General features: G+C 45.4%; 1 protein-coding gene across 1 annotated transcript; it reads left to right on the top strand.

Annotated features, from left to right (window-relative positions):
• The first annotated feature begins 19,807 nt into the window (after nucleotides 1–19,807).
• FSD1 (fibronectin type III and SPRY domain containing 1) lies at nucleotides 19,808–46,624 on the top strand. The gene is made up of 13 exons (XM_032238330.1): nucleotides 19,808–19,822; nucleotides 27,338–27,433; nucleotides 30,010–30,141; nucleotides 31,128–31,229; nucleotides 32,501–32,523; nucleotides 33,136–33,257; nucleotides 35,108–35,317; nucleotides 37,214–37,312; nucleotides 39,042–39,201; nucleotides 40,680–40,759; nucleotides 41,763–42,014; nucleotides 43,664–43,752; nucleotides 46,185–46,624. Exons 1-13 carry the CDS (start codon nucleotides 19,808–19,810, stop codon nucleotides 46,293–46,295), a joined length of 1,491 nt encoding a protein of 496 aa, XP_032094221.1. The 3' UTR covers nucleotides 46,296–46,624.
• The last annotated feature ends 16,711 nt before the right edge of the window (nucleotides 46,625–63,335 follow it).

The following is a 63,335-nucleotide window of genomic DNA, read 5'->3' as shown; positions in this document are numbered from 1 at the left end:
GAGAAGAGGAGACAGAGACAGAGAGAGAGAGACAGAGAGAGAGACAGAGAGAGAGGGAGAGAGAGAGAGGAGACAGCGAGAGAGGGGAGAGAGAGAGAGGGAGAGAGAGAGGGAGAGAGGGAGAGGGAGAGACAGAGAGACAGAGACAGAGAGAGAGAGGGGGGAGAGAGACAGAGAGGGAGGAGAGAGGGAGGGAGAGAGAGAGACAGAGACAGAGACAGAGAGACAGAGAGAGAGAGACAGAGAGAGAGAGGGAGAGAGAGAGGACAGAGAGAGAGAGAGAGAGAGGGAGAGAGGGGGAGAGAGAGACAGAGAGAGAGAGGGAGAGAGAGAGAGGGAGAGAGAGGGGGAGAGAGAGGGAGAGAGAGGAGAGGGAGGGAGAGAGAGACAGAGACAGAGACAGAGAGACAGAGAGAGAGAGACAGAGAGAGAGAGGGAGAGAGAGAGAGGGAGAGACAGAGAGAGAGGGAGAGAGAGAGAGGGAGAGAGAGAGGAGAGAGGGAGAGGGAGAGACAGAGAGAGAGACAGAGAGAGAGAGACAGAGAGAGAGAGAGAGAGAGGGAGAGAGAGAGGGAGAGAGAGACAGGGAAGTAGGTATGTATTTAGTGTTATATATATAGAATTCTGAGGATGTGCAGAGTTCTCTATTCTGAGGGTGGGGGTAGCATGCATGAGTGTTATTTAGTTGCAACGGCACTAAAGTGTGACTTACGGCTGTTTTTCACCCTTACGACTGTTGCAGCCTCCCCAGGATCAAAATCCGCCCCCCTTGGCAACCCACTTGTATTCATGACCGTTGCTGTGAGACAGGACATAAAATGAATCAGGATATAAAAGTGAGACATGGCAGAAAGAAGGAATGAAAACCTGCTCTTGAGACGTGTACAAGAACAGGAAATATTAAAAGCCAAAACCGCAGGTTCAGCTACAGTTCACACCTAGGAGCCCAGAGTACAGCTAGCCACAGAAAGTTGCTGGAAAACCTAGGCAAGATATTGAGTAACAGGAACTATGAACCCATCAAGGCTGTTCTGCTGCTTTTGAAAGATATATAAGAGCTGTCTTTTCTATAAGTTGGCATTCAGATGTTTAAGATGTCTGTTTTGGCTAACTTGCTTTGAAGCTTCTCACAAGTGACCAACCGCACTCAACGTGTAGTCCTCAATGGAACTGCATCTTCATGGAGGGAAGTATGCAGTGGGGTACCCCAAGGCTCTGTTTTAGGCCCTTCAACATCTTCATCAATGATTTGGATGAGGGGATAATAGCAATAGCAATAGCAATAGCAGTTAGACTTATATACCGCTTCATAGGGCTTTCAGCCCTCTCTAAGCGGTTTACAGAGTCAGCATATTGCCCCCAACAACAATCCGGGTCCTCATTTTACCCACCTCGGAAGGATGGAAGGCTGAGTCAACCCTGAGCCGGTGAGATTTGAACAGCCGAACTGCAGAACTGCAGTCAGCTGAAGTAGCCTGCAGTGCTGCATTTAACCACTGCGCCACTCATCAAATTTGCAGAGGACACCAAGCTGGCAGGAATAGCCAACACTCCAGAAGACAGGCTGAAGATACAGAAGGATCTTGACAAACTTGAACGTTGGACACTATCTAACAAAATGAAATTCAACGGTGAAAAAAGTAACGTTCCACATTTAGGCAAGAAAAACTAAATGCACAGGTACAGTATAGGTGGTACCTTGCTCAACAATAGTAACTGTGAGAGGGAATTTTTGAGTCCTAGTGGACAACCATTTAAATAGGAGCCAGCCGTGTGCAGCAGCTGCCAAAAAAGCCAACACAGTTCTAGGCTGCATCAACAGAGGGAGAGAATCAAGATCACGTGAAGGGTTAATACCACTTTATAAGGCCTTAGTAAGGCCACACCTGGAATACGGCGTCCAGTTTTGGTCACCACGACGTAGAAAAGATGTGGAGACTCTAGAAAGAGTGCAGAGAAGAGCAACAACGATGATTAGGGGACTGGAGACTAAAACATATGAAGAACAGTTGCAGGAACTGGGTATGTCTAGTTTAATAGAAAGAAGGACTAGGGGAGACATGATAGCAGTCTTCCAATATCTCAGGGGTTGCCACAAAGAAGAGGGAGTCAAACTATTCTCCAAGGCACCTGAGGGTAGAACAAGAAGCAATGGGTGGAAACTAATCAAGGAGAGAAGCAACTTAGAACTGAGGAGAAATTTCCTGACAGTTAGAACAATGAATCAGTGGAACAGAAGTTGCCTCCAGAAGCTGTGAATGCCCCAACACTGGAAGTCTTTAAGAAGATGTTGGATAGCCATTTGTCTGGAATGGTATAGGGTTTCCTGCACGTCCCATGGGTTCAACCCAGCCAACGATTTCTGCAGTTCAGACCTAAAAACCATTTTCTTCTTCTTCTCTCTCTCTCATTCACTCTTCCCAGTTTCTAATTGATTAGCGCCGTTTGAAAAATTAGGCCTAACCGCTCCGCTAATCAAGATAAATGGAACCTTCGCTTGTAGTTACAGCAACGGGAAAACGAGGAAGAAGATTTGATGGCCACTGAAACGGCCGGCGTTAGCGGAAGAAGGAGAGTTCATCCTGGAAAAAAAACAGACGAAAAACAGCATCGAGGAATAGAAAAACGTGGCCATTTGTGTCGAAAAAAATATCACGGTTTTTTTACTTAGTACTTGGCTCTGGTTGATTGATTATGTACCCTTCCAGGAATTTCCTGAAATGCTGGCAGGGAATCTAGAAATGTGGGATAAATGGGCAGAAAGCTAGTAGAGCATCAACAAGGATTCAGAAGACATGCTGGAAACTCCTTAATTGAATAACACACGGACAGATTTCTCTGTGTTGGAAGAAATAGCAATCTGGGTCAGTGGTGGGTTGCTCTTACCTTCGCTACCGGTACGCCATTCGTGCACTGCACACGCATGCACACTCAACTGCCCCTGCGACACCCAGCTGCTCGTGGGAGGTCACGGAGGCGCCGTACGCTCTGAGCACATGCACAATTGCAATACAATACAATAGCAGAGTTGGAAGGGACCTTGGAGGTCTTCTAGTCCAACCCCCTGCCTAGGCAGGAAACCCTATACCGTTCCAGACAAATGGCTATCCAACATCTTCTTAAAGGCTTCCAGTGTTGGGGCATTCACAACTTCAGGAGGCAAATTCTGTTCCACTGGTTAATTGTTCTAACTGTCAGGAAATTTCTCCTCAGTTCTAAGTTGCTTCTCTCCTTGATTAGTTTCCACCCATAGCTTCTTGTTCTGCCCTCAGGTGCCTTGGAGAATAGTTTGACTCCCTCTTCTCTGTGGCATCCCCTGAGATATTGGAGGACTCCTATCATGTCTCCCTTAGTCCTTCTTTTCATTAAACTAGACATACCCAGTTCCTGCAACGGTTCTTCATATGTTTTAGTCTCCAGTCCCTAATCCTCTTTGTTGCTCTTCTCTTCTCTTTCTAGAGTCTCCACATCTTTCCTACATTGTGGTGACCAAAACTGGATGCCGTATTCCAAGTGTGGCCTTACCAAGGCCTTATAAAGTGGCATTAACCCTTCACGTGATCTTGATTCTGTCCCTCTGTTTATGCAGCCTAGAACTGTGTTGGCTTTTTTGGCAGCTGCTGCACACGGCTGGCTCCTATTTAAATGGTTGTCCACTAGGACTCCAAGATCCCTCTCACACTGTTGAGCAAGGTACCACCTATGCTGTACCTGTGCATTTAGTTTTTGTTGCCTAAATGTAGAACCTTACTCTTTTCACCATTGAATTTCATTTTATTAGATAATGTCCAGTGTTCAATTGGCCCGGTTGCCTTCCAAACAGATATGACACGCGGGCGGGCGGGTGGGCCAAACAAGCCACCGGCCCGGTGCGGTGGCCGCTGCTCCCGACTACTACCAGTACGGCCATACCGGGCCGTACTGGCTAGAACCGACCACTGATCTGCATTCAGTTCCAAGTGGGGAGAAAGACACTAGAAACATGGAGGCCAGTGGTGAAATTCAAAATTTTTCCCTATTGGTTCTGCGGGCGTGGCTTGGTGGTCATGTCACCAGGTGGGCGTGGCTGCACAACTGACAATGCAAAAGCAGCTGGACTTCACACAAAATGGCCCCTGAAACAAGCAGGAACCTCCCAGACAATCAGGCACAGCGGATGGTCAGAACTCTTTTACTACCGGTTCGGCCGAACCAGGCCAAACCGGTTGCATTTCACCCCTGATGGAAGCTGATTGGAAAGATGGTTTATTGATGGACAGGACCACATGGGTTTGAGATCCTGGGCAGCTGATTACATGGTGTGGAGAGCGAGGGTTATTTATACCCTCTCTGGGCTTTGAACTTGAGCCTCCTGTTCCTGTGGCAAGAGCATGTATTCTATTGGTTGCTGTCAGACTCCCATGGGGCTACACAGGGGTCATAGCCAAGGTTGTCTGAACTCCCAAGTTTTGGTTGAAGCTTGGAGGGGGGTGATGTAATGAAGAGGTTTGTGTTTTGAAAGGGTGTTGGGCAATTCCTATTGCGTCTTTGTCAGAGTTTGTTGCATAAATTCAAATCCAGAAAGCATACAACTGATTCAGCTGGATTCATTAACTTCTTTATATACAGAAGAATGTTTTGACCCCCTCCTCCGTCCAGTAATGAATGCCAAGACAAGCTTAACTGGGTTCACCGACAAAAGGGCAAACGACAAAAGCGGGCCCGACTAAACCGCAGCGACAAAACCACGAGTTCTAAAGCGCGCCGACGAATGAGCGCTGAAGCGCGCCGACAACAACGCGCCGACAGAAGCACGCTGTAAACCTAAACCTAACCCTAACCCTAACTCTAACCCTAACCTTAATTTAAATCGTGCTTAAGAGCCAAGGTGGCGCAGTGGTTAAATGCAGCACTGCAGGCTACTGCTAGATCAGCAGTTCAGCGGTTCAAATCTCACCGGCTCAGGGTTGACTCAGCCTTCCATCCTTCCGAGGTGGGTAAAATGAGGACCCGGATTGTTGTTGGGGGCAATATGCTGACTCTCTGTAAACCGCTTAGAGAGGGCTGAAAGCCCTATGAAGCGGTATATAAGTCTACTGCTATTGCTATATTCTGTCAGTACGCTGTTGTCAGCGCGTTGATGACGTCGCGTTGATGATGTCGCGGTTTTAGTGCCGCGGTTTTGTTGGTGCGCTTTTGTCGTGTGCGCATTGGTCGGGTCACAGCTTAACTGGAATTCTACAGCACTTTATTAGCAGGAAACCAAATCCTCGGTGGCTGAAAGCCAAGCACAACAAAACAGATAAGAACCTTGGCAGCAACTCAGACTTTGACAGAGACAGATAACAGCTTCTCCAGCATTAAGAATGAGTTGAATCCTGCAAATCAGACTCCTCCCAGAGTCTCTCCTTAAATACAATCTTGAGAGGAGCCTAATTGCAACCACCTGAGTCCAATTATCTTTTGTAACTGCGTAGCTGTTTTCTCCGCCGATCTGCCCGGCGTTGCCTGGCATCCAGGATCACCTCCCTTGTTTCCTCGTCACTACTCCAAGGCCTGATGTCAGGAGCACACTCCCTTTGGCTCTCACCGCTGCTCCATGCCTCAGGTGCCTCCTGGTGGCCAACCAGCCTCTCTGCGCCCTGCTCGGAGTCGGGACCCTGTCCAGGGTCCTCCACCTCTTCCAGAGCCGACTCATAAGGCCCTTCACTGACGGAGTTTGTTTGCAACTCCAACGGCTCCTGCTGGGCCACAACAGATGAATAAATGTACAATACCAACAGGTGGTTCTTCCAATTAAACACAAGGCAAGAGAGTTACAGGCATACACAAGCAGTTAGTTTCATATCAGCAGACAGACTGCTAGTTTACTTCTCAGATGAGCAGACTGCTTTCTTCTCAAGTTTCTGTTTCAATTCTCTGCACACTCAGATCTGTTTAAGATCCCATTGGCTTAGTTGCTATGCCTATTCGTTGGCTGACCTTGTTCCCATGTCTTTTCCAGTCATGAATATTTTAACAGTCTTAATGGGTTTGTCCTGGTTTGGATCTTGAGTGAGGGGCTAATCCCATCACCCTGAGGTTGATAGTCTTTTGTCTTCTGAATAGGCTGGCCCATTCTTTCTTAATGGGATACCAAATATCTTCTGGGGGCAGGGAGCTGGGCCAAGTTTCTGTCTCCCTTAAGATTTTTTCTCTTCTAGGGGAAATATAATATTCTACCTTTTTAATATTTCCTAAAACATTTCATTCCTCTAGGAGGGGTGGGTACTAACTTTCTACATAAGGAAGGATTTATAGTCCTGGAGGACAGCTGGTCATTTGCATACTTTTTAGAGAGTCGTTGAGGCCACTTGGAAGTTTGTCTGTGACAAATGGGGGTCTTGCAGACTACCGTAGCACGACAAAACCGCGGTCCACTAAAGCGCGCCCGATTAAAGCACGTACCTGACATCATCAGCAGCACGACAAATACGACCGTGGAGAAAAAAGGGCGCTTTAAAAAGCGCTTTTAAAGCAAGCCGATTCACGTAAAGGTAAGGGTTAGGTTTAGGTTTAGGGTTAGGGTTAGGGTTAGGGTTAGGGTTAGGGTTAGGTTAAGGGTTAGGGTTAGGGTTAGGGTTACGTTAAGCATTAGGGTTAGGGTTAGGGTTACGTTAAGGGTTAGCGTTAGGTTTAGCGTTAGGTTAAGGGTTAGGTTTAGGGTTAGGTTTAGGGTTAGGTTAAGGGTTAGGTTTAGGGTTAGGTTTAGGATTAGGTTTGGGGGGGTTAGGGTAAGGTTTTCGCGTTAATTTTAACTTTACCGCTCACAGCGTGATGTTTTCGTCGCGCTGTGATGATGTCAGGTACGCGCTTTTGTCTACCGCGGTTTTGTGGTGGAACCCAGACTACAGGAACCATTTGAGCTCCAGTTTGAGATGGAGACAACACAAACTCATCCTTAACAGTCTGAGCGTGTGTTCAACAGGGAAGGGACCCAGGACAGGGAAACATCCTGCAGCCAAGAAGGTGGCCCTGAAGACACAGACAAACCTCCAAGTGGCCTCGACGACTCTCTAAAAGGATGCAAACGACCAACCTCTTAAATGCAGTGCAATGCAGTCAGCCGTGTGCAGGTCTGTACATTGGGGAAACAAAACAACCACTTCTCAAGCAAATGGCACAATGTAGGAAAACAAACACACCAGGACTAGATCAGAGACGGTATTCAGCCGGTTCCGGCTGGTTCAGGCGAACTGGTAGTGGAAATTTTAAGCGGTTCGCCGAACCGGCAAATACCACTTCTGAAGGGACCCAGGACAGGGAAACATCCTGCACTGAAAAGAAGGACCAGGGGAGAGATGATAGAAGTCTTTCAATATCTCAGGGGTTGCCACAAAGAAGAGAGAGTCAAGCTATTCTCCAAGGCACCTGAGGGTAGAACAAGAAGCAATGGGTGGAAACTAATCAAGGAGAGAAGAACTAAGGAGAAATTTCCTGACAGTTAGAACAATTAACCAGTGGAACAACCTGCCTTCAGAAATTGTGAATGCCCCAACACTGGAAGTCTTTAAGAAGATGTTGGATAACCATTTGTCTGGAATGGTATAGGGTTTCCTGCCTGAGCAGAGGGATGGACTAGAAGACCTCCAAGGTCCCTTCCAACTGTTATTCTATTCTATTCTGTAATTCTGTAATTCTGTAATTCTGTAATTCTGTAATTCTGTAATTCTGTAATTCTGTAATTCTGTAATTCTGTAATTCTGTAATTCTGTAATTCTGTAATTCTGTAATTCTGTAATTCTGTAATTCTGTAATTCTGTAATTCTGTTCTATTCTATTCCCCTGGACACATAATCAAAATATGGACGCATGCCAACTGGTTCATACAGCTATTCCTCAACTTACGGGCACAATTGAGCCCAGTGTCATTAAGTGAGAAATTTGTTAGGTGAGCTTCGCACCATTTTACAGCTTTTCTTGTCGCCGTTGCTAAGTGAAACACTGCCATTGTTTGTTTGTTTTTAATTGAGAGTTTCCTGCCTGAGCAGGGGGTTGGACTAGAAGACCTCCAAGGTCCCTTTCCAACTCTGTTATTCTATTCTATCTTTGATCAGGTGTATAAATCCGCCTGTTCCCCACCGTCCAATCAGAGCTGAAGAAGCTTCCTGGATGAGAAGCGAAACATCTTCAAAGAAAAACCAGAAAATCCAGTTGCCCCTTGGAAACAAAATAAAATAAAGCACCTTTGGGTTTAAAAAGTAAATGATGAGGCTTTCTCCTCTCCGTGAAGTTAACGCTACAATTTATGTCCTTCTTGTACGTGTTCTCAAACCTGCGAGTGAGCAGAGATAGGTAGAAACAATTCGGTTACCCCTTTGAGAATCTCCTGCCAACAGCCACAAGTTATTATTTTGAGATAAATCCCTATTTTGGTGTTTTTAAAAAAAATTGTATTGGCTGTTGGGTTGTTTTTCATTTTTATTCAATTCTCCCCACTGACTCTGAGAGGTTTACAGATATTAAAAGCGTAAGAAGGCACAGGCAGAGAGAAGCATATTGCAATCGACACCAAACCATCAAATGAATACAGCTATCTTCCTCGACTTGTAACGATTCATTTTTGCAACCGCTCGAAGCTACAATGGCATACTGGAAAAAAGTGACGCAGGACCAGTTTTTCACACTTACAACAGCTGTCACGTGATCAAAATTCGGACGCACAGCAACTAATTCGTATTTGTGATGGCTGCGGAGTCCCGGGGTCACGTGATCCCCTTTTGCGACCTTCTGACAGGGAAGCCAGATTCACTTAACGACTGTGTGACTGACAACAACAGCAGGGATCCACTGAACCAGTGGTGGGTTTCAAAAATTGTTCAAACCTACTCTGTGGGTGTGGCCTCCTTTGTGGGAGTGCCTTGCCGCCCATGTGACCAGATGGGAGTGGCTTGCCGCCCATGTGACCGGATATGAAGATGCCGACGACACTTGTCAGAACCGCCTTAAATTACCTCTCACACAGCACTGGCATGCATAAGAATATGATGTAAACTTGTTTTTTAAAAGGCATCTTTGGTTTGCGTTAAAACAACTTCAACACACGCAATGTTCTGAGTGCACCACAAACGCAGTAGTCATCCTCACCTTTCACAGAGGCACTGAGTTTTATAAAAATGAGCATGATAGTGTAGAATAATCATATCCAAGGACCAGTGGTGGGTTTCAAAAGATTTTGGGACCTCTTCTGTAGGTGTGGCCTGCTTTCCGGGTCCACTGGTGGAACCTCTTCTAAGCGGTTCGGTAGATTTGACGAACCGGTTCTACCGAATAGGTGCGAACTGGTAGGAACCCACCTCTGCACTGAACCCTTGTGGCAAGACAGGTCGTAAAACGGGGGGGGAAACTCACTTAACAACTGTCTTCCTTAGTAAATGGCAATTTTGGGCTCCACTGTCGTCGTAAGTCGAGGGCTATCTCTGTGCCAACATAAACATGCACAAACATGTTCAAGCACACCGACAATTCGTTCACTAATTTTCCCAAATCCATGACTGTGGACCTACATCATGGGTGAGGGTATCTGCCCAAGTAGACCAAAAAAGTCAAAATGGAAGGTCACCTGGATAGATATTTTTTTTTATTCATGTAAAAACCACTGTCTAAGTCAGGGGTCAGCCATTTGCAGCTCCGGAGCCTCTTGTGGCTCTTTCATCCCTCTGCTGCGGCTCCCTGTTGCTCAAAATATGGTTCACAACTGTCAATATGTGACACCTGACAGCACACTATTAATGGAGTTTTTCGACCCCGGTAGGCCAACTGTTGTGGCCCAGCAGGAGCCGTTGGAGCTGCCACCAGACTCCGACAGCGAGGGGCCCTCTGAGTCAGCTCTGGAGGATGTGGAGGACCCTGGACAGGGTTCCGACTCCAAGCAGGGCGCAGAGAGGCTGGTTGGCCACCAGGAGGCACCTGAGCCTTGGACCAGTGGGGAGGAGACAAGGGAGAGTGAGCCGGACGCCAGCAGTGAGTTGTTTCTGGATGCACGCCACCGAAGAGCTACTCGGCGTCAGGAAAAGTTGCGCAGTTACAGGAGGTAATTGCACTCAGCTGGTGGTCATTAGGCTCCTCTGCAGACTATAAAAGGACTGCTTGTGCACACGGCCCTCTTGCAGAAGTCAACGCATTGACTAAAAATTGGAGAACTTTGGTAACTAGCTTGGTAGGCTGGATTGCTGTCAAGGTTTGTCTGAGTTGCTGCCAAGGTCCTTATCTGTTTGTTACGCTTGGCTTTCATCCACCGAGGTTTTGGTTTCTTGCTAATAAAGTACATTCCAGTTAAGCTTTTCTCGGCATTCGTTACTGGTCAGAACAGCCAACCATGGATAAATCCAAGAAAAGAAACGTTTCAGAAAAAAAAACAGAAGGTTTAATTCAAATACATAGGCTAATTTTGTAGTCGCTCAGGAAATAGTCAGGCACCGGAAGGGTTTTGTGGCTCCTGGTGTTTTCAATTCTGTGGGAAACGGGTCCAAATGGCTCTTTGAGTGTTTAAGGTTGCCGACCCCTGGCCTAGGTAGTGCTCGGCTTATGACGATAAGGGAACCTTCCCAATGAGGTTGGAGGTTGTGACAGTCGTGAAACGGGTTTATACATCACAAGGACCAGATTCTACATCCTTGTTTTGTGACGGTTGTTAAGTGAATCCTTTCTTTGCCATGGAGCTTTTTGGGGGGGGGCAGAAAACCGTAAGCGAAAACCAGCTTTTGGCAAAAGTCTTGGAAATTGGGGCAATTGTGGCTGGGGGGACATGGCCAAAGGTTTGCAGAGACCCTGAAATGTGGTAACAAGATCTGGGGAAGGAATGGCCATCAGAATTTACATGTATACATCCGAACTAGACTATGTTGTTTCTCTGTGTCATATAATAATATACGTGGGTATGTGAGCCATTGCAAAAATATATACATTTATATGTATATTTATTTGTCACCCATCTCCCCCCACTTATGACTGCATGACTGTAACTTTGTGGCCTGAATCCTTATGATTTACATTGATATCGATTGTTTCCCTATTGCTTATTTGTATCCTATCATTAAGTGTTGATTCTTGATGAATGTATCTTGTCTTTTTATGTACACTGAAAGCATCTGCACCAAAGACAAATTCCTTGTGTGTCCAATCACACTTGACCAATAAAGAATTTCTACTTCTATTCTATTCTATTCTATTCTAGTTCTAATTCTAATTCTAATTCTAATTCTAATTCTAATTCTAATTCTAATTCTAATTCTATTCTACTCTACTCTACTCTACCCTACCCTACCCTACCTGTTGTGGCCCAGCAGGTGCCGTTGGAGCTGCCACCAGACTCCGACAGTGAGGGGCCCTCTGAGTCGGCTCTGGAGGATGTGGAGGACGCTGGACAGGGTTCCGACTCCGAGCAGGGCGCAGAGAGGCTGGTTGGCCACCAGGAGGCACCTGAGCCTTGGACCAGTGGGGCGGAGACAAGGGAGAGTGAGCCGGAGGCCAGTAATGAGTTGTTCCTGGATGCATGCCATCGAACAGCTACTAGGCGTCAGGAACAATTACGCAATTACAGGAGGTAATTGCACTCAGCTGGTGGCCATTAGGCTCCTCTCCAGACTATAAAAAGCTACTGGTGCACACACCCCTCTTTGCAGAAGTCAACGCAGGATTGAATGTCGGAGGACATTACTGGGAGCTTGGCAGGCTGGATTGCTGCCAAGCCTTATCTGTGTTTATTGCTGCCTGAGTTTGTCTGAGTTGCTGCCAAGGTCCTTATCTGTTTGTTCTGCTTGGCTTTCAGCCACCGAGGTCTTGGTGTCTTGCTATTAAAGTACATTCCAGTTAAGCTTGTCTCTGCATTCGTTACTGGACGGAGGAGGGGGTCAGAACACCTACCCTACCCTACCCTACCCTACTCTACACTATTCTGTAATTTTCTTCTATTCTATTCTATTCTATTCTATTTCTATTCTATTCTATTCTACTCTACCCTACCCTACTCTACTCTATTATGTAATTTTCTTCTATTCTATTCTATTCTATTCTAATTTTATTCTGTTCTGTTCTTACTCTATTCTATTATGTTTATGTAGTAAACATATGTATATTGGAGCTGGTGACCCTTGAGGCTGTATGCAATAAAATTTCATTTTAATATATGCCCATTAGTGTATATTTAAAGTGACAAAATAATTCTAATTTCAAAATGGGATAATATCCACCTTAGATTATGGTAGATTAGAATGGGTGTTGTTGGCTATTCCTACCAGTTTAGTATCATCCACAAATTTAGCAATCCTAAACCGAACACCGCTGCTAAAGTTATAAATTGAGGACTGCAAGTAGTTCTTGACTTAGGACCACAATTGATGAATCAGATCTTATTGGATAATCATATATTATTTATACAGGAAGTGACAGGAAAGGTGAGCAATAGGGTAGATGAATTCTCAATTCGTTAGCTTTAAGTGCCCCCTAGTGGCCACGAGAAGGATTAGCCTAACTGCAGCTTTTGCAAATACAGTGCCTGACTTACAAAAAATCAGAATTGAGATGGAAGGCACCTTGGAGGTCTTCTAGTCCAGCCCCCTGCTCAAGTAGGAGATACCATTTCAGACAAGTGCCTATCCAGTCTCTTCTTAAAAACCTTCCAGTGATGAAGCACTCACAACTTCTAGTGGCAAGTAGTCCCACTGGTTAATTGTCTTCACTATTAGGAAGTTTCTCCTTAATTCCGGGTTGCTACCTTCCTTGGTTAGTTTCCATCCATTTGTTGTCTTGCCTTATGGTGTTTTTAAAGTAAAGGGTTAATGTTCAAGTCTGTCAAGATCCTTCTGTATCTTCAGCCTGTCTTCTGGAGTGTGGGCTATTCCTGCCAGCTTGGTGTCATCTGCAAATTTGATGAGTTCCCCATTTATTCCCTCATCCAAATCATTGATGAAGATGTTGAAGGGCCCAAAACAGAGCCTTGGGGTACCCCACTGCATACTTCCCTCCATGTAGAGGCAGTTCCATTGAGGGCTACACGTTGAGTGCGGTTGGTCAGCCAGTTACGAATCCATCAGGTGGTGATGCTGTCTAACCCACATTCTTCTACTTTATCTAGTAGTAGGTTATGGTCTACCTTATCAAATGCCTTACTGAAGTCCAAGTAAACTATATCGATGGCATTCTTCTGGTCCACTAATTTTGTCACATTATCAAAGAATGCAATAAAATTAGTTTGGCATGATCTGTTTTTGACAAACCCATGTTGGCTTTTAGCTATTACTTTGTTTACTTCTAGGTGTTTGCTAATTCGTTGCTTGATTATCTTTTCCAGAATCTTTCCTGGTATTGAGGTCAGGCTGATAGGTCTAAGGTTTCCTGGATCTATTTTTTTCCCTTTTTTGAAGATGGAAACCACATCAGCTGTCAGGCCTGCAGTTCTATTCCTTTTAGGATCTTTGGCCTGCCACACTCTCTCTTATTTCAATATGCTGTTTCATTAGTGTAGTAGTTGGGAGGGGGGAATAGAAAGGAGTAGTACTGTGGAATGTGTTGTTGTCGTTCTTTTCTAGTAGCCAAGGTCATCTTTTGTCTCCACACCTCGGCACCTGACCGGAAGCAGCTGGGTGGAAATGCCAGCGTGGAAGAAGAAGATTGGACTATGTGATGGATTTGTGGGTGTGGGGACAAGATCATGAACTTTCTTTTTTTTTAAAGTAATCTTTATTAGTTATACATTTTTTTAAGAGTAAATCATACAAATACAATTTTAAACATACAACCCCCCCTCTCCCCCCCCCCCCCACGGTGACAGTCATTCACAGCCCAACTTTTTTTTTTCCTTCCTCATTGTTAGGTCTCTAAGCCACATCTTCTCGTTACAAAATTCAGGGATCTATTACAATACCCATGTTCACTTTTAGTTCCCATTGTTAACAACTGCTGTTTAACTTTCCCCGTTTTAAGTCCCTGCTCTTCTCCTTGTCGCCCACATATACCATAGGTTCCAGCTAAGATAATGTTCCGTTTCTCCTTTGTCCCTCAGCCAACCCGTCATTCTGTCCATTTCTGCACATTCATAGATCCTTTTAATTATAGCATCTTCCGACGGTATGGTAGTGGATTTCCAAAATTGTGCATAAGTTATTCTTGCGGCCACAATTATATGTGGGCTCAAATGCCATATTGAATTGCTCATGTTTTCTGGTTTAATGCTTAGTAGAAGGTTCTCGGGTTTCCATTCCATGCTTGCCCCGGTGACCTCTTTTAGCCATTTTTGAATCCTTCTCCAGTATTTCGTGGCCTCAGTACAGGACCACCAAATATGGTAGAATGTGCCATCCTTTCGTCCACATTTCCAACACAGTGGAGATAACCCAGGAAACATTTTGGCTAACCTTGTTGGGGGGAAGTGCCACCTATAAACCATCTTGTATATGTTTTATTTGAATGCTGTAGATATTGTAAGTTTAATGGTCTTACTCCATAGAAGATCATGAACTTTCAACTGGGTGGGAATCCGATGTAATTTCCAGAATTGGGATTCCACAGATGTGCTAAGATGTCTGATTTATTAAATTGGAACTTTAAGGATCATTTTGCCTTGGACTCTGATTTAATTCTACATGATACTTGGAACACTGACATCAGCTCTTTCCCAGTCCTCTGGCAGTTCCCCGGTACTCCAGGATCTCTGAAAGATATAGTTCAGTGGTTCTGAGAACTCATCTGCCAGTTCCTTCAGAGCCCTGGGGTGCAATCCATCCGGTCCTGGTGATTTGAACCCGTCTAGGGTAGACAGGCGCTCACTTACCATTTTCTTCCCTATTTCAACTTGTGTTCCTAATCTGATTTTTGTGGTGCTGTTTTTGATAGATTCCTAATGCCTAATTCACTTCAACCCCCTTTCCCCATAATCTCTTCCAGCTTTGAGGTAGGACATTAGAGCTATGTAGATTCATCAATATCCAAGTTGATATTTTTCTGAGACTGGAAAAAATCGATTGATTATATACAAAAAAATATGGGACTAAGAAATTCCAGATAGCTTATGATTAAGATCAGGAATGATATAAATTGTTTAAAGTTAGCCTAGCAAGGAGGAGCTAAGTTCAATGTAAAGATGTTATCAATTTTCTATTCTTTTTTCCAATATATTTTAGACTGTTTTTGTTAAAGATTTATACCGTGTATGACAGGGGTGGGTTTCAACCGGTTCGCGGCGGTCCCTGCGAACCGGTTGGTCACCGAACCCGGAAGTAAGTAACTTCCGGGAATGGCGAAGGCCCCCCCCTGCGCCCGCGCGCGCCCGCTCCTTACCCGGTTTTGATGAATTCTGCGCTTCCACGCATGCGCAGGATGCATACAGCGCCTGCGCGATCCTCCAGGAGCAGCTGGAGCATCGCACAGACGCTAGTACGCATGCGTGCACCGGACGCGTGCACGCGCGCGCCACACACGTGCGTGAGGACGCCGCACACGTGCGCGAGGACGCCGCCGGCCTCGTTCCAACCGAACCAGTTGGAACGGGGCGAGAAACCCACCCCTGGTGTATGAGTTCTGGGAAGTCAGGGGAAGGAAGGCTGGGGGGGGGGAGTGGGGGAGGGAGGGATGCATATTAGGCTTGACGAGGGGTGTTAGATTTTAATGTAATATGATTGCACATGTATACTGTCTTCTCTTATTTTTTCTTTAAAACTAAGATATGTTAAGTATATTGATATGGAAGCATAAATACCATCAACATAGATTGGAGTTTGCTCAGAAGCGGAAATACACCAATGGGAGGAAGAGTGGGAAACAGAGGAGAGAAGAAAGATGGGAAGAGAGGGATAGGAGAGAGGGTAAGGGGGGAAGATGAGGAGGAGAAGGAGGAGTGGAATGAAGAGAGAGGAGAAGGTGAAAGGAAGGGGAAGTAGAGTAGAAAAGGATGATGGAGGGAAGAAAGGAGGTAGGAGAGAGGTAGAAGAAAGAGGAGTATGGAGAGCAGAAGAGCTAATATTGGGTTTTTATCTTTCTGGGCGTTGATGACAAGAGGAACTGATGTAATTACTACTTAACACAATAGGATATTGGCTATGTAATAGTATACATGTGATTATATGTTATGAAAATGGAAAATAAAAAAGTATATTATAAAAAAAATATCCAAGTTGCCGTGTTTTGTGGAATATGCTGGCTAGGGGAATTCTGGGAGTTGAAGTCCACACACCTCTTCAAGTGGTCAAGGTTGGGAAACCCTTGCATTAAGGCAATCAAAATGTATAAATTAAATAAAGCAATGAATCAAGATGACTCTAAAACAAAACACCAGTGCCCAGTAATCCAGCAAAAGTATCTCTTGGCTGCCCTCTAGTGCTCACCAGAGTGTTTACAGCCCAGACCCAAACCTGCAGGTAAGATTTGACTTATATTTTTTAAGTTAAATTTTATTATTTTAATAACCGATAACCTGTAATTTCCTGGGTATTTATTTATAGGGGGGTAACATCCGGATCAAACTAAATTTCTAATGTTGGATTTTCCCCCTTACCAGAGGGGGCCCCCTTGTGGAGTACTGTGAAGCCGTTACCATGAAGCCGTAACTCCACTGTGCTGTACAGTGGAGGCACATTTTAAGGCACAACAGGCTGTATCTGAACAGAACACCCCCCCCCCCCCGAGGGGTGTCTTACCTCCACAGTATTTCTTTCCAGAGAGTAAGTCATCTGTGTACCAAATTTGGTGGAAATTGCTCGAGGCATTCCAGAGTTATGCTGGAATATACATACATGAAGCCATATATATATATATATATATATATATATATATATAGATTTTAATACTGCCTTCTTCCTTCTGTTTTCACCAAAATAGCAATTCTGTGAGGTAGGTTGGGTTGAGAGAGAGGAAAAGGCCCAGAGTCACCCAGCTGGCTTTCATGCCTAAGGCGGAACTAGAACTCACCATCTCCTGGTGATTGGCCCAAAGTCACCCAGCTGGCTTTCATGCTTAAGGCAGGACTAGAATTCACCATCTCCTGGTGATTGGCCCAAAGTCACCCAGCTGACTTTCATACAAAATGCTATCTTTCCTTTCTTTTGCCAAAGGTTATTGTTATCATTATGGTTGGTCACCCAATTAGACAGATATTTAAACTAGGTTTAAACTGATTGAGTCCTTCCCAGACAGAGTCAGGCATTCTCATCCTTATTATTGACTTTATAAAATTTATAAATCAGAATAGAGATGGAAGGGATCTTAGAGGTCTTCTAGTCCAGCCCCCTGCTCAAGCAGGAGACCCAGAACCATTTCATGCAAGTGGCTGCCCAGCCTTTAAAAACCTCCTATGATAAAACACCCACAACCTCTGGAAGCCAGACGTTCCCCTGGTTAATTGTTCTCACTATTAGGAAATTCCTCCTTAATTCTAGGTTGCTTCTCTCCTTGATTAGTTTCCATCCGTTGTTTCTTGTCCTTTGGAAAAAATAAATTGACTTCTTTGTGGCAGTCTCTCAAATACTGGAACACTGCTACCCCCAACATGATTTAAATAAAAGCACAGGTAGCTTTTCAGAGGCAAAGAAACGTTTTAAGTTAAATTTTTGTTATCTCCAGGCTGCCGTGATGCAAGGCATTTAATCTAGCTCCTTAGAGAAGGGGGCAGCAGCCGGCGGCTCCGGAGCTGCATGTGGCTCTTTCATTGCTGCAGCTCCCTGTTGCTAGTCAGTACCCCAATTTTGAGAGGAGCTTCCATTTTGGGGGGTGGGGAAGCAGGGCACGCCAGGAGGAGACTCTTGTGGCAAGAGATGGGTTTTCCGGTCAGCTCCACAATTGATAAAAGCTTTCGGATAAGACAGGTAGCGAGAAAAAGGACGCAGCGCTAGGAAGAGACTCTATAGTGGGTGTTGGAAGAAACGTCCTTCTGGGTTCGGTTCCAAGTGGGGGAAAAGACACTGGAGACATGGAGGCTGCTTGGAAAGATGGTTTTAATGGTGGACAGGACCACATGGCTTGAGTCCTGAACAGAAAAGGGGATCACATGCTTCATTGTTGGTGGAGAAGAAGAGAGAAGGGCTGAGGGAGGGGCTTGCTAGGCTTTTTATAACCTGTTCAGTCCCGCCTCTCTGTTTCCTGTTCCTGTGTAAGAAATGTATTCTGATTGGTTGTCAGACTCCCATGGGGCCATGCAGGGGCAACTCTCTAGGCTGCGTTTTGAATCCAGGTTTGGTTGAGTTCTCAGATGCCATGTGGCGAGTTGGGTAAAGGGCCAATATTATCATGCCTTAATCCCCTGGAGCTGAAGGGGAGAAGTCTTTATTATGTAAAGTGGACTAGCTTGGCCTTCTTAATGGCCCATTGACAAAGTGGGGATGGGCAGGAAGATACAGGCAGCTATTCTGTCTTTTAAAACATGTTTCTTCCTTTTCACATCCAGGGAAATATTTTGCCTTTTCAATATTTCCTAGGATATTTCATTTTTCTGGGAGAGGGCTGGGTGGTAACTTCCTACAGTGGGGAAACGGGACTTCCGGTCAACTGCAGAATTGAACGGAGGGGGGGGGGCTTTCCAATTAGGACTTTGCAGCTCTTCGAGTTTTTAAGGTTGCTGACCCCTGGCTTAGACCATTAACCTTCTCTTGCGTCATTCGAGGTGTCATAAACTAACCTGAGTTTACACAGCCGAAAACCCCATCCTTGTTTGGAAAATGGAGCCAGGCATCGACACCACCAGCCAAACCGAGTTAAGAAATCAATTCATTGTGGAGGGTTGACGAGTGCTGGAGTTTTTCAAGTAAAATTCGGACAACCGCTTGTCCAGGATGGTATATAAGGGCTCCTGCTTTGAATAGGGGTTGGACTAGAAGACCTCCAAAGTCCCTCCCAGCCTTACGGTTCAATGATTCTATGAATTATCTCAATTAAATTAAAAGACCTGGCTTTTCCCACAATAAAAGTCATATAGAAAAGAAAAAGGAACATAGATTAAAGAGAAGAGCAACTAAGATGATTAAAGGCCTGGAGACTAAAACATATGAAGAACGGCTGCAGAATTTGGGTTTGGCCAGTCCAAAGATAAGAAGGCGAAGTCTTCCAGTATTTGAGGGACTGCCCCAAAGAAGAGGGAGCCAAGCTACTCTCCAAAGCACCTGAAGGCAGGACAAGAAGCAATGGGGGGAAACTAATCAAGGAGAGAAGCAACTTGGAATTAAGGAGAAACTTCCTGACAAGTGAGGACAATTAATTAGTGGGACTTCTAGCCTCCAGAAGTTGTAAATGCTCCAACACTGGAAGCCTTTAAGAAGACACTTGTCTGAGATGGTATAGGATCTCCTGCTTGAGCAGGGGGGCTGGACTAGAAGACCTCCAAGGTCCCTTCCAGCTCTATTCTAATTCTGATTCAAACCAAGTTTGGGATCCTGACATTGGGTATGTGTTAGCCAGAAAGAAGACAAAACCAGATATATTGTTAAAGCTTTGGGTTTTAAAAAAAAATGGTTTTGGCTGATCATGCCAATTCCTTTGTTCACCCTTGTGGTCCTCCTCCCTACTCTTTCTCTCTCCCCTCCCTAATCTCCCCCTCTCTCTCTTTTCTCTCCACTCCCTGCTGGACTACATTTCCCAACGTCCCTCTGCAGCTGCGCAGAGAGCAGAGCTTGTGAGTTCAACAGCTCCCAACAGCTTTGTTAATTCCAGAGAAGGGAGGGGAGGGGGGGAGGAATTAGTAGAGGAGGCCTTTTCTTCCTCCTCAAACACCCCGCCCAGGAGCTGCTGGAGGGGGCCTTGGGAATCCTTTCCCCCACCCCCCCACCCCAATCCGGAAGCTCACTTGCTTTCCAAACCAGCCCTGAAGATGGAAGAGCAGAAGGTAAGGATGCTTTAAGGGAGGGATGCAGCAGTGGCTGGACCAAAAGGGTATCGGATGGCAGGGCTAATGGATCCAAGCTGTCCCCATAGGAAGGGAGGGGGAGGTGTCTGTCTGGGCTTGTCTGTCTGTCTGTCTGGGGCCCCCTCCGCCACTGAGCTTTCTGCAGCCGGGGTGGGGACGGGGGGGGGGGGGGCTCTGCAGGCTGGTTCCCCACCCATCCCCATCTCTGCTTTGTCATTGCTCGACTTGTGTTTTTAGAACCGCTGTCCATCCGGCAGAGGAGGGGAGGGTGGGGGAGGAGCATGGGTCTTTTGAGAGGGAGGGGGTGCCTTGGGAGGTTTAGGGTTAGTCGGGGGACCTTCTGCAGTCTCCGGAATATTAAATTAAGATGCTAGTCCTCATGGGTTTGAAGAAAGCTTTGGTCGAAAGCAGGATAAGCCAGGCGAGAGGGTGGCTTTTTTTCTTTGGGGGGGGGGTGGTGGTAGTGGTGGATAGGATTGCTGAGGTTCTGGATGGAAAGGTGGGGTGGGGTCTTAACTCCCCACACCCAATCCGCAAACACACAATGGAAGGTTTAACCTTCTCGATCAGGGTTGCAGCGGTGATGACCCCTCCCGACAGATTTAAAAGAAAACGGAAAACTCCTTTCATGTAGAAATCCTGTTAAACAGGGATACAGATGAACAGAGTTGGAAGGGGCCTTGTAGGTCATCTAGTCTAACCCCTGCCCAAGCAGGAAGACCCTACACCGTTTCTGACCGATGGCAGTCCAGTCTCTTCTCCAAAGCCTCCAGGGATGAAGCTCCCACAACTTCTGAAGGCAACTTCTGTTCCATGGGTTGATTGCTCTCACTGTCAGCAAATTTCTCCTTATTTCCAGGTTGAATCTCTCTCCTTGGTCAGTTTCCATCCATTATTCCTTGTCTGGCCTTCGGGAGCTTTGGGAAATAGCTTGACTCCTTCCTATCTGTGCAGCCCCTGAAATATTGGAAGACTGCTATCCTGTCTCCCCTGGTCCTTCTCTTCACTAGACTAGCCATGCCCAGTTCCTGCAACCGTTCATTGTATGTTTGAGCCTCCAGTCCCCTAATCATCTTGTTTAATGATCTTGTTTGCTCCTCTCTGCACTTTTTCCAGAGTCTCAATATCTTTTCTACTTCGTGGTGACCAAAACTGAATGCCGTATTCCAAGGGTGGCCTTACCAAGGCCTTATAAAGTGGTATAACCCTTCACGTGATCTTGATTCTATCCCTCTGTTTATGCAGCCTATAGTGTGGTGACCAAACCTGGATGCAGTATTATAGGTGTGGTCAGAGGAAGGGACTTTGTAGGTCATCTAGACCAACCCTCCCTGCCCAAGTAGGAGACCCTACACTACTTCCATCAGATGGCAGTCCAGTCTCTTCTTGAAAGCCTCCAGGGATGAAGCTCCCACAACTTCCGAAGGCAACTTCTGTTCCATGGGTTGATTGTTCTCACTGTCGGAAAATTTCTCCTTACTTCCAGGTTGAATCTCTCTCCTTGTTCAGTTCCCATCCATAATTCCTTGTCTGGCCTTTGGGAGCTTTGGGAAATAGCTTGAACCCCCTCCTCTCTGTGGCAGCCCCTCAAATATTGGAAGACTGCTATCGTGTCTCCCCTGGTCCTTCTCTTCACTAGACTAGCCATGCCCAGTTCCTGCAACCATTCATCGTATGTTTGAGTCTCCAGTCTCCTAATCCTCTTTGTTGCTCTTCTCTGCACTCTTTCTAGAGTCTCCACATCTTTTCTACATCGTGGCGACCAAAACTGACTGCAAATATTCCAAGTGTGGCCTTACCAAGGCCTTATAAAGTGGTATTAACCCTTCACGTGATCTTGATTCTATCTCTCTGTTGATGCAGCCCAGAACTGTGTTGGCTTTTTTGGCTGCCGCTGCACACGGCTGGCTCCTATTTAAATGGTTGCCCCCTAAGACTCCAAGATCCCTATCTTGGGGTCTTGAGCTCCAAGGGAATTGCTTGAGACACCACATTTCTAAATGCAAGCATGGAATTTTAAAAGTCTTGCAGGTTTCTGCTCTTAAACCTCACCCAGTAGTCCGAAATAGACTAGAATAACAGAGTTGCAAGGGACCTTGGAGGTCTTCTAGTCCAACCCACTTCTTAGGCAGGAAACCCTACAGCACTTCAGACAAATGGTTATTCAATAGTCCAGGTAAGAACCAAACTGGTCTGGGAAGGGCCAGAAAGACAAATTATTTAGTGAAATAACTGATTTGTGTTCCCATTTTCCAGCCTTGCTTGAAACCCTGGGAAAAGTTTCGGCCAGCCCTGCTTCATCACGGCATATTCTTCTTTCCATCCATGCTTCGATCAAAACCATGAGGACTAGTATCTTCAGTGTTATTTTTTGGGGGGAGGATGCAGAGGGCTCTAACTCTGTAGGGGAAGATGCCTTTCTCAAATTCTGCACAATTGGTTGGCATGGATAGTCTTCTGTCAAGTCAGCCCACAATGCCCATCATTGTCATGGTCTGGGAGTGATGGGAATTGTAGTCCTTTGGAGCTAGGAGGTACCAATTCTTTTCTTTGAAGGTGTTTTAATGAGGGAAAACACTACTGGAACATTTTAAAAAATCCTTTCCTTTCCTTTTCTTCCCTTCCCTCTTTCCTTTCCCATCCTTCCCTTCCATTTTCTTCTCTTTCCTCTTTCCTTTCCTTCCATTTCTTTCCCTTCCCTCTTCCCTTCCCTCTTCTCTTCCCTCTTCCCTTCCCTCTTTTCCCTCTTCCCTTTCCTCTTCCCTTCCCTTCCTTCCTTCTTCCCTTCCCTTTCTTTCCTTCCTTCTCTTCCCTCTTCCCCTTCCCTTCCCTCTTTCCTTTTTGTTCCTTTCCTTCCTTTCCCTCTCCTTTCCTTTCCTTCCTTCTTTCCTTCTGTTGATTCTTCCCCTTTCCTTCCCACTTCCCTTTCTTCTTCCCTTCCCTTCCTTTCCCTTCCCCCTTTCCCTTCTTTCCTTCTCTTCCCCTTCTCTTCCCTCTTTCCTTCCCTTCCTTCTTTCCTTCTCTTCCCCTTCCCTTCCCTTCCCACTTTCCTTTCCTTCCTTCTCTTCCCTCTACCCCTTCCCTTCCCACTTTCCTTTCCTTTCCCTTCCTTCCTTCTTTCCTTCCCTTCCCTTCCCTTCCTTTACTTTACCTTACCCAAAACTGATGCTGACTCTGAATTTTGGAAAACCACGGAGCAAGAAAGTGGAAACCCAAATTTGGTTGACTAAGTGACCTGGGATAATCATTACCTATCAGTCTGTCCTACCTCGCAGGGACATTGTGTTAAGGTTAAAAGGCCCAAAACCCCATGCGAGGCAGCTCATCTCCCAGAGGAAATATGGCATTTGATAAACACTAGAGATAACATTCTTGAAATGAGAGAGATGGCCTGTTTTCAATTCCTCAACTACAAAGTGGCAGATATATATATATATATTTAAATGAGACCCGGTGTTTCAGATATAAATTATGCGCAGAGGAGAAGAAAAAGCCCTCTGAACGCTGTCAGAGACACCCTTCCTCAGATTTAAGAATTGTTGATAAGAATGACAAAAAAAAGCCTGGATAGGGGGTTAACAGGAGTAGAATGAAGATCGCATGGTTAGCACTGCTGGAGAGACGCAACCAAGAATTAAGAATAAATTCCTGACAGTTAGAATGATTACGCCTTCAGGCGTTGTGAATGCTCCAACACTGGAAGTTTTTAAGAAGATGGATAAGCATTTGTCTGAAGTGGTGCAGGGTTTCCTGCCTAGGCAGGGGTTTGGACTAGGAGACCTCAAAGGCCTCTTCCAACTCTGTTATTCTATTCTATTCTGTAATTCTATTCTATTCCATAATTCTATTCTATTCCGTAATTCTATTCTATTCCATAATTCTATTCTATTCTATTCTGTAATTCCACTCTAATCTGTAATTCTATTCTATTCCATAATTCTATTATATTCTGTAATTCTATTCTATTCCGTAATTCTATTCTATTCCATAATTTTATTCTATTCTATTCTGTAATTCTATTCTATTCTGTAATTCTATTCTATTCTGTAATTCTATTCTATTCCATAATTCTATTCTATTCTGTAATTCCATTCTATTCTGTGATTCTATTCTATTCCATAATTCTATTCTATAATTCCATTCTATTCTGTGATTCTATTCTATTCCATAATTCTATTCTATTCTATAATTCCATTCTATTCTATTCCATTATTCTATTCTATTCTATAATTCCATTCTATTCTGTGATTCTATTCTATTTCATAATTCTATTCTATTCATTATTCTATTCTATTCTATTCTGTAATTCTATTCTATTCTGTAATTCTATTCTATTCTGTAATTCTATTCTATTCTATTCCATAATTCTATTCTATTCCATAATTCTATTCTATTCTATTCTGTAATTCTATTCTATTCTGTAATTCTATTCTATTCCATAATTCTATTCTATTCTGTAATTCTATTCTATTCTATTCTATTCTGTAATTCCATTCTATTCTGTGATTCTATTCTATTCCGTAATTCTATTCTATTCTATTCTATAATTCCATTCTATTCTGTGATTCTATTCTATTCCGTAATTCTATTCTATTCATTATTCTATTCTATTCTATTCTGTAATTCTATTCTATTCTGTAATTCTATTCTATTCTGTAATTCTATTCTATTTCATAATTCTACTCTATTCTATTCCATCCTATGCCATGCCGTCCCACTCCATTCCCTATTTTCTATTTCTCTTCTCTTCCCTTCTTTTTTTCTATTCTTTCTTCTCTTCTCCTCTCTTCTCTTCCCTTCCTTCCCTTCCTTTTTCTATTTTCTCTCCTCTCCTCTTCCCTTCTCTTCCTTTTTCTATTTTCTATTTCTCTTCTGTGTCTGTTCTATATTCTCTTCTACATCTATACTTAAACTGCCCAGAGATACTCAGGTGAAATGGGCAATGCTTGTCTAGGATGGCAGATCGAAGCGGTAAGCGTAGCCCATTAATAAAACATAGGATTGCACTGGATCACCCCACAGCGCTGAACATGGACTGAATATAGAAAAGCAAAGAGATCAACTTGGCAACCAAATTTAGGTTCATCCACTCTATCACCTTCCCTGTAGCTTCTTCTGGTTGTGAAAGTTGGGCCTTAAAAAAAACAAAAACCCAAGACAGGAAGAAATTAGACCCATTTGAGCTGTGGTGCCAAAGAAGCTTCCCGCATAATCCTTGCACAGCAAAGCACTGGAGCGCATAACACCAGACATCTCCCTGGAAGGCAAAAATCACAAAACTGCATCTCACTTATTTTGGACATGTCACATGGGAGAATTCACCGGGGAAAACAATTATGTCGGGAAGAGTTAGTGGCAAAAGGAAACCAGGCCATCAAAGGACACGTTGGTTGGACACCATCAAAGCTGACCCCACCCAGAGCACAGATTGTAGAACAATAGAGTGGTGAGAGACCCTGAAGATCTTCTAGTCCAACCCCCTGTTCAAGAAGGAGACCCTCTACCATTTCAGACAAACGGTGATCCAATCTCTTTTTGAAAGCCTCCAGTGATGAAGCACCCACAACTTCTGGTGGCAAGCAGTTCCACTGGTTAATTGTCCTCCCTGTTAGGAAGTTTCTCCTTAATTCCACGTTGCTTCTCTCCTTGATGAGTTTCCATCCATTGCTTCTTGCCCTGCCTTCAGGTGCTTTGGAGAAGAGTTTGACCTCCCCTTATCTGTAAACCATTCGAAAAAGTAATGCAAGATAGGAAGATGTGAAAAGACCAGGCCTGAAGATATATAAAAAAAGAACAATACAATAAGTACCAAAGTATAGGTGGTACCTTGCTCAATAGTAGTAACTGTGAAAGGGATCTTGGAGTCCCAGAGGACAACCATTTAAATGGGAGCCAGCCGTGTGCAGCAGCTGCCAAAAAAGCCAACACAGTTCTAGGCTGCATCAACAGAGGGATAGAATCAAGATCACATGAAGTGTTAATACCACTTTACAAGGCCTTGGTAAGGCCACACTTGGAATATTTGCAGTCAGTTTGGGTCGCCACGAAGTAGAAAAGATATGGAGACTCTAGAAAGAGTGCAGAGAAGAGCAACAAAGAGGATTAGGGGACAGGAGGCTAAAACATATGAAGAACGGTTGCAGGAACTGGGTATGTCTAGTTTAATGAAAAGAAGGACCAGGGGAGACATGATAGCAGTCTTCCAATATCTCAGGGGTTGCCACAAAGAAGAGGGAGTCAAACTATTCTCCAAGGCACCTGAGGGTAGAACAAGAAGCAATGGGTGGAAATTAATCAAGGAGAGAAGCAACTTAGAACTGAGGAGAAATTTCCTGACAGTTTAGAACAATTAATCAGTGGAACAGAAGTTGCCTCCAGAAGTTGTGAATGCCCCAACACTAGAAGTCTTTAAGAAGATGTTGGATAGCCATTTGTCTGGAACGGTATAGGGTTTCCTGCCTAGGCAGGGGGTTGGACTAGAAGACCTCCAAGGTCCCTTCCAACTCTGCTATTGTATTATATTACAAGCATTCACAGACGACCTAGTATTCATTTTGGAGAAACCTCTAGAAACAAGACCCAAATTAGTAAAAAAAAATAATGAATTGTTTGGTGCGGTTGCAGGACTTAAGGAAAAGACCAAGATAATGAGAAAGAACCTTAAAAATAAACAGAATTGCCAAGAGTTAAGACATGATTGAATGGACAATATTGTCATCAAATCTGATATATTGAAATTATCAATAAAAGTCTTTAAAGTGAAAAAGGAAGGTTCAATATGTTTACTGAATTTAACTCAGTGATTTGGTCACCACCCTAAAAAAAGAGAGATAGAGACTCTAGAAAGAGTGCAGAGAAGAGCAATCAGGATGGTGAGGGGACTGGAGGCTAAAACGTATGATGAACGGTTGCAGGAACTGGGCCTGGCTAGTCTAGTGAAGAGAAGGACCAGGGGAGACATGATAGCAGTCTTCCAATATCTGAGGGGCTGCCACAGAGAGGAGGGGGGTCAAGCTATTCTCCAAAGCCCCTGAAGGCCAGATGAGGAATAATGGATGGAAACTGATCCAGGAGAGATTCAACCTAGAAATAAGGAGGAACTTTCTGACAGTGAGAATAGTTGCCTTCAGAAGTTGTGGGAGCTTCATCACTGGAAACTTTCAAGAAGAGACTGGACTGCCATCTGTCAGAAACGGTGTATGGTCTCCTGCTTGGCTGGGGGGTTGGACTAGATGATCTCCAAGGTCCCTTCCAACTCTGTTAATCTGCAAAATTCTCAACTATGGCAATTTGAAGATAGGTGGACTTCAGCTCCCAGAATTCACCAGCCAGCTATGCTGGCTGGTGAATTCTGGGAGCTGAAGTCCACCTATCTTCAAGTTGCTATGGCTGAGAAACACTGGCTTAACTTAAGCCTAAATTGATCTGTTTGAAGCGAGAATCCCAGATTAATGCCAGATGATGATTATTTTTTTCCTTTTTGGGTGGGGACAGGATGACCTGAGGAAGATCGTCACGACCCTCGCGGTGAAGAACGAAGAGATCCAAAATTTCATTTATTTGCTCAAGCAGATGCTTCAAAATGTGGAGGTAACAGGGCTTGGAGACATTGGGAAAGTCGGAGGTTAACCTTAAAATGGTTTATCCAGGGGTTCCGGATGCAACAAGGCTCACCTGCGGCTGAGGCAGCGAAGGTGCAAAAGAGCCAGGGGAGCTGAGGGCACTCAGCTCGGTTGAGGCGCGAAGACCCAGAAGAACCCTAGCCACCGCCGTCGGCATCGTGGGCTTCTCTGGGTTGCGTCGGGGTCCGGCAGTAGCAGCAATTGGAGCACCCCAGAGGAGCCGAGCCAGCCACCACCAACATTGTAGCTCAGTCTGGCTTGCATTGGTCCCGGGGATGGCGGTGGCCATAGGATGGAGATCCAGTAGAAGCCAATCCGGCTATTGCTGGCATCGAGGTACCCTCTGGGTTGCATTGGTGGTGGAGGCAATCGTGGAGTGGAGACCTAGGGGAAACTGGGCCAGACACAGGTGGTACTGCTCGCAGCTGGTAGCACCGGGCTTGCCGGTTGTGCCCGGGGATTGAATTGAATTGAATTGAATTTATTGCATTTATATGCCGCCCTATTCCCGGAGGGACTCAGGGCGGCTCACAAATCGAAGGGAGGGAAATACAAACAAGGGAAAAGAAACAACACAACAAACAACTACAGAAAGAATTTAAAAACAATCAACAGCCACACAGTTTGAGCGGGGATGGGAACTCGTCAGCCCCAGGCCTGTCGGAACAGCCAGGTTTTAAGGGCTTTGCGGAAGGCCTGAAGGGTGGTGAGGGCCCGAATCTCCACGGGGAGCTCGTTCCAGAGGGCCGGAGCAGCCACAGAGAAGGCCCTCCTCCGGGTGGTAGCCAGGTGACATTGGCCGGTAGATGGAATTCGGAGGAGGCCTAGTCTGTGGGATCTAATAGGTCTATTGGAGGTAATTGGCAGAAGGCAGTCTCTCAAGTACCCAGGTCCAATACCATGAAGGGCTTTATAAGTGACGACTAGCACCTTGAAGCGTATCCGGAGACCAATGGGCAGCCAGTGCAGCTCGCAGAGGATAAGTGTAACGTAGGTGTACCGGGGTGTACCCACAATCGCTCGCGCGGCTGCATTCTGGACAAGCTGAAGTCTCCGAATGCTCTTCAGGGGCTGCCCCATGTAGAGCACTGGGCGCAATCGGGCGAGCCACCATCTTCCGAGAGTGCCGTGTGGGTTCGACTTACTCAGGGTGGACAGGAGCAATTCCTCTATCTGGCGGCTGCGACCTCCAGCTCATCCGGCAGCTTCTCTCAACCGGACAAGCGGGTCTCCCTTGCCATTCCGGCCCACTACCAGACACTGCCAGGAAGGGTTTTACTTTCAATTTGGCAGGCCCCATCCTCCCTCGTCCTGTCTTTTCCCGTCCTCTGCCTTCCTTGAGTTTTCCTGCCCCCTGGTCGACTAGGGAGCAGCCATGGCTCAGTACCCCGGACAGCATCCCAGGATCCGGGGAGCGGATGAGTTGTTTTAGGGCACATTCAGGTTAGGGTTCCAAATAGCATCCTCATACACATGAGAGTCCAAAGCTTGAAATTCCTCAAATTTCAAGTGGGGCACATCTGAGGGGGAGAAGGGGATAGGACAGGGTAGCTTTCTGTGGGGCAAGCCTGAGGGGAGAAGGGGGTAGGATAGGGGAGGCTTCTGTGGGGCCAGACTGAGGGAGAGAAGGGGGTAGGATAGGGGAGTCCTCTCTGGGGCAAGGCTGAGGGAGAGGATAGGAGAGTGTCAGCACCTCTCCATTAGCTAATTAGGAAAGAAGACCACGAGTCTCCATGTGTGGAAATCAAGTGTACTTTTACTAATTAATAATGATTAAAGGCATAGCGCAGCGAAATCTGAATAATTAGGCGCGAAAGCGATTGATATATAGAATAGCCCATTCCCCTCCCCTTGGCATCACAGTTGCAGTCCAATCATAATTCTCCCAAGTGTCAGGTGCGAGATAACTTCAAAAGGCATCACGAAGATGGAATGTCGGTGCCGTTAGTCCTGGCGGGAAACTCCCACGCATGCGTAGTCCGATCAACAGCTGAACTCCAGAACCTTCCTCCAGCACAATGAGTAACCCCTCTCAAATACCATGCCCTCCCTCCCCGTTTCATGGCAGTCGAAGCAGCAGCAAAGCAGAGGCTGACAGAGAGGTTGATGGTAACTACTTATTAATTTTCAAGCTGTTTAGTATCGATTTATCATGCCCAAACACATAGTGGAGCATGGGTATTCTGCTAGAATAGTCAAAATAACATTCCTTTCTCAGAGAGCCAAGGACATCCTGCCCTGCACCTTGAGGGATGTGACTGGGAGGCATCTCCAGTTTTGGACGGTGCCTGAGGGCCATGTGATGGACATGGGGGTGCTGGGCAGGGACTTGAACTTTCTTTTGGGTGGGGAAAACCTGGAAGCTTTCAGATTCGAGTTTTCCCAGATGTGCCAACATGACATCTCTAATAAAGTGGAACTTTGAGGAAACTCAAGGCTCGGAGTCTTCTTTTGCTGGGGGTCTTACTTGGAACCCTGACACCGCTCTCCAATCCCATCAGGGCCAAACTACCTCCACCTTCCTCTTCTGCCTTCTCCCACCAGAGTAATTCGAATCGGGTTCAAGAAGACCTGGAAGCCGAATTCCAATCCCTGTACGTCCTGCTGGACGAGCTCAAGGAAGGGATGTTGATGAAGATCAAACAAGATCGAGCCAGCCGGACTTACGAGCTGCAGGTAAGCCCTGCTCCACGAAAAAGGGGGGCTGTGCATTATGGGTTTCAAGATCCATGGCTGAGGAGACGATCAAGAGAGCCATACTGGCTGGGGGGGGGAATTCTGGGAGTTGAAGTCCACCTTTCTTAAAGTTGCAAAGGTTGAAAAACGGCATTCGATAGGGTTGGTTGGGCCTCCAAGGACGGCTGCTTAAGGTAGACTGCGCTTCAACATGGAGGCTCAACTTAGGGCTTTCCCTCAAAGTTTAGAATCTTTCATGCTGCTGTCCCTGTAGGGGTCACCTGTCTAGTCAGCATGAGAGTTATTGCCATGAGAGGCTTTTTATTATTAATTAATCATCTTCCTCATTAGTCGTCTGTTTCCATTTCGAAATCTATCTGAGCTTTGCAGTCCCTCCCCATCTTGGATGTTGACTCGAACCCGTGTCTCCTTGCTCAGGGGTCGGCAACCTTAAACACTCAAAGAGCCATTTGGACCCGTTTCTCCCAGAAAAGAAAACACCCGGAGCCACAAAGGTCCTAACCGGACGCCCCAGGTTCAATTCTGGAGCTGACCGGAAGTCCGGTTCCCCCTACCATAGAGTCTCCTCCTAGCGCGGCATCCTTTTTCCCTATCAATTGTGGAGCTGGCCGGAAAACTCACTCCTTACCATAGAGTCTCCTCCTGGCGTGCTGTGTTTCCTCTCCCCCCCCCCCCCCAAAAAAGGTCCTCTCAAAATTGTGGTGCCGACCAGCAAGAGGAAGCCACAACCGAGGGATAAAAGAGCCACATGTGGCTCCAGAGCCACAGATTGCTGACCCCTGTCCTAGCCAATCGCTCCCTTTGACCCCGTCCCAAAATCAAAATAATGGGAATTCAGACCAAGGAAACAAAAAAGTGGGCAAGCCAAACTTCTCGTCGCCTACTCCTTCAATTATTATCATTATTTTGTTTACTAACATCCTCTTTTTTTGGAAATGCTCTTTCTGCTCGTCTTTCGCACCCAGAACCAGCTGGCAGCATGCACAAAAGCTTTGGAAAGCTCAGAGGAACTGTTAGAAACCGCCAACCAGACCCTCCAAGGGGCTGAGAATCATGACTTCCACCAGGTAAAAATAATGCCTAGCTCTCTGTGGGTGTGAGTGCATGTGTGAGCATTTGTGTGTGTGGTATTTGTGCACACGCGTGTTCGTGCACACGTCACTACAGAACAAACTGTCCAACGGACGCAAAGCCGTTGGTTAAATGGGTGCGAAGAGATTCCACGATGCCTGAATTGTGTATCCTTCTTAACTGGCACGCTAATGGACAGCGACAACTCCCATGATCGCCCCGCAAGTCTGGAGGCTGTGGATGATGGGTGCGTTCATCCAACCCCTTTTTTGGAGAACATTGACCCAAATTCCACAGTGACCCCCAGATTTGGATGGATCCCAGCCGATCCCATGGATTAGATGACATTTGGAGATGGGCTCATTTATTTATTTTATTTTAATCGGTCCTCGCTAACCTCGCAGGGATCTTAGGAGGATTAAAAAAGGACCCAGATTTGGGTGGATCCCAAACTATCATGTTCGTTGGTTGATATTTGGGGGTGGGAGAGAGGTTTACAGGTAGCCCTCGACTTACGACCACCATCGAGACTAAAATTTATGTCGGTAAATGAGACCATTGCTGAATTTCATCCTGTTTTACGAACTTTCCTACCACAAGCGAATCCTGCCGTTGTTAAGTTGACAATGCAGTGGTTCAAAGAATCTGTCTTCTCCTTTTGAGTTTGCTTGCCAGTAGTTTACAAAAGGGGATCACGTGGCCCCCGGGACATTACGACCGTCATAAATATGAATCAGTTGCCAAGCTTCCGAATTTTGATCAGGTGACCATGAGGATGCTGCAACGGTCGTAAATGTGAAAAAACAGTCGCGAGTCACTTTTTTTCAGCTGCGTCATAATGTTGGACAGTCGCTAAATGAATGGTTGTAAGCTGAGGACTAGCTGCATTGTGTTTTTAATTCACCCTCACCTGCCTCAAGGGGTTTTGGGGAAGGATAAAAAGCCCCAGATTCGGATGGATCACAACGTTGGACAGTATTGGGGTGGTTTTTATATTTTAAATTCACCATTGGCCTACCTCGCAGGGTTCTTGGGAGGATACAAAAAAGCATAGGGGAAGCCTGAGGGTGGTGAGAATGATTTTCTGCATGCATGCAGTGGACGGCAGCTCAGCATGCTTTCTGGGAGGCTTCCTGTCTAGAATATCCTTAAACGTACGCCATGCTTCTTTAATTTGTCTTTGTGATACTTCCCTTCCTTTTCTTCTTCCTTTTTTCTCTCTCTTCTCCTTCCCTTCTTCCTCCGTCTTCCTTGCGCTGCTTCGAAGGCTGCTAAACAGATCAAGGACAGGTAGGCTACCCCTGGGACACACCTGGCCACTAAAAGTCAGCTTTTGGCATTGTTGGTGGGGAAAGAGAGGCATGAAACGTCTTTAAAAAGGCTCTGAAATATCTGGACTTCAATTCCCAGAATTCCCCAGCCAGCTGGGGAATTCTGGGAGTTGAAGTCCAGACATCTTAGAATTGCTAATTTGAGAAACGCTGATTTCTAGTCCAAATTGAAGCTGGCCCTCCTCAAAGCAGGCAAGGCAAAGTGCACTCTGCCCATGCCCCAGCGTCCCCTTGACTTTCCCATCGTCTCGACCAGCTGCCAGCCCATCTTCCTACATGTGTGGGTGGTTGCTTGTTGGGGCAAGTCACTCTTCGCGTGCTCAGAAGTCCTTGGCTTTTGCCCTGGAAGCCAGCAGACGGTGCAGAGTTTAGCCTCAGAACTCTGCACATGCTTTGTAGACACGTTGGCCCACAAGATTTTTGCAAGGCTGGATGCGGGCGCTGGGTTCTTTGCATGCCGCCTGCTCTGACCCCTCTCGCTGAGCTGTGAAAGACGCATTGGCGGGCGGGCGGGCGGGGTAGAATTGCATGGCAGGCCTTTCTAACACGCCTCGGCTTTCCCTCCATATAGTGTGACGATGGCCCCGGCCTTCCGCCTCTCGCTCAAGGCTAAAGTCACCGACAACATGAGCCACTTGATGGTGGATTTCGCCCAGGAGCGCCAAATGCTGCAGACTCTCAAATTTCTGCCAGGTGACTTAGAAAATGTGATTTTTACTTATACAGGGGAGGGTAGATTTTTTTCCCCCCAGCCGAAGATTACCAAGTCCATTGTTGGTTTGGGTAAGTGGTGAGATTCAAATAATTTAACAACCGGTTCTCTGCCCTAATGACCAGCTGAGTAGGCGTGGAACAGTGGTCATGTGACCGTGTGGGCGTAGCCAACTCAAAGTCACTCACGTCAATGGGCGCTTTGCTTTAACTGTTACAATGTAACAAGGGTTAACCAGAGAGGCAGTTTCTGGAAGCAGGGCAACAAAGATGAGGCTAGAAACAACACCAGAATGTTTCCTTCCTGCTTTCCTTACAGGATTAGCCCTGTAAAAATGGAAAAAAACCAAAAGGAGATTTCTTCCAACAACCGGTTCTCCGAACTGCTTAGAAAGTTACCAACCGGTTCTCCCGGATAGGTGCGAACCGGCTGAATCCCACCACTGATAGGCACACACAGGCTTAATGGTAACAACAGCTCTTTATTAAACACAACAAGTGAGAACAATCTAGCAAAGGTTGAGCCTGACAGCAGCCCTTTTATAGGGAGCTGTCAGACCCTTCGACCAATAGGATTAAACCTCTGTTCCCGCCGGAGCAGAGGACCTTGGTGGAAACCACTGTAGTTAGAACAAGCATCTAACACCCCTCCCCTCTTGGATGGAACAATCCTACTTGTGACGTCATCACGCAGGTAGGCGGGCTTTTGGGTAGCTCTGCCTGACCTGCGCAGTTCAGTAGGAGGGGTTTCCTTGGACAGGTCGGGCGAACCTGTTTGTTCCCCAGCTCCTCTTGGTGGAAGCTCCTGCAACCTTCCACAGGCTCCGGCTGGAGCTTTTCATCACTTGAAAAGAAAGAATATAAATCAGAGTAAAATACAAACTAACTATGTTAGTTAACTGTTCTGATCCCCTCCTCTGTCCAGTAACGAAAGCCGAGACAAGCTTAACTAGAATGTACTTTTAATAGCAAGAAGCCAAAATCTTGGTGGCTGAAAGCCAAGCAAACAAACAGATAAGGACCTTGGCAGCAAGTCCGACAAACCTTGGCAGCAATTCAGACTAACCTTTGCAGCAATCCAGCCTGCCAAGTTAGTTACATTCTCTTTAGTTAATGCGTTGACTGCTGCAAGAGGGACGTGTGCACAAGCAGTCTTTTTTATAGTCTGGAGAGGAGCCTAATGACCACCAGCTGAGTGCAATTACCTCCTGTACTTGCGTAACTGTTCCTGATGCCTATTAGCTCTTTGATGGCGTGCATCCCAAAACAACTCACTGCTGGCTTCTGGATCACTCTCCCTTGTCTCCTCCCCACTGGTCCAAGGCTCAGGCGCCACCTGGTGGTCAACCAGTCTCTCTGCGCCCTGCTCGGAGTCGGAACCCTGTCCAGGGTCCTCCACATCCTCCAGAGCCGACTCAGAGGGCCCCTCGCTGTCGGAGTCTGGTGGCAGCTCCAACGGCTCCTGCTGGGCCACAACAGTTAACAAATAACAAAACCCATGTTATCTGCCCCTTATAATCAACTTCTTCCAAAACTGGGAGAAATTAAAATGGAATTAATTAAAATTGAATTGAATTCCCCCCAAAAGCTTGAAATATAATTTTCCCATTATGGTCTTTAATCATTTTTAAACTAATTAGCACATGTTTATTGAAGCCACGGGGACAGTTAGTAATTTTCAAAAATCCTCATTGCCTCTAACCTTGAGGGACTGAGGTAGAACTTGAAGAGGTAATTGAATCCCCATAGGAAAGGGGGCTAGTCCCTGGTGAGGCTGAAACGAGAATCCTGATTGTGAATCCTTTCTCTTTTCCCCCTGATTTGAAACGTAGTTCCCAGTGCGCCTGAGATAGATGTGGCGGAATCCTTGGTGGCTGACAATTGCGTAACCCTTGTTTGGAAAATGCCGGAAGAAGATAGCAAGATCGACCATTACGTGATGGAATATCGCAAGACCAACTTTGAAGGGCCTCCTCGGGTCAAGGAGGACCATCCCTGGATGGTGATCGAAGGGATCAGGCAAACCGAATATACGCTGTCCGGTAAGGCAAGCTGGTTGGGACCCAAGAGCTGGGTTCAAATTTATCTACCGGGGAGTGGAGTGGGGTCGGGTCAAACAGCTTACCTCTTATGGGGGTGGGAGACTATCTCGCCCACTAGATTTGGAATTCGCACTTTGTCTGAGGATGCTAAAAAGATCTGGAACAAACCATGATGTTGTGAAGCTCATTAAGATGATATTTTGCACAAACACAATGATATCAATCAATCAGAATAGAGATGGAAGGGACCTTGGAGGTCTTCTAGTCCAACCCCCTGCTCAAGCTAGAGATGCTATATCCATGATGGCGAACCTACAGCACAGGTGCCACAGGTGGCACACAGAACCCTCTCTGTGGGCACACACGCTGTCGCCAGCTGCTCTTCTGGTTTCCGGTGTGCACATGTGCACCAGCCAGCTGGTCTTTGTGGGTCCCAGAGCCCCTGAAAATGTCCTGGAAAACAGCCTGGAAACAGCCCAAAAAACAGACTGAAAACAGCTCCCAAAACAGACTAAAACGGCTCCAAAAAAGCCTGAAAATGACCAGAAAAACAGTCTGAAAACAGCTCAAAAAACAGACTGAAAATGGCTTGAAAAACAGTCTGAAAATGGCTCAAAAATGGCCTGAAAATGGCCCAAAGCCAAACTGAAAATGGCTGGAAAAACAGTCTGAAAACAGCCCAAAAAACAGTCTGAAAATGGCTTGAAAAACAGCCTGAAAATGGCCAAAAGAACAGACTGAAAATGGCCAAAAGAACAGACTGAAATTGGCTTGAAAAAAGTCTGAAAACAGCTCAAAAAGTGGACTGAAAACAGCCAAAAAAAACAGTCTGAAAACAGCTCCAAAAACGGTCTGAAAATGGCTCCAAAACCAGCCTGAAAACAGCCCCAAAACCAGTCTGAAAATGGCTAGAAAAACTGCCTGAAAACAGCCTGGAAAACAGACTGAAAACAGCTTAAAAACAGCCTGAAAACGGCCCAAAAACAGACTGAAGTTGGCTTGAAAAAAGTCTGAAAACAGCTTTAAAAATGGACTGAAAATGCCCCCCCAAAAAGACTGAAAACAGCCCCAAAAACAGCCTGAAAAGGGCCCGAAAACCAGTCTGAAAATGGCTAGAAAAACAGCCTGAAAACGGCCCGGAAAACAGACTGAAAACGGCTTAAAAACAGCCTGAAAACAGCTCGAAAAATAGACTGAAAACAGACTGAAAAACAGACTGAAAACGGCTCAAAAAACAGACTGAAAACAGCCCAAAAACGGTCTGAAAATGGCTCCAAAACCAGCCTGAAAACAGCCCCAAAACAGCCTGAAAACAGCCCGAAAACCAGTCTGAAAATGGCTAGAAAAACTGCCTGAAAACAGCCCGGAAAACAGACTGAAAACAGCTTAAAAACAGCCTGAAAACAGCTCGAAAAATAGACTGAAAACAGCCTGAAAAACAGTCTGAAAATGGCCCCAAAACAGACTGAAATTGGCTTGAAAAAAGTCTGAAAACAGCTAAAAAAATGGACTGAAAATGGCCCCCCAAAGAAGACTGAAAACAGCCCAAAGGCCTGAAAACCAGTCTGAAAATGGCTAGAAAAACAGCCTGAAAATGGCCCGGAAAACAGACTGAAAACAGCTTGAAAAACAGTCTGAAAACAGCTTGAAAAATGGCCTGAAAATGGCTCAACAACAGCCTGAAAGTGCCTGAAAAATGGCCAAAACCGGCCAAAAAACAGACATCTGGTCTTCAGGTTTCCGGTGCTCCGGTGTGCGCACATGCACACACATGCACAAGCGTTCCGGTTTGGGCACTCGGTGCTGAAAAGATTCACCATCACTGCCCTACATGGTGGTTGACATAGATAAATATTCATTTCCCTTCACTTCCTCTTTGCTGTTCCATCTCTACAGGGTTGAAATTTGACATGAAGTACATGAATTTCCGGGTCAAAGCCTGCAACAAGGCTGTGGCAGGAGAGTTTTCGGAGCCGGTCACTTTGGAAACAAGAGGTGAGCAACCCCAAGAGGTGGTTTATGCATAGGTGGGAGTGGGGCAATGTGGATTTCCAGCACCGCTAAAAATTAACCAATATTAGAAAGTTCCAGTTTTGATGCTTGCGGTTTCCTAGTTTGGATTTATGGGGAATCCAGGTTTGGGATTCCCCAAAGTGTTAAACTCCTGGAACGAAGGTCAAAAAAGTCAAAATGGTGGCTGCATCTGGAGGATCAGGGCCTCAGCTAATGGCATGGGTTGAGTCTGCACAATGTCAAGAGAAAGAGAATGAGGATTGGACTGGACCAGGGGTGGTATTCAGCCGGTTTAGACTGGTTCGCCCGAACTGACAGTGGAAATTGCGGGTGAGCTCACCCACGTGCCCCAGCGCTATGCCGTCCTATTCAGGCACGTTTTCAAGCCCCGCGCATGCGTGCAAGCCCCGGGCGCGATCACATTTGCGAACAGGTAGGGAAAGTAAGTGAATAGCACCCCTGGGCTAGATAGTCTAAAAGGTCCCTCCCTCCCGTTAACTTGTTGATCAGTAAATTTGAGCGCCGTTGCAGGAAATTGTCCCTCCCAGTAAGTAGAGCAGACTAGGAAATCCGCAGGAAGGCTAAAACTATTTGATAAATATTGGCTATACAGCTGCTAGCCCTTAGCTTATGCCTGTGGTTCGGCGACCTCTGTGGTCTTTAAAGCAGAAATGATCTGGGGATTTTGGACCAAGATTGGGAAGAAAGGGAGGAAGAGAGGGAGGGAGGGGTGGGAGAGGAGGGAGAAGGAAGAAAGAGATTGGGAAGGAGAGAAGGAGGGAGGGAGGAAGAAATTAGGAATGAGAGGGGAAAGAGAGGAAGGAAGGGATAGGGAGGCAGGGGAGGGAGGGAGGGAGGAAGAAAAGGAAGGAAGGAAGGAGATGAAAAATTTAGAGTGGGGGGAAGGCAGAGAGGAAGGAAAGGAAATGACAGGAGGGCACAGAGGAGAGAAGAAATTAGAAGAGGGAGGGAGGAAGAAGGAAAGGAAATGATGGGAGGGAGGGCAGGAGAGGAGAAATTATGAGTGGGGGAAGGGGAGGCAGAGAGGAAGAAAAGGAAAAAGGAAAGGATGGAAGGGAGGAGAGGAGAAATTAGAAGTGGGAGGGAGGGTGGGAGGAAGGAAGGAAGGAAAGAAAGAATGAGATGAAAAATTAGGAATGGGAGGGGTGGCAGAGAGGAAGTAAAGGAAAAAAGAAAGGAAAGGAAATGACAGGTGGGCGCAGAGGAGAGGAGAAATTAGGAGCAGGAGGAAGGAAGGAAAGAAGGAAGGAAGGAACGAAGGAAGGAACAAAGGAAGGAAAGAAAGAAAGAAAGAAAGAAATGAGATGAAAAATTAGGAATGGGAGGGGAGGCAGAGAGGAAGTAAAGGAAAGAAGAAAGGAAAGGAAATGACAGGTGGGTGCAGAGGAGAGGAGAAATTAGGAGCAGGAGGAAGGAAGGAAAGAAGGAAGGAAGGAACGAAGGAAGGAACGAAGGAAGGAAAGAAAGAAAGAAAGAAATGAGATGAAAAATTAGGAATGGGAGGTGAGGCAGAGAGGAAGTAAAGGAAAAAAGAAAGGAAAGGAAATGACAGGTGGGCGCAGAGGAGAGGAGAAATTAGGAGCAGGAGGAAGGAAGGAAGGAAGGAAGGAAGGAAGGAAGGAAGGAAGGAAGGAAGGAAGGGGCTTGGAAAGGAACATCCAAATACCTTTCTTCTTTCGTCTCTTCCCAGCCTTCATGTACCGCCTGGATGGCAGCACCAGCCACCTGAATCTCAAGGTGGAAGACCTGGCTGTGGAGTGGGATGCCATGGGCGGGAAGGTACAAGACATGAAAGCGAGAGAAAAGGATGGGAAGGGCCGAACCGCCTCCCCGGTTAATTCTCCAGCCAGGTAACATCTGTGCTCAGTTTTCTTGGTTCATTTCTTCGTTGAGTCAGCCTGAAATTTGATTGTCACCACAGGAACGCCGCAATGGCCATAAGCGTGAAAAATGGTCCCAAGTCACTTTTTTCAGTGCCGTCGTAACTTCGAATGGTCGCTAAACGAACGGTTGTAAGTCGAGGACTACCTGTATAGCTTCACTCTGGCAAGATTCTGCCTCCAGGGTGGAAGTAGATAAAGAATTGAACTTTGGCTGGATTGTTTTATGTCGTTCTCAAGCTAGGCTGATAAATACTGCCATTCAATGAATGCAGGTGGTCCTCGACTTACGACAGTTCGTTTAGTGACCATCCGGAGTTACAATGGCACTGAAAAAAAGTGACTTACGACTGTTTTTTTACACTTACGACCGCTGCAGCATCTCCATGGTCACGTGATTTACATTCAGAGGCTTGTCAAATGACTCGTATTTATGACGGTTGCCATGTCCCGAGGTCGGGGGATCCGCTTTTGCGACCTTCTGACAAGCCAAGTCAATGGAAAAGCCAGATTCACTTAACAACCGTGCAACTGATTTAACAACTGCAGTGATTTAACAAATGCAGCAAGAAAAGTTGTAAAATGGGGCAAAACTCATTTTAGAAATGTCTCACTTAGCAACATGAATTTTGGGCTCAGTTTGGTCGTAAGTCGAGGACTAAATGCATAGATTTATAATAAGTCTCGGGCACACATGGACCAAGAGGTACGAAAAGATGCCTTTCTCTTGTGAAGCCTTGGTTTCTCTAACTCGGCTTTGTCTGTTGTAGCCGCCAGCGGCCAGCAGAGCTGACAGCAGACTCGGACAGTGAGGAGGTTGGGGAGGAACCGGGGCCAGTCCTGGAGTCTGGAGAAGGCTCTGAGGAGGGCTCTGTGTCGGAGGCAGAGAGGGGGCCAGGGCCGTCCGACAGTTATCAGCTGCCTTCGGAGTTGGAGATCAGTGAGGCAGACAAACAGCTGGAGCCTGTTCCCAGTGCGCGCATGCGCAGAGTTGCCAGATGAAGGGAACAGCTAAGGAAAAAGGGTCAACTTGGGAGTAAGGCCACAGGTGGATGGTGAATGGCCCCTCCCAAAGGGAATAAAAGAGGAGCAACAGGGGAGTGGAGTTTGCAGGAGACAATTCCTGCATTCTTGCCAAGTATGAAAGATATCAGCCTGGCCTCTCTCCAAGCCTGATCAAGGTCGGTAATTGCGAACTATCTTGAAACTAGACAGTGGGAGAGGAAAGACTTGGCTGGAGAGGAATTCACTGTACATTAAATAAAAGGGGTTTTATCGGGACGAGGACTCGGCTTCGTGCTGCTGGGGAAGCCTCAGTCAGAACATTGTCACAGTGTGAAAGGAGGGCTGGGTTCTAAATGGGGTGCAATTCCCAGACCCCCCATTGTCTCCCACTCTTGAAGGATGGTCTCAGGACCTCCCTCGCTGATGGATTTTCTCATCCACAGGTGCGTCCAGTCTCCGAAAAGGATGCCAACAGGCCGTGGAGGGAGAGACCGATTCACAGCCGAATCCTACACGGTGTTAGGTAAGAAACTTGTCAGCATCCTGGGTCATGTTAGAAGAAAAATCTGATCCAATTCCAAGCTGGGAGAAAGATGGGAGGAATTAAAATGGAGGCAGGGTGCAGGAAAAAAAGTCTCTATTTATTTAGAAGCCAGAAACTTCAGTGACATCAACATGCTTCTGGGGTGGCTGACAAAGTGAGGGTTGAGATAGGTGAGCTTTAAAGAAAATATGTTTTATCGTTGGCATTTATCACCAACAAGATTGGCTAAAATGTACCCAAACCTGAAGCCGACCTGCTGGAAGTGTAAAAAAGTACAAGGGACCTATTATCACATATGGTAGACCTGCCCAGAAACACAAAAATATTGGACAAAAATTTGGAAATGGGTGCAAGAAATTACAGGGGAACAGATAAAATACAAACCCGAAATCTTTCTACTGGGAATAATCAAAGGGAAATATACAAAGAAAATTAAGTACATATTAACACATCTGCTAACTACAGCTAGAATAGCATTTGCCCAATGCTGGAAACAAAATAATACCCCCTCGGACGAATTAATGATAAAAAAAAAACTTTGGATTGTGCAGAGATGGACAAATTAACATTTGAAATTCAAAGATAAAGAAGAGTCGGAATATTACGAAATTTGGAACAATTGTTACAAATGGCTGCAAAACAAGAATAAAATTAGTTAAGCCAAAAAACAATATATATATAAATATATATATAGAACTGTGTATAAAGGTGTGTAAATATAGAAGCGAAATATTATATACATGTACAGGTATGGGGGAATGTAGATTCTTTATGAATAGGGTCACCTGGATACAAAATACCATCTCTAAAGACTTCAGGATTCGGCTTTGGCTGGCTGGCTGGCTGGTTGGGGAATTCTGGGAGCTGAAGTCCATACATCTTAAGTCCCGGAGCTTGATAAACACATTGATTTTAGCCAATGAGAACCAAGCAAACAGATTTATCAACCAATCCAAGGGCTCGATAATTCTTCCCATCGCAGGAGACACCTTGATTGACAGCGGTGACCACTACTGGGAGGTGCGCTACGACCGAGACAGCAAGGCCTTTGCGGTGGGCGTGGCTTATCGGACTTTGGGCAAGTTTGACCAGCTGGGCAAAACGTCTTCTTCCTGGTGCCTTCATCTCAACAACTGGCTGCAGGTCAGCTTCACCGCCAAGCACAACAACAAAGCTAAAACCTTGGACATCCCAGTTCCGGATATCCTAGGCATCTATTGCAATTTTCACGAAGGTAATTTCTTATGATGAGATGGGCGGCAAATAAATTGGAATAATTTTAATTTAGTTATTTTAACTTTAATAATTTTAATTTTAATTTTAATTTTAAAATTTTAATTTTAATTTTAATTTTAATTTTAATTTTAATTTTAATTTTAATTTTAATTTTAATTTTAATTTTAATTTTAATTTTAAAATTTTAATTTTAATTTTAATTTTAATTTTACTTTTAATTTTAATTTTAATTTTAATTTTAATTTTAATTAATTTTAATTTTAATTTTAATTTTAATTTTAATTTTAATTTTAATTTTAATTTTAATTTTAATTTTAATTTTAATTTTAATTTTAATTTTAATTTTAATTTTAATTTTGTTTTAATGTTTTAATGTTTGTTTTAATGTTTTAATGTTTTAATGTTGTTTTAATTTTAAATTTTTTTTAAAAAAATGAAAAAAATAATTTTAATTTTTTAAATTTTATTTTTTTAATTTTGATTGTGATTTTAATTTTTAAATTTTGATTTTGATTTTAATTTTTTTTGATTTAATGTTTTAATGTTTTAATATTGTTTTAATTTTTAAAATTTTAATTTTTTAAAACAAATAAAAAATTAATTTTAATTTTTTAAATTTTATTTTTTTAATTTTGATTTTAATTTTAATTTTTTAAATTTGATTTTAATTTTAATTTTTTATTTTTATTTTAATTTTAATTTTTTAATTTTGATTTTAATTTTAATTTTTTAATTTTTTAATTTTTCAATTTTGATTTTGATTTTAATTTTAATTTTTTAATTTAATTTTTTAATTTAATTTTTTTATTTTAATTTTAATGATACTTGGTTGATACCTAGGATGCTGGCAGCAATCTGTATCAACCATCAGAGCCAGTCAATGAAATTTCGGATACATTTTTAAGTGTGCAGTTGACTGAGTTTCATATTTAATTAATAAAAGTTTATAATAATAATAATAATAATATTTAAACGTTCAGTTGACGGAGTTTCATGTTTAATGAATAAACAATATTTATAATAATTATCATTAAAATGATGATGATAAATGTCTTCTGAAATTATTATTATTATGACTGAGTTTCATGTTTAGTGAATAAAAGTACAACAACAACAACAATAATAATTTCAGAAAACGTCTTCTCCTCTGCTTTGGGGATCAGGATGGGGTAGAATATGGCTTCCCGTGATGGGCGTGGCCAGTCAGGACTATGGGCGTGGCTATTTGGTAGAGCTTTGGCTAGCCAAACGGAGCTTCCATGTGGAGGAGCAGTCTACCTTAGAATACTCCTGCCACTTATTTACCTCTCGGGGAGGAAGCCGGTAATCCTGAACGTACAAACCATTTCATTTAGTGACCGTTCAAAGTTACAACGGGGTCTAAAACAAGGGACTTAGGACCAGTTTGTCACACTTGCGACCCTCAAAGCCCGATTCGCTTAACAACCATGTTACTGGCTTGCTAAACTGGGCACGACCCACTTCAGTAACAACCTTCCTTCGCTTAGCAAAGGAAATTCTGGTTCCGATGCTGTCAGACTGGGATAGATTAATTTTGTGGCCCCACTTCTACTTCTTCTTGTTCACATTCTCTCCTTTCCCTCACCCTTCAAGCGCCCCCTTTTTTTTCCTTTTCCTTCTTCGCAGGATTCCTCTCGTTCTACAACGCCAAAACCAAACAGTTGCTACACACGTTTCGGGCCAAATTTACCCAACCGGTTCTCCCGGCCTTTATGGTAAGAGATTCAGAAGTGGTAGCGGAGAAGAAACCTGCGGGTTTTATAACATCTGGTAAAGATTGTTGAAATGCTTTCTTCCTTTTTTTAAAAAAAAGAATACAAGATTCTAGCCCTCATGGTGGGATTTTGCAGGAGGACGGGAAAAGCTGACATCTATTGAACTCATTAAAGGAGATAGATTAATTGATTGGATCAAGCAAGTGAATTTTGCCAGATGAAGTGACAGAACCACATACCCCACCATAAATGTATTAATTTATTAAATTAATATGCAGCCCATCTTGCTCTGCAAAGCATCTCAGGCTGGCTGATTTATAATTATTGACTAGCTGATAACCCAGCGTTGCCCGGGTATGTATTTATCCCAATCCTGTATTAGAGAGAGCCCCCTTGTGGAATACAGTGAAGCCCTTACCATTGGCAATTCCATTGTGCTGTACAGTAGAAGCTATTTTAAGGCACAACAGGCTGTATCTTAACCGAACATGAATCCAAAATGCACACTATCACTGTCAAAAGTACTGTGACTTGACACTATAGATATAATTCAGTCCTTTTCATTTTAACGGCCCAGGCGTTCCAGAGTTATGCTAAAACACACACACACATGGACACACACACCGAGGGGTGTTAGGGATATCTTACCACCACAGTATTTGTTTCCAGAGAGTAAGTCATCTGTATATTAAGTTTGATTGAAATTGCTGGAAGCGTTCCAGAATTATGCTGGAACACACACACACACACACACACACATATTTGTATAGAGAGATTATGTACACCTAGGCTCAAAGGATTAGAAATCATTTCCTTTTTTCTTCTTCCTCCATATCTAAATCTAGAGTATGCTACGGTAGCCTTGGATTACGAGCTAAATAATTATTCGGCTAGCTGAGAAATTAGAAGTGCAGAATTATAAAATCTTGGAAGTGGGAGGTACCCTTGAGGGCATCCAGTCCACCCTCACCCCTCTCTTGTGCAGGGGTCCAAATTAAAATATCCCCCCTGTTGGATGGTGGCCCAGCCTGTATTTAAATACATCCTATCGGGCTTCCACCAGGCACGCAAACTGCTCTTATTGTTAAGAAGTTTTTCTTTCATTCAACCGCAATATCTACTAAACTTACATCTTGGGCTCTGGATCCATAAGGATTAGACCATTTTCCAATATGGCTTTTGAAGAGGACTGTTAAATCTCTGACTTCTATCCAGCCCTTTACGACAAATGCCTATCTAATTTAATTGAATAATTCAATGTCATTTAATGGATTAAATTGAATAATTCCATTGATTAAAATTAATTAATTTAATGAGTTCCCCTTAATAATTTAATTTAGCGTGGTTTAGTTGAATAATGCAGTTTAATTTAATTTTAATTTGAGGCACTTTAATGTAATTTAATAACTCAATTTGGTTTAATTGGTTAAATTTAATTCATTAAATTAATAATTTATAAATGGGCTGATTCCCACCCTGACTCTGGGCATCCCACAGTATGAGGCAATTAAAAATAGAACAATGCAGAAGATAGATAGATAGATAGATAGATAGATAGATAGATAGATAGATAGATAGATGATAGATAGATAGATAGATAGATAGATGATAAATAGAGATGGATGTATGGATAGAGGTAGGTAGGTAGGTAGGTAGGTAGGTAGGTAGGTAGGTAGGTAGGTAGGTAGATAGATAGATAGATAGATAGATAGATAGATAGATAGATAGATAGATAGATAGATAGATTAGATAGATAGATATGGGTGTATGGATAGAGATAGATAGATAGATAGATAGATAGATAGATAGATAGATAGATAGATAGATAGATAGATAGATAGATAGAGATAGATGATTGATTGGTTGATAGATAGAGATAGATAATCTATATCTATCTATCTATCTATCTATCTAATCATCTCTATCATTTATCTGATGATAGAGATAGATGATTAGATAGATAGATGTATTCATAGATAGATGGATGGATGGATAGATAGAAAGATAGATAGATAGACAGACAGACAGAGAGAGATGGATGTATGAATAGAGATAGGTAGGTAGGTAGGTAGGTAGGTAGGTAGGTAGAGAGAGAGAGAGAGAGAGAGAGAGAGAGAGAGAGAGAGAGATAGACAGACAGACAGACAGACAGACAGACAGATAAATGGATGGATGGATGGATGGATAGAGATGGTTTGTTGGATGGATGGATGGATGGATAGACAGACAGATGGATAGAGATGAATGGATTGATGGAAGGATGGATAGATAGATGAGAGAGACAGACAGACAGACAGACACCTTGCTTTTTAGGGGTTTACAGCGGCTTCCTTGTTTTGCTTGTTATCTCTTGAGTTTCTATCATTCTTTGAACCTGTTGCAATTTTTTTTCCCCAATCTTATTTTGGCTTTATCCTTTTCTTCCTGGTCAGGTGTGGTGTGGCAGCTTCCATGTCTACTCCGGTTTGCAAGTTCCCAGCGCCGTCAAATGCCTTCAGAAACGCAACAGCGCGACTAGCAGTTCCACCACCAGCCTCACTTAATGACGCCCGTCACGTTCCTCCTTTCCAAGACGGAGTGACAGTCCGTTCACGGTCACAAACCCCACTGTACTTTAAAAAAAAAAAACCCAATGTATATTCAGTTTTTCTTCCAGGTTTTGGATCCAGGGGTCCCTAAACTTGGGAACTTTAAGCCTTGTGGGCTTCAGCTCCCAGCTAGCATGGAGAGCGTGATCCATAAGTGCCACCAGCCTCTATGATCCTGGGGTGCAAAGATCCCTCTTCCGATCAGGGGACCAGAAACCTGTGGGGTGCCTGGTCCCATAATTCATCCTTATAGCAGGGGTCTCCAACCTGGGCAACTTTAAGACTTGTGGACTTCAACTCCCAGAATTCCTCAGTCAGCAAAGCTGGCTGAGGAATTCTGGGAGTTGAAGTCCACAAGTCTTAAAGTTGCCCAAGTTGGAGACTCCTATCCTACAGGATACAAACCATAGAGAGGGATCTTTGTAGTCCACCTGCTTGCCCCAGGTTGAGGAAGCCATCTTGGATTCCTCCCAACAAACATGGCTACCTGAGGAATTCTGGGAGTCGAAGTCCACGAGTCTTAAAGTTGCCAAGGTTGGAGACTCCTGTCCTACAAGATACAAATCATAGAGAGGGATCTTTGTAGCCCACCTCCTTGGCCCAAGCTGAGGAAGCCATCTTGGATTCCTCCCAACAAACATGGCTGCCTGGGGGATTCTGGGAGTCGAAGTCCATGAGTCTTAAAATGGCCACGTTTGGAGACCCCCTGCATTACGCACTAGTCATGGAGATTTAAAAGATGTTAGCTGGAAGATATTAGATGATTTAGATGGGATTGCGAAAAATATGGTGCCCTTGCTGGATTTTAATCCGGGGGGGGGGGAGGTGTCTCCCGGTGTGCTGTCAATGGGGTACGAGATGGCGCCTCTCGAGTAGCACAAAAACGTGGTTTGGGGTGGGGAGGACAATAAAAGCACTGTGCATTGTCTGGTTTCCTGACCCCCCTCCCCAATTTTTTTCCCAAAATTACAGAGGCAAGCCACACCTGTTGCAAAGAGCAAAATTCTGCAAAAATGAGACATTTTTAATCTGGCCTGGGCTAAGAATGAACGACTCAACCAATCCCAAATCTTTTTTTTTTTTTTTTTTTTTGCTGGTTTTTGGAAAAAGGAAAACGTGGCTTCAATGTATAAACACTGGATTTGTTGCAATTTTGGCTGTTGGTTTGCAAAAGTTAGGTTATTTCTTCTGAGGGGAGAAAACCATTTTCCCTTAGCTCTTATTTGAGTCATGATTTTATCCGGAAGAATAAACTAAGATGCTAGCCCTCAAGAAGAAATTTAAGATTCTAATCCTCAAAAAAAAAGTTTCTAGTCCTCAAGGAGACAACTAAGATTCTAGTCGCGAATCGACTAAGATTCTAGTCCTCATGTTTCCGAATAAAAGGCTGCTTAGAAAGGAAATCTGTCATATAATCGATCCGAGTTTGCAGATATTGGAGAGTGTCCGCCATTTTGAACAAGGCAACCGATAAGTCTTCAACGTGCCCCTGTTCCATTTAGCGACCGTTAGCTGGGGAATTCTGGGAGTTGGAGTCCTTTCAAGGGATTGAAGTTGGGAAACCCTGCTTTTTGGTGATAACGGCTGTATTGCTACCTTGGCAACGCCATCAAAGGGTCTCGTAATTTTGTTCTGTGAAGCTTTTCCAACTTTTAACAGTCGGATTTGGAATTCCCTGATGATGTCGCCCATCCAATGATTAACCCGAGCAAATGTTGCTTAGCTTCCAAGCTCTGATAGCATTGTCCAGTTCAGTGCTGTAAGCAAATAACTTGATTGTAATGCCCTATCACACAATAACAAAACAATAAAGCAGTGAAATACTAAGAGACAGTAGTAAAAATATTAAATGCAGAAAAAAATCACAACTACAGATCGTCAACTTAACAATTGTTCATTTAGCGACTGAAACGGCATTAATAAAAGGGGGTTTATGACCATTTTTCACACTTAATAACTGTTTGCAGAATCCCCCATGGTCAGGTGATCAAAACTGAGATTCTTGGCAACTGGTTCATACATTTAGTCCTCAACCTATGGCCAGAATTGAGTCCAAAATTTCTGTTGCTAAGCGAGACACTTGTTAAGTGATTTTTAGTGCATTTTATCACATTTATTGCCACGTTTGCAGTTGTTGAATTGGTGACACGGTTGTTAAGTGAATCTGGTTTCACACACACACCCCAACTTTGAAGGACACAAAGGGAATCCCATGACCCTGGGACACTGCGACCGTCATAAATATGAATCAGTTGCAAAAGCATTTGAATTTTGATCACGTGTCCATGGGAATGCTGCACTGGTCATAAGTGTGAAAAAGCGGTCATAAGTCACTTTTTCAGTGCCCTTGCAACTACGGTCACCAAATGAACTGTCGTAAATCGAGGACTACCTGTAATTATGATCCTGGCATCACCTCAGGGTTAAGTGATTCCCTTTTGCAACCTTCCAGAAAGCACAATCAAAACCGGGCTCACTTAACAACCATGTACGACTAACAACTGCAGGGATTCGCTTAACAACTGTGGCAAGAAAGGTTGTAAAATGAGGCAAAACTCACTTCGCCAAATTCAGGCGCTTGGCCACCGACTCATATTTATGACGGTCGTAGTGTCCTGGGGGGGGGGTCATGTGATCCCCTTTTGCGACCTTCTGACAAGCAAAGTCAATGGAGAAGCCAGATTCACTTAACAACCATGTTACTCACTTAACAACTGCAGGGATTCACTTAACAAATGTGACCAGAAAAGTCGTAAAATGGGGCAAAACTCACTTAACAACTGTCTCCCTTAGCAACAGAAAGTTTTGGGCTCAATTGTGGTCGTAAGTCCAGGACCACCTATAGGCTCACCTCAAACCTTGGAGATCACAAAACTGTGTTGGTTATCCTCGAGTGTCTTTTCTCCTCCATGAGGGAGAGAAACTTAACGTTTATTTGAGAAGGAGAGTAGTGCGGAAATGTTGATTCAATCAGCTCTTTTCTGGGGAAATCTGCGCAAAGTCACTTAAAGGTGGAATTGTTAAAGCAACACTTTTAAGACAAATGAATGAAATGTGTAATTTCATTAATAATCCAGAAATAATCGAGAAATAATGGGCCAGATCAAGGGAGGTCAATTCGCATCACAAAATGAGATTTGTTGGTTGTTTTGTTCCTTTTCGTGTCTGACCCTTCGACCAGTTTCTGACCTTCGTAATAAATTTCGGAAACATGGAAGTTGAGATCTACCGCCCCCCAAAACAAAACCACTTTTCCACCCCCGTGGTTCTGGGGAGCCCATTAGAGGCAGTCCCTACCATACAACCATTCATTGAGTGACGGTTTAAAGTTACAGTGGGTCTGAAAAAGTGTCTGAGGCCAGGTCCTTGTACTTATGACTGTCACAGCAGCTGCTCAGTTATGCGATCCAAATTTGAGTGCTTGGCAACTAGCATTCTCCTTCCTTCCTTCTCTCTTTTTTCCTTCCTTCCTTCCTTCCCCCTCCCTCCTCTCTCCTTCCTTCCTTCACACTCCCTTTTTTCCTTCCTTCCTTCTCCCTTCCTTCTCTTTTTTCCTTCCTTCCTTCCCCCTCCCTCCTCTCTCCTTCCTTCTCTTTTTTCCTTCCCTCCCTCCCTCTCTCCTTCCTTCCTTCGCTCTCCCTTTTTTCCTTCCTTTCTTCTCCCTCTCCCTCTCCTTCCTTCCTTCTCTTTTTTCTTTCCTTCCCCCTCCCTCCTCCCTCCCTCCTTCCTTCACACTCCCTTATTTCCTTCCTTCTTCCCCCTCCTCTCTCCTTCCTTTTCTCTCTCTTTTTTCCTTCCTTCCCCCTCCTTCTCTTCTTTCCTTCCTTCCCTTTCCCTTTTTTCCTTCCTTCCTTCCCCCTCCCTTCCTTCTCTCTTTTTTCCTTCCTTCCTTCTCTCCCTCTCTTCCTTCCTTCCTTTCTTCCCTCTCCCTTTTTTCCTTCCTTCCCCCTCCCTCTCTCCTTCCTTCTCTTTTTTTCCTTCCTTCCTTCCTTCCTTCCTTCCTTCCCCCTCCCTCCCTCCCTCCTTCCTTCGTCTCCCTCCCTCCCAACTTCCAAACAAAATCAATGAGGGAAACTGAATTCACTTACCAATCACATGATTTGCTTAGCAACTGCACTGATTCGCTTAACAAAGGTTGTAAAACTGGGTGTGACTCCCTTAACAACCACCTGGTTTAGCCATGGAAATACTGGTTCCTATTGTGGTCGTAAATCGAGAACTATCTCCACAGTACCGTAGGATGCATAGAAAAGACTGGATGGCTGAGGAATTCTGGGAATTGAAGTCCATGTGTAAGATAGGACCAGAACTCACCATCTCCTGGTGATTGGCCCACAGTCACTCAGCCATCTTTCATGCCTAAGATGGAACTAGAACTCACCATCTCCTGGTGATTGGCCCACAGTCACTCAGCCATCTTTCATGCCTAAGATGGAACTAGAACTCACCATCTCCTGGTGATTGGCCCACAGTCACTCAGCCATCTTTCATGCCTAAGATGGAACTAGAACTCACCATCTCCTGGTGATTGGCCCACAGTCACCCAGCCAGATTTCATGCCTAAGATGGAACTAGAACTCACCATCTCCTGGTGATTGGCCCACAGTCACCCAGCCAGATTTCATGCCTAAGATGGAACTAGAACTCACCATCTCCTGGTGATTTGCACAAAGTCACCCAGCCAGCATTCATGCCTAAGGTGGAACTAGAACTCACTGTCTCCCGATGATTGGTCCAAGGTCACTTAGCCATCTTTCATGCCTAAGGTAGAACTAGAACTCACCGTCTCCAGGTGATTGGCCCAAAGTCACCCAGCTGGCTTTCATGCCAAGGCGGGACTAGAACTCACTGCCTCCTGGTGATTGGCCCAGAGTCACCCAGCTGGCTTTCATGCCCAAGGTGGGACTAGAATTCCCTGCCTCTTGCTGATTGGCCCCAAATCCCCCATCCATCTTTCATGCCTAAAGCTGGACTAGAACTCACAGTCTCCCACTTTCTAGCCTGATAACTTAAATCACTCGTGACGAGACCAAACTGGTCCCTGCTCAAAATGTTTTGATTTTTATTTTATTTTTTTGTCACTGAAGCGGATAGATTTATAATGGAGAGTGGGCCGTGAATGCCAAAATAATAAAACAACTTCGCTTGTTCGCTTTTTATGGATTCTCTTGGATCCCCTGAATGAAAAATATTGATTTTGTTTCAGAGATTGAGCCGTCCAAGAGAGGGGACTATATTGTGCCTCTCCTGGTTTAGTAAACCTTCTATCCAAGTTCACGGTTGATTAAAAATTTAGGCTGGTCGATCAAAATTATAAATGTAGGCCTCACTGGACGCTCTGCCCCTTTGGACGTGTGTGTGTGGTGTCAATGTTGCCATGGCAATTGAAGGGGGGGGGCTTTCCCAGGGGTGGGTTGATGCCGGTTTTACTACCGGTACCCGCGTGGTCTGTCCCTTCTCCTTCTTTAACTATTTCCTTTCCCATTTTTCTTTCCTCCTCTTTTTCCATTTCCTTCTCCTTTTTCCTTTCTTCCCTCTTAATTTTCTTCCTTCCTCTTTTTCTTTCTTTCCTTTTCTCCTTCCTCTGCCCCGTTTCCCTCTTTCCTTCCTTCCCTCCCTCCCTTTTTCCTTCCTTCCTTCCTCTCCCTTTTTTTTCCTCCCTATCCCCAGCACCCTTCTTTCTTTTTCTCCTTCCTTCCTTCCCACCCTCTTTCCCTCCTCATCTCTCCTTCCTCTTTCCTTCCTTCCCTCTCTCCCTCCCTTTTTTCCTTCCTTCCTTCCTTCCTTCCTCTCCCTTTCTTTTCCTCCCTATCCCTGCACCCTTCCTTCTTTTTCTTCCTTCCTTCCCACCCTGTTTCCCTCCTCATCTCTCCTTCCCCTTTCCTTCCTTCCCTCTTTCCCTCCCTCCCTTTTTTCCTTCCTTCCTTCCTCTCCCTTTCTTTTCCTCCCTATCCCTGCACCCTTCCTTCTTTTTCTCCTTCCTTCCCCCCAGTTTCCCCCCTCATCTTTCCTTCCTCTTTCCTTCCTTCCCTCTCTCCCTCCCTCCCTTTTTTCCTTCTCTCCTTCCTTTTCTTCCTGCCTCCCTCCTCTCTCCCCTTCTCTCCTTCCCTTCCTCCCTCCCACCCTCCCTTTTCACTCCACCCTCTCTCTCCATCCCTCCCTCCCTCTCTTCCCCCAAAAGAAGGGGTTATTTCCCTAAACTGCTTTGGTCACTAATCAGCACTGCAACACATCCATCCTTTTAAAAATTGAATTTATGATGGGGAAATGGAAAAGCATTGCGTGAAACATGGTTACTGCACCAGCAAGCAAACTAAGTTTACCTCTGTGCAAGTCACAACGGCTGCCACACACACACACACACACACCTTGCACACACACCTAGTGTTCCCCACATTCAGCTCTTTCTAGGCAAGGATGAAGACCAGAAAATATTTCTTTATTGTGTTCCAGGCAGTGGTGGGTTTCAAAAAAGGGCTAGTAGTTCAGGATGAACATGGTGAGAAAAATTATGTTTTCTGATGAACGGGGATTTATTTATTAGACCAATTAAGGGTTAAGGATTGTGGCCTCGTACAGCTAGTCCTCGGATTTACCACGGTTCGTTTAGTGACCGGTGGAAGTTACAACGGCACTGAAAAAAGTGACTTATAACCGTTTCCCACATGTACGACCGTTGCCGCCTCCCCGCTTTTCAAATAATTTGATTTGATTGATTTCAAACAAATCCACCCAGACTCTGCCATCCTCCCGCCACTAAGCGAATTAAGAAGAAGACCAGAGAAAGCTGGAAAACCCATCTAGCTCCTTCTTGCACACTTGGGGATTTACTTCTCAGTAAACCTGTGCTGGAACAGGCGGCAAAGGACTCCATTTCCAGAATAGCGGAATGACGGAAGGGACCTTGGAGGTCCTCTAGTCCAACCCCTTGCTGAAGCAGGAGATGCCCTATGCCATTTCAGGGAAATGGCTGTCAAATCTCTTCTTAAAAACCTCCAGTTGATGGAGCACCCACAGCTTCTGGTGGCAAGTTGTTCCAGTGACTAATTGTTATAATTGTCAGGAAATTTCTTCTTAATTCCAGATTGTTTCTCTTCTTGATTAGTTGCCACCCATTGCTTCCTGTCCTGCCTTCAGGGGTGTAGAGAATAGCTTGACTCCCTCTTCTTTGGGGCAGCCCCTGAGATATTAAGACACTGCTATCATGTCTCCCCTGGTCCTTCTTTTCATTAAACTAGACACACCCAGTTCCTGCAACCGTTCTTCATAGGTTTGAGCCTCCAGTCTCCTAATCCTCTTTGTTGCTCTGCTCTGCACTCTTTCTAAAGTCTCCACATCTTTTCTACATAATTTACATCATCATTGGAGGTTTTTAAGAAGAGACTGCACAGTCACTTGTCTGAAATGGTATAGGGTCTCCTGCTTGAGTAGGGTGATGGACTAACAGAATAGCAGAGTGGGAAGGGACCTTGGAGGTCTTCTAGTCCAACCCCCCCGCCTAGGCAGGAAACCCTACACCTTTTCAGACAGATGGCTATCCAACATTTTCTTAAAGACTTCCAATCTTGGGGCATTCACAACTTCTGGAGGGAAGCTGTTCCACTGATTAATTGTTCTAATTGTCAGGAAATTTCTCCTCAGTTCTAAGTTGCTTCTCTCCTTGATTAGTTTCCATCCATTGCTTCTTGTTCTACCTTCAGGTGCTTTGGAGAATAGCTTGACTTCCTCTTCTTTGTGGCAGCCCCTGAGATATTGGAAGACTTCTATCATGTCTCCCCTGGTCCTTCTTTTCATTAAATTAGACATACCCAGTTCCTCCCTGAAGCCTCCTGGGAGCTAAAAACGTGCGAGAGTTTTGCGGCAGAGACCCGAAAATCAGCTGGCCGGTGGGAGGTGCGTGCACATACATGGTGTAGCTGAGCTGGGGCAACCGGTCGTGTGCCTGTAGAGAGGGCTCTGTGTGCCACTTTCGCACCCATGCAGTAGATTCGCCATCACGGTCCTTATTATTTCAGACCAATGTTTGTCCAGTCTCTTCTTAAAAACCTCCAGTGTTGAAGCACCCACAAACCTCTGGTGGCAAGTCATTCCACTGGTTAATTATTTCCTGGATCCAAGACTGATTGGTTATTTCTTCGTGCCACGTTTGGGAACTCTCCCTAAATCTCCTTCTTAGTCCCTTCTTGACTTTTAATTGTGAGATTTGTGCTGGCTGTGTGACATCACAGCAGCCCAGGAGAGTCAAAGGCAGATCAAGGGGTGGGTTTTCTGATCTGACCCACAAAACAGGATAGCTGGTTCGCCCGAGAGAGCGGATCCAGAGGGATCCAGAGGTAGATTTTGGTTGGGAATTCAGCCGGTTCCTCTATTTCCTTGTCACCATGTGGATTCTTTAATCAAAATGTCCGCCGTCTTTTAATCCTCCATCTTGGCCCTTCGTTCCTGAAGTTTGAGTTTCAGCTCCTCGGTCATGGCTGCAAAGAGAAACAACACATCAGCAACACACAGGCAGAGGCAGCTTGCAGAGTAAACAGACAAACAAATAACCCAGGTATGGAAATTAAAGGGAGTCCTCGTTTAACGACTGCTAGTCTTACGACCGTCTGAAGTTAAGACAGCCACAAAATGGGGGTTTTACAACCCTGTAAAGCACAGCTGGTTGTGTTGTGGCCTGCCAGCATCCTGCGGAGCTGGCGGGGGACTCGGACGATGAGGAGGTTGGGGAGGAACGTGGGCCAGTCCTGGGGTCTGGGGAAGGCTCTGATGGATGATCTGCGTCGGACATTTCCCAGCCACCAGAGAGACAGCTGCCTTTGGAGGCTGAGATGAGTGTGGAGGAGGAACAGTTGAGGCCTGTTTCAAATGCGCATATCCACACAGCAGATAGGAGAGGTGAGCAATGGAGGACAATGAGCTGGCTCAGGAAGCAAAACAAACATAGACGCTGACTGGCTCGTCCCTGGCTGGGGAATAAATGGGATGAAAAGGGAGTGGTTTGGTTGTTGCAGACAACTGTTCGTATTTCTGGAAAGTTTTCTCCTTCTGTGTTTCGTGCGACAAAGACTGCCTTTGTTCTGACCGAGGCTCCCCAAAAGCACGAAGCCGACTCCTCGTCCCGATAAAACCTCTTTTATTTAGTTTAAAGTGAATTCCTCTTCAGCAAAGGCCCGGCCAACAATCGCTTGAAAGACCAAGAGATTTCACAACCACAGACCTTTATCAGGCTTGGAGAGCAGCCAGGCCGATATCTTCCAAACGCCACTCTGTAGCAGACAATACTTGGCAAGAGGTCAGGAACAGATCTTCACCCTAAGGAATTGAACTAATTGCCTCCTGCAAACTCCACTCCCCTTTCCTTCCTCTTTATTCCCTATGGGAGGGGCCATTCACCATCCACCTGTGGCCTTACTCCCAAGTGGACCACTGTTCTTTAGCTGTTCCCTTCATCTGGCAACTCTGTGCATGTGCATACTGGGAACAGGCTCCAGCTGTTCTTCTGCCTCATTGATATCTGACTCCGAAGGCAGCTGATAACTGTCAGAAGGCCCTGGCCCCCTCTCTGCCTCTGACACAGAGCCCTCATCAGAGCCTTCCCCAGACTCCAGGACTGGCCCAGGTTCCTCCCAAAACTCCTGGGGAGTTTGCTGCCAGCTGCATTTGTTAAGTGAATCACTGCAATTGTTAAATCAGTTGCACGGTTGTTCAGTGAATCTGGCTTTTCCATTGACTTGGCTTGTCAGAAGGTCGCAAAAGCGGATCCCCCGACCTCGGGACATTGCAACCGTCATAAATACGAGTCAGTTGACAAGCCTCTGAATGTAAATCACGTGACCATGGGGATGCTGCAGCGGTCGTAAGTGTAAAAAAACAGTCGTAAGTCACTTTTTTCAGTGCCGTTATAACTTCAGACGGTCACTAAACGAACTGTCGTAGGTCGAGGACTACCTGCATTCATTGAATGGCAGTATTTATCAGCCTAGCTTGAGAATGACATAAAACAATCCAGACAAAGTTCAATTCTTTATCTGTTCCCTTTAGCTGTTCCCTTCTCCTGGCAGATCTGCGCATGGGCACACTGGGAACAGGCTCCAGCTGTTCTTCTGCCTCACTGATGTCTGACTCCGAAGGCAGCTGATAACTGTCGGATGGCCCTGGCCCCCTCTCTGCCTCCGACACAGAGCCCTCATCAGAGACTTCCCCAGACTCCAGGACTGGCCCAGGTTCCTCCTCAACCTCCTCACTCTCCGAATCTGCGGCCAGATCCGCTGGCATAATGAGCTGATAAGGACTATTGTTCCACTGAACATCTTGTCTGGACTTTTTCTTGGGGAATGTAGTTAATTCCAAAAGTGTAAATAAAGCCGAGGTGGCGCAGTGGTTAAATGCAGCATTGCAGGCTACTTCAGCTGACTGCAGTTCTGCAGTTCGGCTGTTCAAATCTCACCGGCTCAAGGTTGACTCAGCCTTCCATCCTTCCGAGGTGGATGAAATGAGGACCCGGATTGTTGTTGGGGGCAATATGCTGACTCTGTAAACCGCTTAGAGAGGGCTGAAAGCCCTATGAAGCGGTATATAAGTCTAACTGCTATTGCTATTGCTATTCTATCTCTATATATCTATATCTGTATCTGTATCTGTATCTGTATCTGTATCTGTATCTGTATCTGTATCTGTATCTGTATCTGTATCTGTATCTGTATCTGTATCTATCTATCTATCTATCATCCATCCATCCATCCATCCATCCATCCATCCATCCATCCATCCATCCATCCATCTATCTATCTATCTATCTATCTATCTATCTATCTATCTATCACCTCTTTGTCTCTCTCTAACTCTGGTGTTGCAGTGGTTTAAATGCAGTATTGCAGGCTGACTCTACCCACTGCCAGCAGTTTGAGCCTGACCGGCTCAAGGATGACTCAGCTTTCCATCCTTCCGAGGTAGGTAAAATGAGGACCCAGACTGTGGGGGCGATATGCTGACTCTGTAAACCGCTTGGAGAGGGCTGAAAGCCCTATGAATAGCAATAGCAGTAGACTTATATACCGCTTCATAGGCCTTTCAGGCCTCTCTAAGCGGTTTACAGAGAGTCAGCATATTGCCCCCAACAATCTGGGTCCTCATTTTACCCACCTCGGAAGGATGGAAGGCTGAGTCAACCCTGAGCCGGTGAGATTTGAACCGCTGACCTGCTGATCTAGCAGTAGCCTGCAGTGCTGCATTTAACCACTGCGCCACCTTGGCTCTGAAGCGGTATATAAGCGGTATATAAGTCTAACTGCTATTGCTATTTGCTATTTCCTTGGTGGGGAGCCTGTTTCTTGCTTTTGCGAAGGCCGAGTGAGAACAGGTTGCTGTAAATGTCCCACCGCCTCCCCTACAGTCACACGACCACAAATTGAAAGCGTTACCTTACCTTTAGCAAGTTGCACCGTTCCAAAGTCACTACAATTTACTAGTAACAAAAAATGCCTGCAGGTAGTTTCTGACTTACGACCGTTCGTTTAACGACCCTTCAAAGTTATGATACCACCGGGGAAAAAAGTGACTTCTGAGTGTTTTTTTCACACTTACAGCAGTTGTGGCATCCCCCCCCGGTCACATGATCAAAATTCTTGGCAACTGACTCATATTTATGACGGTCTCAGCATCCTGTGGTCCCCCTTTTGCAACCATCTGACCAGCAAGGTCAACGGGGGAGCTGGATTCACTTAACAAGCCCGTTATTCACTTAACAAACGTCTCACTCAACAACAGAAAATTTGGGATTGTGGTCATGGACGTAACTGCAATTAATGACATATGGATGGAATCTTGTAAGTGGCACAATAAACTAACTTACCAGTAGTAATGTTTTTGACTAACAAAGTCTTCTCTTTGGTGGAGGGGATATCACGTCTGGGGGAAGATTTATCTTCGAGTGAGCTGCCTTTAAGAGATTAAGAAAAGCACATGTTGAGACTCTGGAAAGAGTGCAGAGAAGAGCAACAAAGAGGATTAGGGGACTGGAGACTAAAACATATGACGAACAGTTGCAGGAACTGGGTGTGTCTAGTTGAATGAAAAGAAGGACCAGGGGAGACATGATAGCAGTCTTCCAATATCTCAGGGGTTGCCACAAAGAAGAGGGAGTCAAGCTATTCTCCAAAGCACCTGAGGGTAGAACAAGAAGCAATGGATGGAAACTAATCAAGGAGAGAAGCAACCTGGAACGGAGGAGAAATTTCCTTAACAGTGAGGACAATTAACCAGTGGAAGAGAAGTTGCCTCCAGAAGTTGTGAATGCCCCAACACTGGAAGTCTTTAAGAAGATGTTGGATAGCCATCTGTCTGAAATGGTATAGGGTTTCCTGCCTAGGCAGGGGGTTGGACTAGAAGACCTCCAAGGTCGCTTCCAACTCTGCTATTGTATTGTAAGAGCAATAAAGATGATTAGGGGACTGAAGGCTAAAACATATGAAGAACGGTTGCAGGAACTGGGTATGTCTAGTTTAATGAAAAGAAGGACCAGGGGAGACATGATAGCAGTGTTTTAATATCTCAGGGGCTGCCACAAAGAAGAGGCAGTCAAGCTATTCTCCAAAGCACCTGAGGGTAGAACAAGAAGCAATGGGGGGAAACCAGTGGTGGGATGCAAAAGCTTATACTACAGGCTTGGTGGGCGTGACAGGGGAAGGACACTAAAATCTCCATTGCCTCCTCACTCCAGGGGAAGGTTCCTGCAAAATCCCCATTCCCTCCCGATCAGCTGGGACTCGGGAGGCAGAGAATAGATGGGGGAAGGGGCAATCAGAGGTGGTATTTACCTGTTCTCAAAATTTCCTCTACCAGTTCTCCAGAATGGGTCATAACCTGCTGAGTAACCACCTCTGGTGGAAACTGATCAAGGAGAGAAGCAACTTAGAACTAAGGAGAAATTTCCTGACAGTGAGAACAATCAATCAGTGGAATGACAGAAGTTGTAAATGCTCCAAACACTGGAAGTTTTAAAGAAGGGATTGGATCACCGTTTGTCTGAAGTGGTGTAGGTTGTCCTGCTTGAGCAGCGGGTTGGACTAGAAGACCTCCAAGGTCCCTTCCAGCTCTATTCTATCCTATCCTATAACTTTGAATGGCCCCTTTGTAAGTCAAGGATTGACTGTATCTCCAAATTCCAACTGCATATAAGAAATCAGGAAAAGAGATTTATACCTCCTTCAACCATAGAAGAGATCCTGCCCGCTGGCCCATTACCTACCTTAGCACATGCTCCTATTGAAGTTGGCAGAATCATGAGGACTAGAACCCCTAATTTTATTTTTATTTTTTTGTTTTTATATTTTAGAAAAAGAGATCAGGATTCACAGGTCAAGGCCCTTCGGATACAATCCTGTGACCTGAACACACCTGGAGAGACCAAACTAGCTTGTTGCTTTTGTGGCTGGGTGGCAATAATTGTCTCGACACAAGGACACGTCTCACAAATCATACCTGGCTTAGGTGGCTTCTTCGGTGGCTTGGGAGGTACACGAACAGGTGGGGGCGGCCCCTTCCACCACGCTTCCTGGTCCCCGGGTTGATCCCACGCCGCACCTGTCCCGGGTGGAAAGGTGGGAGAAAACGTACTTCAATTCTCCTGGCAGAAAATTTCATTTCAAAAAAACCCGACAGTGCAATTAATCCTTGACTTACAACAGTTTATTTAGCGACTGTTTGACGTTGCAATGGCACTTTAAAAAACCCTGACACGACTGTTTTTTTCCACACTTGCAGCATCCCCAAAGTCATGTGATCAAAACGGGCAACTGGCTCGTATTTATGACAGTCAGGGGTCACGTGATGATCCCCTTTTGCGACAAGCAAAGTCCAGGGGGAAAGCAGAATCGCTCAACAATCGGGTTACTCACTTAACCATTGCAGAAATTCACTGAACTGTGGCGAGAAAGATCATCAAATGGGGCAAGACTCACTTAGCAACTGTCTCGCTAATCAACAGAAGTGTTGGGCTCAAAATTGGGGTCGTAAGTCGAGCCCAACCTTTACGGCCAGATTTCCGGCCGTTCCTCCAGAGTGCAGGAGGATTGCCTTTCAATCCGCTGGGGGAGCAAACCTCAAATCCAGCCTCCCTTCTGCTTGCAACCTTCCTGCCGTCTTCCCCAATGACTTTCTGGGGAAGCCAGCAGGAAAAAAAAAGTCTCAGATTTCCGGCCGTTCCTCCAGAGTGCAGGAGGATTGCCCTTCAATCCACTGGGGGAACAAACCTCAAATCCAGCCTCCCTTCTGCTTGCAACCTTCCTGCTGTCTCCCCCAATGACTTTCTGGGGAAGCCAGTGGGAAAAAAAAACTCTCAAAGGATAATCACGTAACCACAAAGCACTTGGCAACTGGTTGTAAATGCAAACAGGTTGCCAAGTAGCCGAAATGCAGTCATGTGACTTGAGGGATTTTTTTATTACAGCCATAAGTGTTTTACGGGCCATGGGGCACCCTGTCCCAGTTGCGAATGGTCATTAAATGGCAGTCATAAGTAGGGAGCTAACTGCAATCCCAAATCAGACTCATTTTATGACAGCCAAAAGTGCTTTACGGGCCGTAAAAATTGCAAGTGGTCATTAAATGATGGCCGTAAGTCGAGGACTACTTGCAATCCCGAATCAGACTTCATTTTATGACAGCCAGAAATGTTTTATGGCCCATATAAAGCCCCTGTTGCAATTCCGAGGAGTCATTAAATTATAGTCGTAAGTCAAGGACTATTTGCAATCCCAAATCAGATCCCGTTTTATGACAGCCTGAAGTGTTTTACGGCCCATAAAGCCCCCCACTGCAGTTGCGAACGTCGCTAAACATTCCGTCGTAATTCCAGGACTCCTTGGAATCCAAAATCAGACCCCTGATTTGCCCCGTATGGACAGGAAACAGCCTTTGAAGTACCAACAAACTCTATTTCTGTATTTATATTTCATATTTCCTAACTGTGTCCCTCTCCTTCAAGAGAGGGGCTCTGGGTGGTGTCCGATGAGGGGTGGGATTCAAAACTTTAGCAACCAGTTCTCTGCCTGGTTGCTGGGTGGGTGTGGCCATAATGGGCGTGGCCTACTCGGCCTCCGGCATCACGGCGGGTTGGGAAGGCGTTTTTGCCCTCCCCAGGCTCCAGAGGCTTTCCTTTCAGCATACGTGAGGGAGAAAAATGTCCTCCCCTGGGCTCCGGAGGCCCTCCGGAGGCCTGAAACGGGCTCCTTTCCTGACTTCCAGAACTTCCGGGAAACCTCCCGGAGACTCCGTGTGGGCCCTGCACTTACCTGGCATCCAAAATGGGCTGCGTGGAGCAGTGGTGGGTTCCACACCCGTCGCAACTGGTATGCTGTGCACAGGGCCGGGTGCGCATGTCACTGCCCTGTGACACCCAGCTGCTCAGCGGAGGTCGTAGGGGCACTGCATGCTGTGCGCGCATGCGCAGTTGGCCAGTCGCGTTATAAACAGCTTTGGAACGCGGGCAGGCAGGCGGGCCCAATGAGCCACCGTACCTGTGTGGTGGCCGCTGCTCCCAGTTACTATCAGTACAGCCGTACCGAGCCATACCGCCCGGAACCCACCACTGTTGTGGAGACTCCTGGGAGGGGGAGGGGAGGGGTGGGCGTGGCCAGCTAGTCCTTGCAACTACCCTTTGAGCAAACCATCTGTAAAATCAGCATCCAGTTCTCCCAAACTGTTCCGAACCAGCTGAATCCCACCTCTGGGTCCAAGACAATCAATAAAATTAACGCTAAAAATCAGAATAATTTAAAATGAAACGGATTTAAAAAAAAAAATTTTAGAAATAAAATTTCCAACCAGTGTAAAATTCCAAATTTCACAGTGTTGTCTTCCATTTGACCTTTTTCTACACCCCTTGCAAACACCTGTGTTCTAAAATTGCATGCTCTTCCTGGCAGTGCTGTCGTTCTGCTGGGGCAGGGGTCGGCAAATGTAAACACTCAAAGAGCCATTTGGACCCGTTTCCCACCGAAAAGAAAACACCAGGAGCAGTGATGGGATTTAGCCAGTTCGCACCTATTTGGGAGAACCGGGTTGGTAACTTTCCAGGCAGTTTGGAGAACCGATTGTTGGAAGAAATCTCATTTTGGTTTTTCCCACTTTACAAGGGCTAATCCTGTAAGGAAGCCAGGAAGGAAACATTCTGGCGTTGTTTCTAACCTAATCTTTAGTGCCCTGCTTACAGAAACTGCCTCTCCAGTTAACCCTCATTACATTGTAAGAGCTAAGGCGAAGCACCCGTCGACGGGAGTGATGTTGAGTTGGCCACACCCACCCAGTCACATGACCACCGAGCCCCACCTACCCAGCTGGCCATTAGGGCAGAGAACCGGTTGTTAAATTATTTGAATCCCACCACTGACCGGGAGCCACAAGGTCCTAACCGGAAGCCCCCTGTTCAATGCTGGAGCTGACCGGAAGTTCAGTTCCCCCATCACAGAATCTCCTCCTAGAGCGGCATACTTTCTCCTCTGCCTGTCATAACCGAAAGCCCTATCAATTGTGGAGACAACTGGAACGCCCCCCCCTCTTGCCATAGAGTCTTCTCCTGGCGCACTGTGCTTCTCTCCCCCCGCCCCAACGGAAGCTCCTCTCAAAATTGTGGCGCTGGCCGGTGACGGAGCCGCAGCAGAGGGAGGAAAGAGCCACATGCGGCTCCAGAGCCGCAGTTTGCTGACCCCTGCGCTGGGGATTGTAATGTAACCTCACGTGATCCGCCACTCTCAACTCACCTTCGTTCACGTACGTCGTCTGCGGAGGATCTTCCTCCTCGTAGATATGCACGGGTTGGGGGGGTGATGCCCGGCACGGAGGCGGGATGGGCACGATCGGTGGCAGAGGAGGAGGCGGGGATGGCACGAATTCAGCGATTCGAGCGCTCTTTTGTTTCACAAGTTTGCCTGCAGGCCAACGGACAGACGTACAGGTGATCTTGACTCGTTTAGTGACCGTTCGAAGTGACAACGGCATTGA

This window comes from Thamnophis elegans, unplaced genomic scaffold (assembly GCF_009769535.1).
Source record: "Thamnophis elegans isolate rThaEle1 unplaced genomic scaffold, rThaEle1.pri scaffold_117_arrow_ctg1, whole genome shotgun sequence".
In the NCBI taxonomy this organism is placed as follows: Eukaryota; Metazoa; Chordata; class Lepidosauria; order Squamata; family Colubridae; genus Thamnophis; species Thamnophis elegans.
The sequence above is the reverse complement of the archived record's forward strand: the minus strand, read 5'-3'. Positions and strand labels throughout refer to the sequence as shown.

Excerpts from the sequence above, each read along its gene's own strand:
- FSD1 (XM_032238330.1), top strand. Across the intron at positions 35,318-37,213 it reads AACCGAATATACGCTGTCCG|GGTTGAAATTTGACATGAAG; the intron begins GTAAGGCAAGCT and ends CCATCTCTACAG. Across the intron at positions 37,313-39,041 it reads GGTCACTTTGGAAACAAGAG|CCTTCATGTACCGCCTGGAT; the intron begins GTGAGCAACCCC and ends GTCTCTTCCCAG.